Raw genomic sequence first — 53,393 nt, forward strand, 5'->3', positions numbered from 1 at the left:
AGCCAACATGCAGTCAAAGTGTTCTTACACGGTACCACATTCTTCGATTTTCCGTTAAATAAAATAATCAATTAAAATATAAATCAAAATAAAAAAAAGGTACAGCTGTACCACGGAAGTGTCAACAGCTCATTTTCTTTGTACCACCGAAAAGTGGTGTAGTTGGCGTTAAGTGGCCATGATCAAAGCTTGTTCAAGAAGGGATTCCAGGAACTGAAGGATAGCGTCCCAGCATGCTCCCTCTCATGGTTGACTATATTTCGTTTGTGTTTAAATGTCCTGCCGCAATGTGTTCTCCATTGTCTGAAACCAGTAAAAAGCAATAAATGTTTAAAACATTGATTTAATTTTAATTTCGAGCAATTAAGACTTAATGGTGACTTTGCATTTGTTATAAACTCAAGTTAAAACTCCTGCTAAACTTTTAAAATATTTGATATATCAGAAAAAAAACGAATGCTAGTTGAAGTTTGTGATGAAAACTGTATTGGTGGTAAATTTCACTATTTATTCGAATGTTGTATTTTTTGCTGAATATAGAAAAAGATTTATTGAAATATCACCAATTGTTTTAAAATTCAAAGAAATGTTACAGATTAAACCTAATGATAACTATACCAACGTCATAAAATTATGTAAATTCTTCAAGTATGTTGTTGATAACAGTAGGTTTGAGAAATGTATCGTACGTAATATACTCCTCAATCTTTATGGCCCTTTTAAAATTGTTTTTATATATAACGAGTAAAATGATTAATTAATCCTTACTTCAAAAGACAAAGACAAGACATGGTATAACATTTAATAAATAAATGATAAGTTGCCGAAAATGGCCGCGACGCCAGTAATACAATCACTATACAAGTAAGTCATAGACTGAAATAATAAAATGTCGCGGCCTGTAATTTATTATATGCCTATAAAATTATTTTTCCATATCCAACAGTGAAAACACAACACGCCGTATTGAAAAATCCGTATCATGATACTGACATTTTCTGATTCCGTATCATGCGAGTACCGTGTAATCTCGGAATTACTTTCGCGTTGCTAAAAATAGCGTGACCAAAACAAACTGGTAAAACCTGTCATCTTTTAAATACATTGAATTATCTAACTTTACTCACGCTCCAGAAGCATGTACATATTCAGGAACATGGTTCTCATGGTCTCCAAAGCAGAGAACACTTCCAATATGTATGTATGTATGTATGTGTATGCATCTGTATATGTATGGCTAAAGTTAACTTATCAGATTTCAAATCTCGATTGGGCTGATGTTGCACTTGCTATTGCTTTTGTATTTAGGGGATTATTTTATTGTGAAAACAAGTAGTATTTATTGTATATGCTACTTACTATGGATGATTTAAGACTGATTGACTGATGACGAAATATATTTGCGTCCTTCATACCTACTAGATTTAATACTATTAGGATATGACGCATGCCTACATATTTAAATCACAAAACCTGACATGTTTCAGATAGTTTTATACTGAGAATACCTCTTTAAATTCTAATTTCGATTGTTGCTGCATTTGAAGTGTTTACTGTGTTTATTTATAAAATAAATTATTCTCATCTTTTTGGGGCATTCGACACACAACCGCAGATGCCGCGATGAATTCATAGTTGATAATATTATAAACAAACTAGGTAATAGTTGGTACCTTAAACCTATGTGCATTTGTACTATGAGAATCTGTCATAGGTTTATAATTACTTATAATATACATAGTATCCAGAAACGCTAATATTAATAGAATCTCAAGACTAGCATTAACATAACAAATAATTGTCATTTTGAACATTTTTTGTTTGTTTTGTTCTAAACATGCATTGCTTCTGCTGAGTCACTTTTAATCATAACTCCTAGAGTATCCTACAATTTTCTCATATCTAACAAACTATATCTCAACTCTATCTGCCTAAATACTGTTCAATAGTTATGGAAATAGTCCACTTGAGGCTAACAATCAAAAATTAGGTTTATATTTTATTAATCAGTTTTTAAATTTCTTATTCAACTGCCCTTGGTTTTGTACAGCTTGCTAATGATGTTTGACTGTGTGGCTTACAATGAGCATGTTCACAGGTATCATACTCCGTAATCGAATTATAGCTTTCTTATTTCTAAAAGCCAGCTCAGTCATTGCGGTCAGTTAGTTGGATCATTGTCGATATCTATTGGATGGTCGTAACTACTATTATCTAACGATGTTCATCTAAATCCAGGTCCGACCTGGATGAATAAACTGCAAAAAAGAGCAAAAGTACTGAATTCTGAAACCTCATCCGCAAACTTTCGACACGTTCGCAACGAAGTTACTAAATCAATGAGAAAATCTAAAGCTGAACATGAACATAAACGCATTGATAAATTGAATTCAAAAACGACTAATGTTAAGACAGGGTTAAAATTAACAAAGCAATTAACCGATAAGCAACAGCCAAATATAATTCCAACATTCTTCCACAATGGTAAACATGCAGATAATGACCAAGATAAAGTTGAACTCCTTCATGATTTTTTCCCGCTCACAATTTCATTTAGACGATAAAGACATCACCACTCTATCGGATCTTTCTATCTCTGGTCAATCATTGAGTATATGCATTATCACTCCAAAGGTGTTACCATTCTGTAACATCTTATGTCACAGTTTTTCAACAAGCTTATCAGTAAATATATTTTTCTCTGACTGGAAATTGGTAAATGTTACACCCATTGTTAAAAAACTGACCCGTCAAACCTTCAAATTATAGACCTTTATCACTTTTGGGGCTGCACTGGAAAGGTAATGGAACGATGTGTCTATACATATGTTAACAACTTTCTTATCTCGAAAAAGATTTTTATTTCGTTCCAATCTGGTATTATAAAAGGAGATGCTACCACCAATCGATTTGTTTATATCTACAATGACATTTTTTTCTGCCCTTGATAAAGGAAAGGAAGTAGTAGCAGTATTTTGCGACATATCTAACGCGTTTGATCGGGTTTGGCACAACGGTCTTCTTCACAAACTTGCATCTCTTGGCAATCAAGGTAACCGTCTGCGGTGGTTCGACTCATATTTGTCTTCTCGTAAACAACGTGTTGTCTTTGCAAATGCCCCACCTGAATGGTGTTCTATTTCAGCAAGAGTTTCCAAAGGCTCGATCATCGGTCCCTTACTCTTCCTGTTTTACATTAACGATATTGTCAATTCTAGAAACGGCTCTTTGCTGACGATACTAGTGTGAACATAATTGTAGACGCTCAAACTACTGCAGCTCAGCAATTCAATAACGGTCTTGAGAAGAAAAAAAGTCGTGGCTTGTCTCCTTTAACCCAGCCAAAACTGAATCCATGCTCTTCTCAAGAAAGCATCATTAGCCCTATCACCCTACTCTTCGATTCTACAACTGCTTAATCACAATAGTAAAATCTCGCAAACATCTTGGTCTCACATTAAGTGACGACGGGCGTATGGAAACACATATATCTACATCTCTTAAAAGGTAAGACAAAGGATCGGTATTATGAGGTCATTGAAGTTCAAACTAGATCGCGCCAGTCTCGAAAGAAGAATGTATTCATCCTTCTTTTGGCCCTTACTTGAGTGATTGGATGTTGTTTGGGACAACTGTCCAAATTAATTTGGAAGTTTAAGCAAATGAGGCAGCTGGGATAATATGCAGGGAAACGAAGCTATGTGATCTTTAAAACCTTCTTTCTGATTTGGGGTGGGAAACGTTGACATCGAGACGAAAGAAACACAGACTATCTCTTTTCTATAAAATGGAAAATCACCTTTCCTAAAAGTATCTACCTGATCTAATTCCGATCCAAACTCAAGATCGGTATACATGACTAAAATGTATGTCATAACCCGACGATTGCAAGGTAAATATAGACTGAAAATAAATATTTGTAACCCACCATAACACTACAATGTTGGCTGCAGAATTGGGCTGATTCTCCATACTTGCCTGCGACTAGGATGTAGTTCTCATAGCTATGACCGACATCGCAAATCAATAGTTGAATCGCCTCTCTGTGGATATGGGTCAGTTGAAACTATTAATCATTCCTTTATGGAGTGTGATAAATATAACACAATAAGGCTTAATATGTTATCTAGCATCGCTTGTCCGCCAACAAGAGACGATTTTGCCTTTTTCCGAATTGAAAAACCATGCAACTATTTATATTTACAAAATATGTACCAAAGATCTAGTTAGATCTTGACTTACAGTTATATCTATTTATAACACTATATGTAACTTAATACAATCCGTATTTATACAGTATTGATAAATACCCGATTCAAATAAGTATTTGAGTATAAGTGTTGTAAGTGGAAAGGGATTTATATAACCTGCTGTACAGCTTGTTTCCTGATCCACAACATTATTTATGCTGATTATTTTTTGTGCATTGTGTGTACCATGTTATGATACTGAATAAATACTGTTTAAACTTACAATTGTCATAGCGATTCCCCGTGGCAGATTTGTGCAAGAACACATGCCTTATTATAAATGGTAGATTTTCTTGTCGTCATTCTTTACATTGAGCACTACATAATCATTGTTTCAACTATTAAATGCACGTGATGAAATAGGATTTCAAATCCAATGTAAAAACAATGACAAATGCATTTTAATGTGTTTAGATGCTGTAGCATGTTCATGAATGGATATGTATTATGTAAAGAGTTTTATTGATGAAGTTTTGGTGGACGATTTACTTCCATTGTTTTGTTTGAACTAGTTTATTTTAACATTATTGTGACGACCACTAACACAACTCATAGAATCACGCTAATTTCCGATTCCTTGGTAGAAACTGGTATCCATTTGTAGAGGTCATGTGATGATACCCCTTGTGGGGATCGAACCCTCAACCTATTATGTGAAAGGCGGCCATCTTAATAATTAGACCTCTCAGACCATGGTGGGGCGCAAATCCACAACATCCAGACATATATACTTCTATTTTACTTTCACACTGGTGTGGCCCGATATCACAACCTCTTTGGTGAGAATCGGACACCTTTGCCATTAGACCACTTTCACATTTCCTTAGTAAAGAGCCTACTCATTTTTGGCGCAATTTTATAGACGCGAAAATTCACACTGCGGAATTGCTTTTTCTGCAACATCAGATAAGTAGATTCAATAATTTAACGATGCTAGAAATTCTTATCTTGCCCACGGGCGAAGATAAAATGCCCGTATGGAACTCTTTTTAATGGTCGCCACATTGTAATCACCTCCCTTGTTGAAGACTGTCGTCTGTAGCATCATGGAAACCTTGTCTTGTGGCAATATTTAGAACGCTTATTAATTATTTCTCGCTTCAAATGTCACAATAAAACAGTTTTCACGCACCTTTTAAGAAATAATGCTTCACTCACCTTAGAACTATTTAAAGACCGATTTGACTATCAACATAATCTGAATCACTGCGCGCATTCCCGTGACAACCACGAATTATCGCATATCCATACGCAATTATTTTCACGAAGCACAAAAGAGTTCCAGCAAAAAAATATATTTTTACTTAATTTTGTTTAACTGAGGTGGGAGAAAAAGCATCTACCATAGCCGCTCGTGTAAGATAGATACATCCCGACCATCGCGCAGGGTGTTTTGCGGAAACTGGGTAAACCTCGTTTCCGCAAAACACCATACGCTCGGGCCGGGATGAATCTATCTTACACTCTCGGCCATGGAAGATACTTATAATCTATCGATTATTTCAACTAAAATACGGTATCCAACGGACCATTGCAAAACTCATTGAGTTAAGCTGAATTGAGGTTTATACACAGTTGATTTTTTTTCCTAATTTGACAACTTGCTGTTGGTGGTGTTAGTAGTTTATACTCCGGGTCCCGGCGTGAGCACATTGAAGGGTCCCAGAGTGACAGTTCAACCACCGCACACATATCCTGGGCGGTTAACCAGTACTAGGTGCCTTCACCTCTGCAAGGAACTGACAACTTCTGTACATGCCAGGGGCAGTGGTAGACAACTTGCTGTTTAAGTTTCCCCATCCTTAAATCCTGTCTGTGTGTGATACAAAATGTTTGCCCTTTATGTGGCGTTGTATGAATGCCTGCGGTCACCCATTAAATGAAATAACCTATTAGCAATGCCAAATTCAGCAATTTGCATTTATCCCTGCTGACATTTTCGTTAAATACACCGGTATTTTCTTCAAAACAACCTCGGATATTTATGGACGGTTAACAATGTGAGAACTATTTATTTTTATCTACCTGCATGTAGATTGCGCAGTAATTTCAAACTAGGGGCATAAACCATCAAGAACTACATAATGATCGTATTGTCGCTTGCAATCAAGAAATACAAATACAGCATTTCAATCTTTTTTGAGAAGGAAGCTAAATTTATGCTTGCCTTCGACGACGACGCCGAAAACAAACACCAAGGCTATCACAATACCTCGACCTTTTCTTGTCCTCATATTTGTTTTGTTTTTGGCGGGGACTGGCATTTAGTAATTCTGTGGTTTTGCTAAACACTTATGTATTACCAAATAATTGCAGTCAGAATTTTGCCTTGGCATAATACGATATTAAGGTATTAATTTGTTTATCGGTAAAGGCATCATAAAATTAGAAAAATTATGTTATTGTCAAATGCTGTGTTTCCACGATTCTTTATAACGGCAACATAGAGTAAATCACACATTGAAGCAACATCTATAGTCGAAATTGCAAAAATGGATTCGTTACATATTCTTAGAATAATATTTTGTGCAGTTTATCTGCCGTTGTCTTACGTCGGGAATATTATTACTATCATCATAATGTGTAAAACTCGAAGAGGCAGTCAGAGTCGTGGAAGGACAACCCGTGCATATTTCTGTACCATGGCAGTATCTGACTTGTTCCTTACGACAGTTAACGTGATACTGTTTTCCATTCTTCAGCTGCTTGATTGGAATTTAACAATACAGAAAGTGTTTGAAATATCACACTTTTCATTGGCATCCTTTTCCAACTGGATTCTTGTTATTATTACAATTGAACGGTTATTTTGTGTTGTGTTCCCGTTAAATTTTAAACGACCCTGTACGAAACGAGTTGCGGTCCTGTCACTGTCTACCGTTGCCATTTTTTTGTGTAGGAATCAGCTTCTTAGATGTCGAGTTTTATTGGACAGAAAACCTCTCATTCCAGACAATAGAAAATGTTAGAATTTTCTTTGAGTTTGTTGTTCCGTTCGTATCCATTGTTGTTGGATCCATCATCATTTACGCCATGATCCGCTACACAGGCGCGCATCGCACTGAAGGGCGTGCCGATCACGGGAGGGGACATCGACAGAGGACTAGGCGATCTCCTACAAAACTGTTTATTGCAGCCAGTCTGGTTTTTCTCATTACAATGTTACCCTTTAATGTCATAAAACTGCTTGATAACATGAACAATATTAATATTGATTTATTTTTTATAATTTTTGAATGTTGTGCATGGTTAAAATTGCTTAATTCAGCTATGAACTTTTATGTGTATCTGTTATGTAACGCTACGTTTAGAGAAGATGTAAAACTTCTGCTCGGGTTTTGTTGCAATGCTGTATAAATATTTCGTTCAGCGTTTGTGCTGTTGTGGTTGTTTTTTTGTCAGTGCTGTTTTTAAGGCCCGTTTAAATAAGATATATTAGCCGTAAGCCTGGCGCTGCTCAAGAGTGCTCGAGGACATGCGTAAAGTAACGGACATTATCTATTCGATAACAAAATCTTACGAGATTTTAGTGAAACGGAACTTGCGCCAAAAACATTTTTACGCCTAAAATTTTACCATCCTAAGCCTTATGATCTTACTTTAAACGGGGCCATTAGCCATAATAGTAAAGACACTGAAGAAGGACACAATTCGAATAACTAAGAAACACTTAAAGCTGCACTCTCACAGATGTACCAATTTGACAACTCTTTTATTTTTTGTTTTGGAATGAGCCATTTGTTTGCGTTTACTAGGTCACTTAACTTAATCAGAATATTTCCCTTGATATAATCAATGACTAGTTTGAAATTTGGTCGTATGAGGTCAAAATCTAGGTCACTATGTCGAATATTTAAAAAAAACTTGTCTGAAACAAAATATTGAAATTGATTGGTCAGACTTTGTTCAAACTCTTGTGAACAAACAGGGGCAATATATCCACTCCAAACTTAATGAAACTTAAGCAGAATTTGCCTTGATTAAATTTTACTTAGATTGAAACTAGGTCAAAATCTATGTCACTTAAAACTGGGTAACGTAGGGTCAAAATATTGGTTACTAGGTCAAATCTTAATGCTACACTATACACAATTTTCTTTTATTTCAAACAGCTGCAAACAAATAATATCTCATATCCAATGTTCATAAGAGTCCATCACTCTGCAGCCGTATTACTTGGTTTGATTGGAATATTTTACTATCACATAATTTCAATGCCATCTACTTTGCCTATTCTGGCGGGGGACATCAATTCACAGATTTTGCTGTGTTTTTATATATAATACTTGCACTCCCAACTTCTGATTTAAAATCCGGATATGATTCTAAAGTCACTATTTGCTTACCTTTCCGGTAAAGAACGAATCGACGAAAAAATAGGCTTGATTGACAATAAGCATTCTGAGGCTGAGGTAAGATTTTAAAAAGAAAGTGTGAGGAATCAAAATTAACATTTAGGAAAAAACAACGTTTGTTGTTTTTTCAACGACGATCAATTCAAGAGTAAACAGTCTAGTCGATGAGTTAGAACCAGTATGTTTTTTGACAAGTGTTATCCCTATCATTTGTTACAAATCTACCAAAAAGAGGATCTTATTTGAGCAAAAATCTCAACCTACAGCGATGAATTTAACTTTATAAATTCATCAAGGTATGATACAGTGAGGTAGATGATCGTGAAATAGAACGTCATGAACTATGCACATCAACTCATTACTTTGGATTGCAGAAAGTTGGTAAAATAAAATAGGGTAATTAGTACTGCGTTTTGATCCGGAAGGTTGTATTCGACTCGAGTGGATTTCTGCCAAAATCCACGAGAGTCGAATACGACATACCGGATCAAACGCAGATCTAATAACCCTTTCAGTATATACATTACTAGTAAGATCACTTAAAAGCCACATGTTTTCATAATAAATGGCATTATAACCACGACCTACTTTGTTTTACGACGTCAATTTAACATCGCGCAACGATACTTGTTATGACGTGACGTCACAAGAGTGGAATACGGCCTTATTGTAGGAGTGAAATACGGACTATCGTATTTTGCAAAATGTATTGCGTGTGGATTTATGATGGTATATAATAAATATTAATATTGAATAAATGGGAATATGTTCTACAAATTTTACTAGCCATTGCCCCACGTTGTCTGCTTGGTGGGGGGAAAAGCCCAAACAGGGGGTAAACTCCACCTAATGCTAAATACTGGTACGAGGCAAATAACGGACAAGTACTTCGACGTACAATTGGCAGGAAAGGTAATTTTTACACGTACGAATATGTCATAAATTATAATATAATATATAAAAACTAAGATCTAGCTAATCATTGTATTTTATACGGCTTTCAAAACAGAATAATGCAAATTTATTCAAATTGTTCTTCATATTTATCTAATAATGCGTCTTTGATGATGATTATGGTACACATATATCAATAGTTATAATGATCTGTTATTATCTGATACTGAATTATATAATTTGACTTTGTGTGATCTGAATATTGATATATGGAACAATGCTTATGCTCTTGTAAAAGACGCTGCCAAGGGGCGGATCGGATCCAGGAATTGACGTAATAAGGGGCGTAACTTAGGGGTGCAACCTTTTGACATGCGCCCCTACCTCAGAACAAAAAGTATATGGCCTAAACATTTTGCATAGGGCGAAAAAGTGGTTCGTCTAAGGCGCACTAAGGTCCGGGCGCGGTCTAACAGGGATGCATGTACGTTGCGTCCCGGTCCGAAACGTTCTGATGGGATCCCTCACGTTGTTCACGTCTTCATCCAGGTCTGATGCGTTTTCCACGTTTTTTCAAGGCCTCCTATGCATCGAACGCTAACACCGCAGAGGTTTGGATTACGTTTGTGTCCACGGTATAAAAAAATCCCCCAAGCACCAGCAATCACTGTATCAGAATACTTCGACAAGTAAATATGAATTCCCAAGATGAAGAAGATTTTGTGTTTTCACCGCAAATGAAACGTAACTAAACGGATATCGTCCACCCTAGCTTGCCGTGAAAACCGTTACAAAACGAAGCACAACGTGACAAAACTGGAAAGGAACTTCAGATGCCGGGAATAACATATGATTCCCGCCCCCCTACGTACGATTTATAACTTGCGTAACGGCCTATTACGTACTGTCACGAACTGTCACGTACTGTCACGTGTCATTGCGTTTACCCCGTTTTACTACGACCTACTACGTTTCTCATCCACACCTTGGCTGCCGTGGCAAATTTTTTGACAGTTTAAAATTCTGGCCCGGCATGCACGGCAATAACGGTCTGTCACGTTTGCATATCTCGTTCCCCCGCGCTGTCTTACGTTTATCCCGTTTTCTCCACGGTGGTCTGAAACGGGGCTGCCGTGGCCACCGGGAACATAGTGTAAACGTAGCATTAATTTTGCATTCTTCCGCCTTTCGAAATGTTTCTAGGATTTTAGCCAAGTTTTTATATGACGGTGTGCTGCAGATGAACGCCAAGGTGCTAAGAAAGAGACGAGAACGATGCAGCAGAACAATTATCAATTGGACAGAAAATCTTGCGAATAGTGTTTGATAAAAGTAATTAAAGACTTAACTCAAAACTGTTTTAAAGTCTGTATATATTTGGGATCATATTCAAGTTTTTATCCAAATAAATATTAAATTATTTTAGGCACTTCACTTTAGCCAAATCCTTAGTTTAAAACGCAACGGCTAAAATTAATTTTAACCAATCGTTCTGTATTGGTTTATATTTTGTTAAAAAACGCAGAAAAACACACGTGCAATTGAATGCGATAAAATTATGTGTTTTTAAATGTCCTGAAGAAAAGTGAAAACAGATGGCATAAGATGGAGTGGATCTTTGCCTCCTTTACTTTATTGATCAACGCAATGGAAAAATGATAAAATATTAATGAAACACTATTTATACAGCCGAAAACATGAAAACCAACACAAGTATAGTTTATTGAAGACTTCTGAAATATACATGCAACCATGATAGTTTGGTTTTATTTAAACATCATCTTACTTCCTGTTAATCTCAAGCGGCCTGTAAATGACTGATACACCATTCCAGCGTAATAGGGGAAACCGGATACGCCGTAGCGTCCGTTTAAGTTAGCAGTGTAGCAGCCATTATACCACCAACCGCCGTGGTACGTATAGGCACAGTTGGTTGGAGACTGGTGATCCATATCGTGGTCGTAAGTCGAAAATGCCTGGCCGTCGTGGTATGGCGATAGTATGTTGATCGAGCTCACTTTAAAGAGGATAATGTAAACAATGAACAAGCATGTCTGATAAAAAAGAAAAGTAATTAAAAAATCAAATAATTTCCACTGTTAAAAATCTTGAAATCCCATCTTTTTCAAAATCATTTCCACAGTTGTCAATCTTCAAGGGCTTTGCATTTTCATTTAATACGTTTCTGTTTTGTTGTATATATTGCCTTTGTGACATTTATTTAATGAAATATACATGTAATCAGTATTGAAATTTGAAAACTATGTTGCTTACACCTTTTCTGAAATGTAAAACTTTGGTATGCTTCATATTTGGTTCTTCAAAGAATCATTTTCTGCTATGGTCATAATAATCGTTTATATACATAAGAATAAAGTTAAAATAAAAACAGCGTGCAGACATATACTACAAATCTAGAAGAAGTTTGTTTTCTGCTTTCACATGAATATTCCTAATATATTTCTTCTCAGTATATATTTGTTATCGTAATATTGCATATCTATTATTTTAGTGTGTGTATACCACGTGATAAATTACGTCATAAATGGTACGTCGGAAGGCAATATTTTTGCTTTAAATAAAGACTTTAAACAAGGATAACTTTATTATTTATTCACCATATTTAAACGAAACTTGGCGCAGTCTACGACACTTAAATAGCCCCACATTCGGTCTTAAACTAGAGTTTGATTATGGGTTTAGTGTCTTAAAGACAAACCTTTTCACCAAACCGCCAACTGATTGAGCACTGTCAAAACATTATTTACAGGTTTGTCGAAGTGTTTGAGAAAAGTAATCACCTAAACAAACTCCGGTTATAAAACGAAGGCGGTGCTCTTTAAGCGGCATAGACTGTCATTTGTTTCATTAAAAAAAATAAAGAAAAAGAAAAGTAATGTTTGTTTTAAGTCATCATTCGAAGCAATATTTTGCCTTCCAACGTAGTATTTATGACGTAATTTATAAGACGGTAAACACACACTGTATTTTAATAGTTGGTACTCTGTAGAACCAGGGCTTATTAAATATTCTCTTTTGTTATTAAAACAAAATCAATGAAATTCGGAGGAATTACTTATTTTGGATCCAGTAACCATTAAGATGCGTTAACTATAAAGTGTCCTGCCATAAAAAAGAGCAAAGATCATTTAAATGGCGTTTTCATGATAACTACAACTATTACATTTTTACTAACAAACTTGTTCTACAGTATGAAAAGATCATAATAAAATTAAACTATACAACGTTGCCATAATGGGCCCTTTCAGCACCGATTAAACCATACCAAAACTCCCTCGAACATAATTTCGAATCTATTCACATATAAATTTTATTTCGAATCTTTAAGAAATGTTAATATTTTAATAGTTCAAAACTGTAGGAGTAAAGGGCTTTGAAGAAGCAATTCAAGATATATGAAACAGACCAGAGAATGAAATCTTACGGTGTAATGAATCAACTCTGTTGCCCACACGTAGCGTATAGTTTGATCCATTTCCAACACTAAACCCGCCGTAAACGTCATACGCCCTAGTTCCGTTAGGTGCTTGTAGGTCAATACGTAACGTGTTGTTTCGCCGTGAGGTCAGTTCATTTAGAAGCCGCAAACCTTATGCAATTTACAAGTAAAAATGCTATAAAGTAATGAATACACGATTGTAATGTTTTGCATTAGGCAAAACATTTCTTCTTTGTTCCGGTACACAATATCCTATAATAGGATATTTGAAGAAGTAACTGGACTTGGTCCATATGTTTATATGTATGGCTCGACGAAGTGAAAGTTGAAATTAACTATATTTATTTAAAAGGAACATATATACACAGGAAAAAATCAAATAGCAAGGTCCAACATAGGGCATGTTAATGTCACTGTAAAGTAACAAGTACGGCAGAACACATGCAAGAGCCTTTGCATGATATATTATTGGCACCAAATATTTAACAGAACAAAATAAGTATAAATTTTACTTTCGGCAGGTAAACAGCGATTACTGCATTAAGTATTCTTTTAAATTAATACCAAAACCTCTGTCAAATTGAGAAAGCATTCCGAGTATTCAAAATACCTAGCCAAAACTCTCCATGGAGCGATCCAAAACCATTCTCATAGCTGCTAAAATTATTGTAAAAGTCCACACTACCATTGACTCTGTGTTGGAACACCTGCAAAATACAAACTATTTTTTACCTTACCAGTAATACGTTCGTGGAATTGCGGCCTTAGCCGATTGCCTCAATATCACATCAATGTGATAGAGATACAGTTTGATGTCAGTGGATTTTACAGTTAGTTATTTTAGTAAGATAATATAAACAATTTAAAGACATAAATAGTCTTACAGTCCATCCACCACCGTCAGTTTCCATATCACAGAAGACATCCGCCTTAGTGTGTGTCTTCCAGGTAACAATCGTGTAAACGCCAGACGGCCAAGAACGACCGCGATTAAGCAAGTCCGAACAATCAGCTGTAATGTTAAGTATATGTTGTTTCCGTCAAAAGCCATACTTGATATTAACGGTAGTATTCGACCGTAACAAAACACTTATTCTTTTTTAGTGTTAATGGAGAGTTTTACCATTTTTCTTATTGGTAATTATCTTGCATGGTTTGCTACGCCCCAGAAAGGTGATGAATAGTCGATGATCTACCACGTGATTGGATACCGTTTTCATATAATCGGAAACACAGAGGCAACTCGCCCAATTAACCAGCCACATAAAGGAAATAATGAACCAATGGGAACGAAAACATTAAATGTAAGAAATGCACACTCGCACATACAGTACGTTTAAGTATGTTGTGCTTAAATGTTTATCAAAATTAGCCATGCTAGCACTAGAAGCAAATGCCAGCCTCACTTCTTAAATAAGACTTGAAAATAACCAAACGAAAGAATGGCCAAAGCCATGTTTAGGTAAGGACATAATGTAATATGTGCGGACATTTTGTATACTTATTTGAGCCAATTTGTATAACCAGTTGTTGTCTGAGTTTTTAAAATCGACAAAAATCTAAAAGCACTCCCTTACTGTGTATTTTACCCGCTCATAAATTCCATTTAAACGCTCGAAAACTTGGTTCCAAAGAAGGCACGAAACCCGCAATCAAATAAGCATTAGAGTTAAGCATATTGATGACCATCTACCATATTGGGTAGAGAACACACCAACCACTCCTTATTAACTCGCTTAAAGCACTCGCACACTTGGTCACATCCTGTATAGAACTTGCTTCCTGCTGCTACTGATACTCACAAGAGTGAAATAGAAGGGGTACCACCTACCATGTATGGTATAGGTCAAGGCGATCGCCTACCACATATAAGTCATCACTCTGAGAAAACTTGCCAACTTGATTAATAGGCTCGCAAACTTAGTTTCGAGGCTGGTATCGACCCCAAAATTAAGCCTTTTCAACGAATCACAAGACGGACTGGAGATGGCCGAGTGCCCTAATATATCATGTGTTGTATAGGGCATGTCAAAAACACCAACCACATATAGATCACCACCCTGGAAAAACTCGTTAAGTCGTTAAAACCACCCGTATACTTAGACTCCAACAGTACGGCACCTGATTTCTGGTTAATTCTAGTATACCAGAGTAAACTAAACGGAGTTCCAGCTTTCGGGAATCTACCACCGAGCGAGCCCGCCCATCCCCCATATCATGTAGGTCACGATCCTGGAAAAGCTCGTAAACTTTGTTCCAGAGCAGGTAAGAATACAAATTTTGGCTCTGTCTGCTAGTCACTTGAGTGAAGAAGCAAAAAAAACATCAATTCTGAGTAAAAGACACGAACACTCTATAGATTAAAAAGGTCACCACTTTTGAAAATCTTACTCGTTCAAGGCACCGGCAAACTTGTACCACGGCTATATATAGTCCTCACCCTTTGAAACTGTTAAACTCGTTTAAAAGACTCGAAAAACTAAGCTTCAGTGTGTTGAATAGGGCACGCCAATCTCGAACTAGACATAGGTCACTGGCCTGTAAAACCCCGTTAACTCGTTATAAACACTCGCAAAGTTGCCCATAATCCGGCACGGAACCCGAATTCTAGTTGGAACTGGTATTCACTATCCCGCGGTATATACAGTGACACCTTCAAAGACTGGTTCGGGGGACGCTAACCGCCAACCATATGAAAGTCAAGCTTCCTTTAAACCAGTAAGGAACCACGAATCCAGCTGGGTCTGCTACTCAATATAGTAAAGTAAGCTGAGTACCACCTACAAGATGCGGTAGGGGTTACGTCCAACCCATAAATGTTATCACTTCGAGAAAACTAATAGACTCGTTTAATGCTTAAAGCACTCGGAAAATTGGCCCCGAACCGGTACGGAACTCGTTTTATATTCAAGTAGGAAAAATTAATGCTCATATCAAACAAATAAACACACCTAAAAAGTATCAAATTGATAATATGTGTTTTCTTTTAAAATATGACGTCCCACTTGCTTCGATGACGCCATTATTGTTTATCATATCCATGCCGTTTTCGATGAATATATTTATAAAATGCTAAATGTTTTTGATAAAAAATTAATTAGAAAGATCCGCATGAATTGTAGAAATGTTGTCGCTTATGCCCCTATTTTTTCCAATTAAACTGCTGATATATTTTCTGACCAATAGAAAATAGAACATTTCTATGTTATAGATGTGAACAACAAACAATAACGATAATCGAAAACAACATATAGCTTGTTATAAATTTAAATATTACTTGATGACTTTTGTAGCTCTTAAATTAATAGGATTATAGATATACGGCTCTAACTACAATAGCGTTTGGTTAATCAAACATGTGTATATGTCCGTATAGTTTTAATATTAAAAAAAAAAACTGCATGCAGGGACAAGCATTTTAATAACCACCATGTTTAGAGCCACAAAATAAGACACCAAACGACTCTCTGCGAGATACACAAATATGTAAACACCGCGAACAGACCACACACGGATTAAGTTAGATTAAGTAGATATGCAGGTTAGATATAGTATGTATGCACTGCGCTGTTTGTGGAGTTTTGTGCTGTTCTTTCATGTTTCTTGTTTGTGATTTTTTGTTTTTTGTGTTCTATGTCTTTGGCGTCTACCCTGTGCCATTAAACCGTGTTTATGTTTAAACTTTGGCTTCTGAGCTTGCTTCTGTAGCTTTTCATATTAATATGTATACATTTATGATAGGATTACTGCCATGAAATGAAACACGAGTTCACTGTATCAAGAGTTTACTAGAGGTTTAAACTCGTTTTTTTAAAGCGCATAAATGCACACTTATCCCAACATTTATAAATAATAACATAACTCAAAACATAAGCCTCATCGAAGCCAGCATCAAGTTAAGTTAGCAGTCATCGTGTAATGGTATCAATTAGGTTGTCGTTAAGAAAGTATTTACCTGTCGTGGCCGCCGGCGTCGTTTGCGGAACATTTGCTGAAGGAAAACGTTCTTGTATTGACATTTTGTTTTAATTGTATTCCAAAATGTTTCTATAATGGTTTTCATGGTCTGCTCTATTGTCAACAAAGATGGACTTAATCGTAAGATTTGCCACTCTTAATATTTTAGAAAACAGTCGGTTGTAGAACGTTCACATTACTCACGGCATTTGTTGCACATTACGGGACAGGTGACCTCTGCAAGAAGGGGGTCTTGACAGAGTTGTGGGTTGGTCTGACAGCCTTTCACATCCAAGTCCACGCATGGCCCGGAAGATATTGTCACGTGCAGGCAACCACAAAAGAGTACGATTGCTGAAAAGAACGCATTTCTATCTCGGACAACATCTATATTTTGCATAACATGTACATACTAGGACTCCGTCAACGAGTTATAAACGAAATTATATTATATTGAACAATTATATACCATCTAATCAAATTACATAGTTTAAAGCAAAAAAAGTGTAAGCTTTCCATTTCCATGTAACATGGCCTTATTTTTACCGATTTAATATAATATTGTTTTTCTTAATAATTAAGACAAACATGCCTATCTCTCAACCATGACTTATCAACATATTTGGTAAATTAGTATCATGCTTCTACATGTGCACTCAGTTATTCCGATTTGACATGGAGTTTGGTAATTTATTACTGGTAATTTACTGCAAAAACGACATGTTGAATAAACTCAAAACTGTATTTTAAGTTTACCTTCCGGAGAGCTTAACACTTTCGCAACGTAGCGCATGTTATCTGGCGACGACCTTTACTTGTATGGCATATCTCTCTACTGTGCCTGTTCTATATTTCTTCCAGATATCGCCTTCTGTCGATCCTAAGGTCATGGTTAATCAGGATCATATTTAAATCTACCAACCACGTTTAAGGGAAAAACGTGTCGAGATTTAAAAAGCATATCAGTATTTTTCTAAATACATCTTTGAGAAATATACAGCAGGTACTTGGTCCTGCATGGTAAAATATAGAGACAAACCAACATGCTTTAAGGGTCCTAAGAAAGGAAAAGTAATTCGTTTGATAGACATTTTATAAAATACTTTTAAATTTGTTTCATAATCAAACTAGCGTCATCAATCATGTTTTCTTTTCTTAACTTTGATATTTGCAATTTTAAGATGTGTGCCTTTTCGGTAACGAACATCCCAAACGAACAACTGCTAATTCCGTTTGTCAATTTGATATAGCCTTATCTTACAACTTAATTCAGTTCTTCGTGATTTACATTCATTGCCAAATTTTCAAATTGATAACTCAGCTTTAACATTTTAGCTGCAATAAAAACAAATATTCGAACAGATTTTACAAAAATGCAAATATGAATATTTTAAATATGTTTTCACCTGATCGTTGAAATGGTAAATATCTGTTGTGGGGAAACTCGTTAAATGTAGTCATCTTCATATACATCCTCTAGCATTATAATACACAAAAAGTTTACGTTTTCTACTTCTCCCGATGTGTTTTAAACTTGTCATCATTGTATTGTGACGTATCGTGGTTTAATGATCCCAAATGGATACCATATTGTCTTTAACACGAATTGATCAGTCCGACAATGTATTCGTTGTTTATAAATATTCGTACAAAATTATTTACGGATTTGTAAAATTATGCACACAAACACAAATAACAAAGGAAGCACATTAAACAAAACGGCAAAATCTATGTTATATTATCGTATTCAATATCATTATTATCCTTGTCCTTAGTAAAACGCCTTTGGGAGTTCATTCAGTCCAATAGCCATTAATTTTACAGTCCAATCAACACACTTGAATTGAAGTCAAGTGAACTCTCAGGTGGTTATTAAATACAACCCCAGTTTCAGAGTCGACAGGTCCGGTATATATAAATTCCTAAATTCGGTCAATTACCTAAGTTAAGAATCTCACTGGTCAAATGATGTAGGGTTAACTTAATAGTACTTAAAAACATCGTTTGTATACATTTTATTGAATAAACATACGTTGATGTTAAAAACTCTTAAACTTTTGTTTAAATTAGACTATTGTAACGTGCCGGGGCTAACTTTCAAATTTTATATATAAGATTTTCCTCATTTTGCCAAATAATTTGCACTAATGATTATTTAAAATGATCGGATAGTGAAACAATTATCGTTCAATCAATGATAAATCAACAAAGATTGGAATATTTACAGTTTTCATAGACGCACATATTAAATTATCTTACTTTTTCGATATCCCTAGCTTTCCACTTAAAAACTGTTCTAATAGTATTATGTCAATGTACGGTAAGGACTTTTAAGTTTACTTTCATTACTTCTATTGTTAAGGAGGCGTTTTTCTATTTAATACTCTCTGGTTCACAGTTTATACCATACTTATATCTATATTAAATATTGATAGTTCGGTATAAACCCCTAGGGAATTAACATGTATATTTGCCGCTAGGACAAATAGTGTTTAACCCCTATTAGAGATAATAAATATAGTACACCTTGTCTTATCAAGTTGTTGCTCTCGCAGAAGCCAGCACAAGAATGAATAAAACCCGCTGGTTTACTGTATTTATACCCACGATATCACGTGACCACATTGGACGGTCCTAACCAGTTGGAATAGTCCATTTTCAACGTTTTTTTATAGGGGGTTTCGCCTTATATTTTCATATTTTCAGAAAACAACATTACTATAATAAATCGCTGTTCGCATCATGATTATTATTATTCAACCATCTTATTTCAATTTACGATCAAGTTGTATTATTAACTGTTGTTTTTATTGAGAAATTCACTCTCTAAACCAATTTCATACCCCATATTTAAAGTTTAGCATTGAGTGCATAACAAATATATTAGTAATCCAAATACTTTTTGTTTATGACTCTTACTATTTCCTTTAGCCTTCTATTCTTCCGAAACGTATTTTGCCAATGAAATAATAACTTTTAAGATGATTGAAATATAGCGGGTTTCCTAACTATTCAAAATGAAAGTGAAAGTATACAATAGCAAAATCCTACGCCTTACTGTAAAAGCAGCAGACAACAGTTTAACAACGTATCGCTCAGCCCAAATTCGCTACACTATGAACATTTTAGTAAATCCACTTATTAAAGTTAAGAAATGGCATAAGTTCGTTTATGAATATTGCCTCTGGAGATAAATTGCATGAATATATTATCAGAACTTCGAAATAAAGATATTTGCGTATACTTATCAGGCTCTAGGTTTCGTTAACTGGCACATTGTCCTGTTACCCCAGTTTTGTTCGAAAAAAATACATTAAATGTTTTGTCAATAATGGTACTGATAATTATTTTGTCTAGCTGTATATAGCCATGCGGTTTATGTAGGCACCGGCACAAATCTTTAAATGGGCTAAACTGAGCACAGAGTGTAAATTTATTGATACTTCATGTGAAGGAGTAATGTGCACACGTTTCAAGTCACAAAATATTTATTCCATTAAGATAGGGCTATTATACATACATCTATACGTAGTATATATATTGCTTGCGCCAAATTAATTGAAGGCAATAAAATGTAAAATGTTATACACATATATAATTATTAAGCAATAAAGAAAACTTAACTTTGGTAATAATGTAGTTTATGGAGTACAAACAATATCGGTTTGATCTATTAGTGTTGATTATAAGTAAACAATTATCATTATGTAGACACATGCATTATTTTTATGAAAAACTGCAGAAACAAGCTCAGTAGTTGAGCGTTTGAACAAACATAAACGTTTAAAGGCACAGGGTAAAAGCCAGGGACAAAACACAAAGGCAAGAACTCACAAACCAGAAACATGTAACAGCAGCACAAAACTTCACACAAACAACACAGTAAATATATTCTATATAAAAACAACTAGGGATGTTTATCAAGGAGTGATTTCGGGTAACATATTAGGTACCGCCTTGGAAAGGTCAGTACACTTTAAATTTACATATCGACAATTGAACCGTGTTCGTGTATAGCAATGAGGAATCTTAATTCGAACCACATTCACAGACTTTTTGAAGTTTGTTCAGAAAACTAAACTTTAAAAAAATAACATAAATTACCATTAATTTTAACACTTAGTATTACACATTTTAGGCCGAAAAAGTGTTGCATTAGTACAAACGTTCTGTTTTAAAGCTGCTACGGTTAAGCAACACTAAGAGGCAATTGGTCAAAGCTTGCTAATCATGACATGAGGGCACAAGTTTTGGAGTGGAGACAAAAATTTGCCAATTTGTCCAAGCTCAACACATCTGACTAAGTAGATTTAGATTTTGAAAACACATATCGCAAGTTCTATAGATCTAACAGTAAACTGCGTTATTTTCTAATATGCAATAATTCAGGAAATTAAAAACATTTTAAAACTCATTATATATGCAAAAAGCTACAGAAACATGCTCAGTAGCAAAAAGTTTAAACATAAACCCGGTTTAGTGGCAATGGGCAAACGCCAAAGTCATATAACACAAAATCACAAACAAGAAACATAGAACAGCACAAAACTCTACAAACAGCACAGTGCATTAATACTATATATATATAATTGGTATGTTTATCAAGAATTGTTAGGTACCGCCTTGGAACGGTCAGTAAAATGTAAATTTATTGGGGGGTTAAACCAGTTTATGTGCACAAACCTCACTCTTATCCCAACAATTCTTTATAAAGATAAAACGCAAAAGGTAAATCTTATCAAAGTATGCATTAACTTGAGGAAACTTATCAATAAAACAAATAATAATTAAAAACGAAAAGGTAAACCCCAAGTACTTCAATGATTAGAGATCCCAACTCTATCTGCAGACGGAGGGAAACAATTCAGAGCACCTAATGCAAATACTTTTCAAAGATACGATGCAGTCATCGTTAGAAACCAAAAAACATCACACACAGTCTGGCTTATAAAATAAAAGGTTTAAAACTGTGTGATCATAGAGTTTCATAATAAAAAGCATCATTGTACTAAAACTGAGAAAAAAAAACATTATTAAAAATAAAAGCGACTTGTATATGCTATTCTTTCCTTCCAAATGATTTGAAAACGAAAAATATTTGAAGAAAAGTCACAGCCAAAACATTTGGAGTAAGTCAACACGTGTCCGCCAAAAATGTTTTAAAGATAACATGAATTAGCAAATTCTTCATAAAAATCAAAGCACTGAAAGTTTAGTTATGAAAGGATGCTATATTCAACCCAATATTTTGTTTCAGGTATTCATCTTCAAAAACAAGAAGGCAAGTGCTCTTCAAAATATTGCCTTTATATCCACGGTTTAAAAAAAATCCAAGTAATTCATTAAGTCTATCTGCCCAACTACTTGCTAGAAACATTCTAATTTTACGAATTTTCTTCAAAACAGCACCATAAAAATCAGGATGAGCAATACTATCAGTAATGAGCGATTTAAGACTACTATTGTACTTTGATATGAGATTATAATGACCATTAAGAAATTTTGAGAAAATTTTCCTTAATTTAAAATATCGGAAACCCTGTTTTAGAAGTTTTTGCGTCATAAGTTTACTGCGAGAGCTGATTTTTTTACACCTGTACATATTCTAGCAAATCGTATCAACTGTGCAATAAAAACACCATATGATGGTGAACTAGGAACATCACCATCTAAAGAAGGGTAATTAATTATTTTAAAATTAAAATAATCACGTTTATCATAAATATTGATGCTAAATATATCTTCCTTTACTTCTAGTTGCAAATCTAAATAGGATGCTTTTAAAATGGATGTATTTGATTTATTAAGTTGCAATTGTGAAGGGTATATCGAATGAATGTTATCTGTAAACACAGGATTATCTAAACTTAGAATATTATCAATGTATCTAAACGTGCTATTGCATTTATCAACAAGAGCTAGGTCTCCAGACTTAAATAATTTTAATATATATTCACTTTCATAGCAGTATAAAAAGAGGTCTCCAAGTAAAGGTGCATAATTGGCACATATTGGAATTCCAATAGTTTTCTTATACAAACATATACCAAATTTAAGAAAAGAATAATTGAGTACAAAATTTAAAATTTCAATGACATCCGTGCATGTCTAATAGACCAATAGATAAATTTATCTGAGCGATCATTAGTAAAAAAAGCCTTTTTAACATTAACTGCCATGTGAGTATTTTTCTCCCTTGCTAAAGTTTTTTTCGATAAGAGGAGTCAATTTGTTTGTAAATAAGGATTGTGGAATAGATGTATAGAGCGTTGAAAAGTCATAAGTATTAAGAATTTATACCGTCTATTTTCAAAATCATTAACTAAATCTAAAGAATTATTGATAGACCAAAAGAGATTAATTCCAGAATTCTCATAGTCTTTACTACAGTATTTTTTCACATGAAACTTAATAGCAGTTAAGCAGGATGTAAGTAAAATTGAAATTTGTTTAGTAGAGCAAGAAATAGAATTAAAAATAAATCGTGATTTATACGGATTTGTATGTATCTTAGGCAACCAGTGTATTGTAGAAATGTTTTTTATGATCATTATTCAAAAGAACTTGAAATTTAGCATTATAACCAATATGATTTCTAATAACACTTTCTTCATCGAGTTAGCTAGAGTTCTGGAAGATTGTAACTCTCCAATAATAGTATTTACATAATATAAACGTCAAACTATGATTACATTATTAGCTGGTTTATCAGCTGATACAAATACAAGTTTATTATGTAGGGATTTGATATCCATTATAAACTTTGCAGTTATCGAAATAGACTTTGGGTGAAGTGCCAACGGATTGTTGTTGAAAAACTATATTTTCTTATCTATTAGGTATAATATTTTATTCATCCACGGTAATAAGGCATTTGGTTCAATCCCTTCTCTTTTGCACCAGCTTTTACTATATTTGGATATTAAAAAATGAAGTATTGTGTCCTCGCTTGAAATTTAAATGTATCACAGTTTTTCTAAAAACAATCCCGGCACATCTTTTCAAATGCCTATCACCAATGTCCCGTCGTTCCGCTGACTCCATCGAACACTGAACTTTTAAGCCAGCATTTAGCCTCAGACGCAACTCCATCCCAGTTCCAGTTACGGCTGTTGTATAGATCGTTGGTTGGGTTACATGGATCCATTATATAGGTGTCGTGCCTGAAATATTGAATAATAATATTGGCAATATGCAAACATTTCCGGACGCTTTTAACATTCACAGAAGTTTGCATCAAAGAACATAATTACCTTTCATTATGTAAAGTCTGCTGTTCACAAAAATAACAATCATTCCAGGCATATCTGCAGTAGCAAATAATGTTCAATCGGTCAGGTTGAAATATTTTTCATCGGTAAGAAAAAACACGTTCTTTAAAAACCTTTTATAAACATTAGAAGTATATATGCATAACCGAACGCATTTGGAAGAATAAAAAATGAGGTAGGAAATTGAAATGAATGTGGTAAAGGTTAGTCGTCGTGTTGTTCAAATTAACAACTCATATTTTTAAAGGAGCACAAAACCAGTTAACCTGATTTGGGCTGTATCCTTGCTGTATTTTGCCAGTCCAGCGGTTAATACTTGCAAGTCCTTGTGATGTACCAATGCGGTTAAAACGTCGTGGGCTGCTCTACGCATGTCAAACAATTTCGGTTTGTCAGCCTTCACCCAGCGGTCCAAGATAATAATCTCGTAGACATAAGACGTTGGCGTTCTACTCAGAACAACTGGCTAAAAATAGAAAACAAGAACTAGTCACATGGTCATTTCATTGAGTTTCAAAGTAGAAATACATTTCGAGTTCTTCACACATGTATGTGTTTACAAAGCCATATTTGTTGCAGATTCGTATAATATTGATTACAATGGAAGATATATTAATTGAATTGATTCATAATTATTCGACTTTTCAATATAACATTGATATTTGTATTTTACCTTTACTTTCTCTTTGTTCCAGTATTTGATCAAGAGGATTAGGCTTTTGACTTTGGTTGGCACAGCCCCAACAAGAGCAGTTTGTAATTGGCATAATGTTGCAGAATAAAATTCCTTAGTGTGCAAGGAATGTGGATCCGTCATGTTCCTGTATAAACGCTTGAGAGAGCCTGAAATCGAAACAAACATTGAATGATATGTTATATAGCGTCCATGTTCTCACATAATACAAATGTAATTATGTTTAGTATCTAAAGTGTGTTGTCCGTTTGCTCTGATTTCCTTCTACAACGGCATATTTCCTGATCATGGACTATTTTACTTTTAATACACTTATGTTTATAATGTCAAAGAAAACTAATAGTTTGTTTGAATATATCTACAATGTTACGTCAAGACGTCCTGTCAGAAATGATGCAGATAATTCGTAGTCCTATATGAATAAATTCAAGAAATATTTTGTTTTGTATATACTCTACTTGTCAAAAGTGTTCGGTATTTGGCACGGTACAAATGTTTGTACATCTTAATCAACATGTTCAATGCTTTAATTCTACATATATTGCAAATAAAACTTGAAAGTAATTCAACTTCTATGTAAAACCATTTAAAAACTGACAGGCCATTGAAAGTAGTAGTGTAGAACAGACAAACAGTGTAAGTGTTCCCGGTTGAATGATTTGCTCTTGCTGAATAATTTCAAATAAGGCTACCCTGTTTGTCTTAATTATATTTGATTAGGTTAGTGATTAAAGATTCAAAGAATAACACTAATTGGAAATGGTTTAAACAAAAATGAATCAATTATAAGTTACTCAATGAATGATATTTGTAATCACGTAGATGATTTTTAGCTTCTTCTTTTTTCAAATACAAAAATTTGAGGTCATCATTTTTTTTCTCAACAGAGGATAAGGAAGTCCAGAGGATTGATTTTATATATTCTTGGCAGATTTTGTTTTATAAAAGACCACTCCGAAAACATTAAAAACATTAAATGGTATGTATATAAAGAAAAAGACCGCTTGGAAAAATATTTCATGTATTGTGTTGTTGACTGAGGGTTGAGGTAATGTTGCATATTTTGGTGACATCATCGGGAAAGTTTTTGAAAGAAAATCGCGTTCGCTACATATAGCTGGCATCTAGAGGTATATGAAAATTTGTAACACTTGAATATCTAGAGAGTAAACCATACATTATCTTTATTATAAGCGTTTGTTCGTGATTTAAAGGAAAACATATATAGGTGTTTAAATTTGAACGAGTTCATTAACAGTTCATTTCGACCGATACCTAATAACATCACTGTTGAACTATTAAAACCGTGACTTACGTTTGTTCTTAACATTCAGCGTTGGCAAAATGTCCACCGATAATCCATTAAAAGTTATCTGCACGGAATGTTTGGAATTGCCAACCACCGAAACTCCAGCAAATGTTTGCAAACTTGTTTCCATTTCTTGTAAAATCTTAGGCATCTTACTGGTTAAGTCGGATACCTCACTGATATTTGACATCATCACGATGAGGTCAATGTCGGATTTACCTTTTACAGCAGTACCTTTTCCAAGTGAACCGCCCTGTTTAGAATAGAACCATTCAATGTACCGAAAAACAATAACATGTTTAGTAGTATGATTGTCTTCATAATTACCCAGGTCATACTAGATAAATGAATATATGTTAATAACAGTTTTATATGAAAGTAATTCAAGTAAGTATTTATGATATCTAAAACAAATACCTTGAAGACGCGAGCTGCCGTAAGCTCAGTTGGTAAGTTGTGTTGGATTAATTTCACAAGTTTGTCCACAGCTCTTCTGGTCTTTGACAAGAATTTTTTATCTGGTTGTATGACATTGGCGATTGTGACATCTAAATCTTCCACTAGATACAAATCTGCTATTGGGATTGGGTGCCGTTCAACTCGATTCAATATAGAAAAAAATGTCAAATAAATAATAATAAACACACAGTAAAATTTTAACTGTTATATCTAATTTGGTTTAGTTCATCGTAAAAGACAAGAAAATTGTTGCTGCACGTTTGAGCCTTTGTTAATTGAAGAAATTTCTGAAATATGGATTTGGCATAACTGTAATTTACGATATGCAATTGAAACACTCCAAGAAAATATTTTGGTGCTTTTTCGTTTTATTTGAGTTGTAAAGTTGTAAAATTAGTCAACTTGACTTTACATTTTACTAAGAACTCTTTGTAACACAACATATGCTATACTCTTAGAAAACTTTATTCCATTTAACTGAAAAGCAATATGGTGAGTTGGTTGTTAATGTTGCGCATTTAACAAGTATTACAGTTAGATCATAATTCTTGAAGAGGTGCAAAATTATATTACCTTTAAAAGGCTCGTGTGCTCTATGACTGGTTCCTGAATGTTTATCCTCTTCGTGCATTTGCAAAGCACGCTCGGAGAGGAATGGTTCCTTGCACACGTCACAAATGTTTGGAAGTGGTCCATGGAATTTATGTACGTGTCGTCTTCGAGCCTTATTGCCGAAAGGGCCTTTTCCGCATGAGAACGGGCACTGAAATGTGTATATAACAAGTTTTGATATTTTGTTTTTAATACTCCATTCCTACAAGGGACGTGCCTCGATTTCATTGTGTGGCGATGTTTCACTTAATAGGCCCCGAAATCGCCACACTGGAATTGATAGATCACATTTTCAGTTTGTGTACACACGGTTTTCCACAGAGGTTTATTTCAGTATTAAACCCAATCGTTAACAGAAGTCCAAGTATACAATTTAAACACCTTTTTAATCCATTATAAACTGATAAATGTAAGTAAAAAAATCTCTATGGTATTAGATCGCGCATCGATTAAATACTAACTTGCCCCACCAGTCTACACATATAATGCACGAGGATTGCGGTGAACATGGTAACGGAGTTGGCACCGCCGGATCAATGACACCGTTGAAAGCACCGTTTTGTAAAACCTTAACGGTGCGAAACATATAGTAAAAACAAAATGATTTTACTAGTCAACGGTGCAAAACATACATTATACATTATTATGAGTTAACAAAGATCAATGTTTTTTTATATTCAAATAATTATTAAAAACAATATTCGACATGAACAAATATCAATTATAGGAATGTCATAATGTTCAATAACATATTCGCGGAGTTCGCGACACTCCGGCCGACAAAAATCGACTAATTAGTAACTATTTCCTTACACCCTTGAAAATGTCACTACATTGTTATCATTCTGTATGTAACAGGTTCTGTATGTAACAGGTTCTGGATGTTCTTGTTTCATTTTCCTGCAGCTTGGCGAACTCGGCAATATCTTTCGATGACATATATTATTCATCGACTAGTACAATTTTTCCCTTCTTTATGTCCACTTCACTACACACCTCTAGTGGATATAGAAGGTTTAATGATCGACCAATCACTTGACCAGATGGGACCTGCACATTCGCAGATCGAACTTGTCCGTCTCGACTCGATACGACACTCACGTTTTTTCCGTATTTCCAGGATCCCCTAGAACACTCGTTAAGCACAAGCACTACATCTCCGACTGTTTGAAATTAACTGTATTTGATTCTACCTGATTTCACTTCATTTTGTATTCTTTCTCGTAGACTCAAAGGGTAGTCTTTTTGCAACAATTTCCAAAAAGTGTCGAGCAACCGTTGACCCTTTTTCCAATATATAATCTGGGACATTGATTACGAGCAGTCTCAAGTCTGATTCAGACCCAAAACTCATTCTTTCTAAACTTTATTTGATTGTAATTTTTGTTCTATCACATGATTGATGGCAAAATTTGCTGAAAAATATTACTATTTGAATGATTTATTATAATTTGCATATTTTATTGTAAAAAAATGGAAGAAATAAAAGTTGTTGTTCCTTTATAAAAGTGTTTTCCTGGGTCTGAGTCTAGACTTGGACTTGAGACTGTTTGTAATCATGGCCCCAGGACACATGTAGAACTTTCCTTTTGACTGAAATCAGGATCAACACGATCTGTGTTGACATCAGCTATTCAAGTGTGAGGATTCAAACACAGAACTTTTGTTGAAGTTAGTTCAGTGTTAGACTACAAATCGTTGCACATATTAAACGAGAGGCCTGTTATGTACAATAGCCTCCACTTCCTTCACAATAGTATGAAATGCATGAAAGTATGTTTCTACCAATGGCGTTCCGCAAGGAATATTTCACTATTTAAGCAAGACGCCCATCAACGGTGCGCGTTCGATTTCGGAATTGCACTTTTTGTTCTCTTTTGATTTATATCTTTGCACTTCGTCATTTGTTGTCACTGATTTCCACATTTGATCCAACTCTTTTTGCACATTTAAATTGTAATGCGTTATCACTGGTAATTTCAACAGGCGTACCGCGTTGAGACACAAATCTTCTGAAACCTTACAGGATCTCAGATGTTGACACATCTTGTGAAGTTTCCATGTCGGTAGCACCTGCCACGAGGCAGATATATCAGCACACCTTCATTTTTGATTGTTTACCTCTATATTGGATGAAAACAGGTCCAAAGTTGTCAAACCTTGTATAAGCAAAAACATGTGGCTCTGAAAATGTGAGCATGGAAGCGGTGACAAGGCATCTTGTATGGACCACTGCTGTATTGGCGGCACACAAAACACTTTTTAATGACAAATTTCACACATGAACGGCCTTGAACCTTGAGACATTCAGGAATCCAGTAATGAAGGCGCACATTACTCAACTTGCGAGACCACTCTATGTAATATTTGCTTGTATACACACGAACACATTTTTCTTGTATAACAATGCATCTTTGGTACCAAAACGGGTAGTCTCGCAGATTCAGTTAATTCAGCATGTACAAGGCGAAAAATAAATACACCAGACGGATTAAGCTAAACGCTTAACTAAACTCATAAAAAATATTTATTTACTGACCTAAAAAAATACAAATTCAATGTCAATAGTTTTGTTCTTACATTTGTATTCTATATTGTATGCGTTTCTCAATACCTTCTCTGTTTATGTTGTATGCAAAGTTGAAAACCCGTCTTCGCCTTTGTTGTATGCGTTTCTCTATTTCTATGTTGTATGCGTTTCATATTGTGTGCCCTTATATATCTATTACAACTTACCAATCTCCTTGTTTTTCCCATTGAAACAGATGACCTCTGAACTTGACTTTTGCTGAAAATGACAACAAATACGCTTAAAGGCCCACAAGCAACAGTTTTGGTTTAGACAAATATAACACAATTTTAAAATTTGAATTTAAGTAAGTTGGTTTTAAAAACAATGAATTAATGTAAACCTCTCTAGTCTCGGCCTCGAAGATTACTGAAATTGCGGTTTTGATGGAAAACACCTTTGAACAAAGTTATTTTTATGAGCACTTCGCTTAGTTTCAGACTGAATATAAATATGAAGCGTTCGATAGGACAAATGTAATTATTTCTTAATTCGATAATGTATACAAATATACTAACACATTTCGACAGAGGGGCTTTAACAATATGTAACAAAAACAAAGAATAGCGTAAATTATTTAAATTTAACAACTACAACAGATCAATTGCAACATTTCTTAGCTATGGATTAAGTCCATTAAACTAATAAATACTGATGACTGTATAGTATACATATTAAGTGTTCCAAATTATATTTGGTCAAATATCGGTCAGGTAAAAGGTTAAATGTTTAATGCGACACATATATTCCCATTACCTTTTTATTTTGGTGCATCGCATTAAACCATATATTTTGGTAAATACCAGCTTAGTTTGAGAATATATATTGTCTACGGACCTTTAAACTGCCTGTTTATATCTATCGATTCATCTGACTAAAATCAATAACTGTTGACTGCTGATCTACTCATATAAATGTATGACAGATCAAAAAAAACACAACCGCCATCCCATTTGACAAATTACAATTTTAAACACTAAACATATTAAGTGTTCGATATAATGTTGTGTTCAATTTTGTTCCATTTAAAAGTTATAAGTATGAATTTAGCAAAACTGTTGAGTTTTTTGGTTAATGCATCCTAATAAAGTAGAGCTTAATTAAAGTTGAATGTGCATGTGTGTACTTAAGCAAAGTTAATGCACAAAGATTGAGATATATATTGCAGATAAGTGCTCGCCGTACGATGTTTGAAATAAATTTATTGCAATATAAACCCATGCTGTTTTAGACACCTATTGGCTGCATTACGGCTTGACCCCGGCGTGACGCCATCACGAATTGAATTATGTTAAAATGCCATAAGTGACTTGAGGTAGAAGTGACTGCAATTCTCAGTCAATTCCAGACATAATAGTAGTATAAAATTTGGTATTTCGGTGCCATTTTGTTTGGTGGTGCGGTGGTTCTGTCGGTGGTTCCATTGTTTACGCATGCGCAAGTTTGAAATTGACTTTCGCGGCCATCTTTGGCGATTTCGCGCGTTAGCGGTCATATTTGTCGATTTCCCGCTTTTAGCGGTTATGTTTAACCATTGTTTAAAATCCAAGACAAAGGGTCATTGTTTAACTGGGTCTCCATTGATTATCAGTATTAATCTTTTTGCGATTGAAGTTGGCAGCCATTGTTTTACCGGCTAATATGAGTTATAATTTGACACCATATGACTCAAACAGGAGAATGTTTGATTCCTTTTGGGATGAGAATGGTAATATGTTACCCTGGAACGATAGTGAAGCTCGTTGTATATATTTGTGGGTTAAGGAGAGTCATCAGAAAATGGTAACTCTTTTAAGACAAACTAACAATTTTCAAACCATAGTTGATCAGTACAATAGCCATCAAGAGATTGAAGAATATCCGGATAGATGTAAATTCATTCCCTTTTTAACCGCATATACAGGACTTAAAGACGAGCCCATAGTACGAGAATAATCAACGTCCAAGACATTTTTTTTTTGGATTGTCAATAGTGGTATATAACAAACCGAACAAATTGGATATTGTAAGTCTGTGCTTTAACAGTTGTCTAAAGTGTTTAAAAAATACAAAAAATGGCTCAAGCTCAGATACGTTTTTCTAACGAGTTGCAGACGTATTTGAGAGGTTTTGGTTTTGAAAATGTCTCTTGGTCACCAATAAGAAGGGAAATTACATGCACACTTGGTGACAAATTTGTCATAGTTGTGAAAGAGAGACAGCGACGCATTAAAATAATATTTAAAAAGGGTCACCAAAGTTTTCAATTACCATTTGATATTTTTGAAACTCTCTGTGATATGAAGGAAAGTGTTCAGTTATTGGCTTCATTCTTACACGGACAGTCGAAATGACAACTTCAAAACTATTAGAGTTTGAATATAGTTCTCCAAGCATGCTATTCTTTCAAGACAGACTTAAAACGTTCGACATGTGGCCACCTCAAATAGAACCAAACAAGTTCCAATTATCTTCAGCAGGATTTTATTATACTGGCAGAAATGACACAGTAGAGTGTTTTTCTTGCGGTTTGCGATTACATCAGTGGCAGAAAGGAGACGAGTCGTTGTTAGAACATAAAACACATTCTCCAAGTTGTTTATTTTTGAACATAATTGGACATCATAAAAACGACATTTCATGGCAGCATAAGGACACCCGATCTTCGTTCTCCAATGACTCATCCCGAGCACCATGGACGTGGACCGAACCTCTGGCGGGTTTTCAATATGGCGATATCCCCGGATGATCTGAAAATTCAAATTTGAATTTTTCCGTTACCATATGTAACTATAAAAGACATACAACACAGCACAAACATTCAGTGTTTCATCGACATTTGGTGTGATCATATCGCAGCAGAAAAACTTAACATGGATTGCAGTGAACTATCTCAAGATATTTATGAAAATGAACATTGTGACTCCAAAACGAATGTTATGGACACTACAGAGATTTATACTCCAGTTTCTACAAGTGTCGCGCTAATGAATTCATACTTTGACTTTGTATATGCGAAGGCACTGTGTGAGGTTATGGGTATGGTGACTAGACAACTTTGCTATGGTTGCCAGATGGATCTCCCATCTCAAAAAGATCACGATTGTATCATGGATACAGACCCTGATGATGATGAGTATAAAATAGAACGTTACTTTAGTGACATGCTAAACGCAGTTAATGAAAAAAATATACTACAAAGTTGGGAAGAAATTGTGCGCATTTCAAACATTTCCTCTGAAATGATTGATTTACACAAACATTTGCTAGAGAGCAATGACTATCTGCAGATAATGAAAACCGAGCGGTGGTGTGAAAAAATGAAAAGAATGGTGTTGACAATCAATCGCATTGAAGATCGACTGTTTCGTCCATCACGTTGAGCAAAAGAATATTTACAACACAACAAAATGGACATATTATGCAATGTTGTATGTGTTTTACTGCATTTTTCTTCAAAAAAAGAATTCATGAGAAATTAAGAACACTGGCATTGTGTGGCGTAAAATGATTTGTTATATTTATTACTTCACGAATTTCCTTTTTGCATGTTTCAAATAAATATTTAATTCACTTTATGTACATGTATGTCATTGTATGTATATGCTTGTATGATCATATGCTGACTTATTTTATACTCTTTAGTTTCAAATAAATGTATTTATATCTATACATGTTTTCATTTCCTTGCTTTAGTTTAATTAACAACCCATGTGTCCCATAATATAAACTACTAACAACGATGATCATGTTTAATCATGGATAAAACGCAGAAGGAACATATCCTATCACAATATTATTTCGATTCTAAAAACGCAGGCAGCTTTTTGGGTGCAAAAAAGTTACACAGGATATTAAACCAAAACTATCCAAGAGTATTTACTACTTATTTCATACAGAAATGGCTCAACAATCAAGATTCGTATGCCATTCAACGTCAGGCGAGACATACATATAAAAGACCACGTGTTGAAGTGGCGGGTATGAACGATCAGGGTGATATGGATTTAATGGCAGTTGATAACATTGCTAAATACAATGATGGAGTTAAATACCTACTCATTGTTATAGATATATTTTCACGTTTTCTATCCGTTCGACCCTTAGTTAATAAAAAATCTAACACGGTATTGTTAGCAATCAAGGATATTCTTAGTGTTCATAAGTTTAAAAAGTTAAGAACGGACCGAGGTTCTGAATTTATCAATCGTGAATTAAAAGCGTTTATGCAAAAGAAGAGAGTTTACTTGTTTAATACACAAAGCACCGCTAAAGCAAACTATGCAGAGCGAGTCATTCGTACCCTTCGTGGTATGATATTTAGAATATTAAGATATCAGCGAAATTATAGATATATAGATCACCTTCAAGATATTGTAAATAGTTACAATAATTCCCCTCATCGGAGTTTGGATGGATTAGCACCAAGTGATGTTACAAAGAAAAACGAGACACAACTTTGGAGTAAAATGTATCTAAAACCTAAAAAATTCCCCAAAACGCCTCCTCGCTTTAAATATAAAATTGGTGATTTGGTTAGATTAAGTTACACGAAACATCCCTTTAGAAGAGCTTATCAACAACAATATACTACAGAAGTTTTTAAAATAAAGAGCAAGATTTTCAAACAAGGTTTTCCATTGTATAAGATCATAGACTTGAATAAAGAACCAATATCAGGTTATGTGAATCAAAATGAAATAATTCCTGTTGATAAAGATGCAGACAGTCTTTGGTATGTTGATAAAGTTTTAAAAAAGAGAAAAGTCAAAGGGAAATTAGAGTATTTTGTTCGATGGGAAGGATTTCCAAAATCATTTGATAGCTGGATTGATGCAGATCAAGTTCAAGAACAATAATAATGGAACGTTATGTGTTTGTGAGAGACAATGAGAGCAATGAATTAAAAGGTTTTACTATTTATATTGCTATTCTTGATAATTATATATTGTGCATCCTAACAATATTTCATTTTTTCAAATATTGGTTGTATAATTTGTGTACAATTTGTAGCTACTTTTTGGATTCAATTGCGTTTTTAAAGACAATTACAGTGTGTTGCGCAAATGTTTAATTGATAAAGGGTTGAATATGCATACTTTCAAACTCTGTACTCGCGGCCTTGAGTGCTGAGCTAATGTTTATTTGCATTTTGTGACTAGTGAGTATGATTATATTATAATTCATGTACATCAATGTGAATTCTTCAGCTTGTAAATACACTGAATGCAAATCAAACCATTCATCCTCATTGACATACTACCCTTCCTTGGTTGAGGCTTTTGGAACCAAACACCTTAATACCGTCGACATTCACTTCAAAGCCTGGCCTAAATTTCTAGAAACTTCTAAGTCCCTTATAACAGGATTAAGCTAATTTCATTAGTAGGGTAAAAAGGGGACTCTCGCGGCCATCTTTGGCGGTTTCCCGCGTTAGCGGCCATCTTTGGCGATTTCCCGCGTTAACGGCCAGGGGACTCTCGCGGCCATGTTTGACGATTTCCCGCGTTAACGGCCATGTGGACTCTCGCGGCCATATTTGACGGTTTCCCGCGTTAGCGGCCATATTTAACCATTGTTTGAAATCCAAGACAAAGGGTCATTGTTTAACTGGGTCTCCATTGATTAACAGTATTCATTTCAATAATAGGGATATAAACAATAGCATTGTCACACTAACCACATCAGTGTATTGTATGTCAAAGGACAACTCATCCAACGTTTCTAACATAGGGTCATCGACCTAGGATCTATTTAATGGTATTGTTTTCCCTCTTCAGACGATGGACTTATCATAACCTCCACCATCTTTATATGTGATCAAACGGATTCTTTTATATGTAAGATCACAGGTCATTGACAAACAAAAGTTCATCAGAACCCAGCCATCGCGTGATCGAAAGTGATTTCAAGAAATTGAATGACTAAAACCTGACCGTTTAGTGTCAATTCGTACAACAACACCATATCCAATAGCCACCCAATTACTCTCCGACGTACCCATTGTAATAACTTAAAAGTGAAGACAGTTAAATGAGCTGCTGATGGCTCAAAAGACGAGATTGTCGTTATCATATATCTAGTTTATCATTCAGGGTGACTAAAGCTCTTCCACTGTGGTGAGCTATCACAATAAATCACTTATTAAACCATTGTCAAATGCCAGCGCTCGATTCACTGGACTCTGTTTATCATTATGGACACCTCCGTTGAACCTTACAATGACATGAAAGTTTTTCAAACAACTTACTAAATAATCTTTTATTTTGACCACCAAAAGTAGGTTTTGAAGATATAACAGTTTTGTCCTCTCTTAGCTTCTTTTGAGTTTCACTATTTTTATTAAATCGGTAAAGGATTCACACAATTTCTTTATCAAATAACCTCATACCTTAAAGGTATGATGTATCGTTTACATTTCATTAAATCAACCCTACAGAAATGTTAAGATGTGTTCGATCTTATTGTAATGAAAACGTGAATGTTTTTTATTATTTATTTTTGTGTATAACTATTTCATTCCATTAATACAATATTTTAAAATTTAACAAGACCAAATTGAGATTTATAAGTTGAGGACATGTCTGACGAGCTATTTTATACCATTCCGGTATGTTGTATCAATAAATAAAATATCAGACAAGATTTTAATATTTATTTTCTTATAAATACAATACAATGCAAATACAAATAAAGTTGATTATAATTGAATTCAAACAATTTGTTTAACAAAGATCATACATTTTTATTTATTTATTTTATTTATTTTAGGTTACATTTCAACAGTAGAGCAGTAGATAACATCACATGAAATTAGATGTAATTTGGTATAAAACATAGAAATTATATCTCTTGTATCTTATAATGTCCATAAGCATATGATTTAATTCCATCTTCTAATAAAAATCTTTTGTCATCAAAACTAGATAATCCTACTTTGCTGATTGTTTCCAGATAAATTTTATGGTTATGACTTCTTAATGAATGCATTGTTGAGTGCATTTGAGAATTATTAAATAATACATGTTTATAATCATTAAGAGTCAATGATTTTTTAACAACCGCTTTTGATATCCCTTTTGCTCTTTTCTCGTCTATATCATCACTCTTAAATGCATACATTTTCGATCGCAAACCGCAATATTCACTAATACATTTCTCATTTGTTTCACTTTTCATTTTTCCCATTACTTTTTTGTTGAAGTCACTATATAAAAAATGATCTTTAGGGAAATCTGAAGTGTCAAACAAATGTGAATAGGCCAACATATCTTGGAAAATGTCCGGTGTTGTACATGATACTAAAAATGAATCTGTGTCCGTTAATTCTAGCTCAACGTTGCTACCATACACATTTTTCAAATGATTATAATAAAAATCGTACATGGTATATTTTGACAAATCAAGGATACTCATTCCAACAAAAATTGGTTTATTTAATTTAATTTTTTTGCGACTTAATTCAACACCAACAAGGTCTTCAGAAAAAATCCGGTGCATCTTATAAATGGGTTTGGATGACACCTTCTGTAGTCGTTTTTCTGTATGAACAAGTTCTACGGACCGATGCTTCGGAAGATTTTCCATGGTTTTTCCTGAAAGTAAACAAAATTTTTGGTAAGTAACTTTTCATCATGTTAATCTTTACTCTGAACTGCTCAATATATGTTTTTATGATGGTATCCGTCATTATCTTAGATACCTGTGTTTTGGATGAGGGATATGAAAATGGGACCGAAAAATACACTTTTTACTTGCCGGTAGTTAGTTTTGGTCAGTTTTACTTTAGGTTCCTAATTGTACATGAGCACTTGTAAGCGTCTGATTGAAGATGAATGAAATACCAAAAAGTGAAACTACGCCTGACAATTATTGAACAGTTGTTTTTGTAGATAAGTATTAGTGGTATGGAAGTGACAATAAATTTGTTGTATAAATTACATACGGGCAGATCATACAAAAATGATAACAATGTAATAATTAACACGAACCCCCAAAAAACAAACAAAAAAACAACAAAAAACAACAACCTTACCGAAGACCGAGTTGTTCATGAGTTTGAAGAAGTTCTTCTCGAAAGCAGTCTTGGCTTGTTGTCGCATTTTGGTGTTGAACTCAACGTAGGGTTTCATGAAAGCCTCTTGTTGGAACTCTAATACTTTATGTATTTTTTTCAATTTTAGACCGAGTTGGAGATACAGTTGCAGGTTGCGATAGTGAAGTACATAATTCTGTTTGTTTTCTAAAGTGGTGAGTAATTTTTCCACCTTTGCTCTGGGTGACAGTTCCTCACTGTTGTGTAAATGTTTCAACACATGTTGAGCATAAGGAGATAATTTTTCATTGGGTGTGAATTTACGTTCCGGAGCTAATGGGTAGTCGTTATGACTGTCATGTAATTGTTTTGGATATTCTAGATCTACTTCTAGAATATACCCCTTAGATCCATCCTCTGGTTTTTTCAGGTTCAAAAGTATCAATTTCTTCCTTCTGTAAAAACTTAAAGAATGTTACTAACTCGGAAACTCAATAGTAAATGAACTAGTTTGTCAAATGTTTTGGTGGGAAAATATTCCACCAAAATGTGAATTTGGCGGGAAAAAAGTTCGCCAAACATTTGAATTTTAAACATTTGAATTTCAAATACTATAGGGAATCCATTTCAATTTGTTAATTATCTTTGTTTTTCCCCTTTTGTTTTGTTTTGACTTTATTACTTTGAGATTCTCATTTTTTTTCTTATTTTTTTTAGGTTTTTCAAAAAACTTGTTTAAACGTTTCACGACTAGTCTTTTCTGTAAATTTCCGTCATTTTGAATTGATTTTTTCTGTAACTTCCCGCCATTTTGAGTCAACCTTTTCTGTGAATTCTTACCATTTTGTTGTAATACCATGTTATTGTTTTTAGAAGGTTGACTGTTTTGTTAACTTCCATCACATTTAGAGAGTAAGTATTCATACTTTGATTTAGGAATTAACACTAATTCTTGAGCCATGATTCACTGGGTTTAATTAACGCTAAAAACTGTTTGAAATATTTTAACAGAATGGCTTTCCTCCTTTTTTGAGAGAGTCTTTTGGATATTACTTTACGTATGACATGTCTATATCGTTTCAAGTTCTTTTTATCCTTTTCTGGAATGACAAGATTTCCCCTGATAGCATTGTAAATCACCTCTATAAGTGCAGCCAATTGAGATTTTGTTAAGTTTTTTATCAACATTTTTTGTTGTTTTTCATTGGTGTTGATCATAAATTTTAAAAAATGTCTCTCCTTCTGTAGTTTATCTTCCATTTTTCTCCTTTTCAGGTAGAAATACAATGGGGGTTTGATGTGGAAAGATGTCTGTACGAAGTTTATATAACGGGTTAGAATGTGGACTTACATCCACCAGAAGGTAACTATATTTCTTGTTTGTGGCTTTTCTATAGGTATCCATAAAATAATGCGTTTCACCGGGAAACATTTGTTTGGCTAATGCTTGAATTTGTAATTTATCTCTCTGATTGTTAAACAACACAAAATAATGACTGTTTAGACTAATAGTTCGAAAATATTTTCCTCCTGTAAATAAATTTTGCACTACGAAAAAGACTGAAAAATTATGGTGATGACTATAAATGGTGAATAAGTTGACAATATCTACACTTTGTGAAGCTTTTTGTGCTAAATCATCAATCACTAATATTTTGAAGTCAGTTTCCATAGTCCACATGTCCATATCGTCTTTAGTTGGTAAACCTTCAAAAAAATCAATATTTTCCACATGTTCTTTCATATCATCAAATAAGGATTGATAGGTAGAATAACAATATATAATCTTTTTCGGAATCATGGTAAACATAGAGTTTGCATTTTTAAACAACTCAAATAGAAAGGTTGACTTTCCACTTCCACTTGTTCCTGCCACAATACAAGTGGCAGGGCATTCAAATTTAATTAATGCATCCAACATGATCTACACTTGTTGATAACAGAGAACACAATAAATAGAATACAAACAAAAACCATTTAAATACACTACTTTATTAGTGATCTACATGTTTGGTTTTTGAAACAACCATTTTGCGAACAATATGGAAACATATTTCTAACGAAGTTATATACAAGTAAATCATTACAGTCATAATAATTGAAAAAACTATGTACAATGTCATAAAAAGATACACCATTTGTTCGTTGTAGTAAGAAAAACAAACAATACATGCCACAAACATCACTGTAATTACTTTGTAGCTGTCTCGAATTTGTGATAACAGTTGAAAAATAAGAAGCATATTTCAGAAAATAAGTGTTAAAATAGTCAATTGGTTTCCCATAACTGTCAAAATATTCGATAGTGGTTGAATTTGGGAAGTAAAATGTACACCAATGTCTTCCTAACATGAAATGATTGTCTGTATTGGCAATAAAACCACATGGAAATACCAAGTCGTTTGGTAGTTGATCAGCCGCAAACACCCCCAAAATTGTTTTTTGCAACATTGGATCACAGTCTATACAACACTGAAGCTGTGATGTATTCATTCTGTTATTATGTCTCTCTGAGCGTTAATTTGAAAAAATCCAGGAGAACTATTATACACAATACAGCTTGTTGCGGTAGATAAAGCCGTTCCAAATTGAACCTCTAATCGCACATTTCCTGTTTTTATTAGAGATAGAAATGCTTCATCAGAAAACTTTGGCTCTAATTGAAATGTAAAAATACAGGATGTGCGTGCAAAGTCTTCTCTGTTTATATCAAGTCCAGCATCTTTATTCCACATTCCATTTGTTAGAAACATATTTGCGTATACTCTCATAAAACTTTCTCCATTTAAATTATTAAAATTTGTTTTTAGTGGATTACCCCACACTGGAACCCCATCAGCATAAAGGCAAATACTCCTAATGTCACAGTTTAGGAAATGAAATGGATTTGATTTATAATCTCCCGAAATTGCTGCTGATCTAACAAAGGCTACGACAATTGTATTTGGTTTTTGTCCTTGAAATAAGTTATCCCACGTAAACACCGTACTTCCTGCAGCAATGGTTTGTAACCGACATTCAAGTCTATCAAATGGATACTTTGCTGTGTTGATCTTTAACATCTCAGAGTGAGCAACAATGAGAGCTGGATTGACTCTAACCTTTTTTACTAAAAGATAACTATCTGTAATGTTTACTTTATAGCTTGGGGATGTCTCGCCAGAACTTAGACAGAATGCTGGAGAACTACGATACAACTTCACATTAACATCCACTTGGTTTAACAGGTACCGTTTTTGCCCGTAAAAACAATCCATTGTTTGCTCCACTAGGATCACAGTCTTCTGGGTGATCATTGTCATCTTTTATGAATAGTTGAGAAGACAATTGAGAAAATGAAGCATCTTTTCCATTACATAGTAAAGTATTAAACATGGCTATATATGGATTGTAATTAGATGATATAACCGCCTTGTTTTGTAGAGTCACTTCTATAATTGAAAATAATGCCTGCAAGAACAAATTCACAGGTCCCACCTTCTCACCCGATTTTAAGTTAGATCCATCTGGATTAGTTACTTTTAGTTTCACACATAACTGTGTATCTTTCAGATCGAGATAGTCCATCGAATTCTGACCACTGATTTGAAACTCAATGGGAGTATCATCCGACACTTGGGATATTGGACGAATCTCTTGATAATGGACATCATTCACCGCAACTTGTGTAGGAGGTAAGTCAAATAGTAGTAATTCATTCGGAACACCTTCAGAAAATCCGTCTTTTGTGAAATAAGACATTTTATGAACCAAATATATCCCACGTTGTAATAGATTTCTTCGAATTATTTCTCGCTTTCTTATCAATTTTCCATTTATTGTCCACTTTTTTGCTTGCTTTTACACCTTTTCTTGATTTTTGATTGTTTTTTACAGGTTTATTTTCAGTTTTGTTTTTTTTCTTTCTTGTAGACTTCTGTCCTTTTTTCGGTTTAGTTTGTTTACTCCTGTTTCTGAACTGTTTTTTTCTCGCGCTGTTTACACGATGTGTTACTTCTGAAGGTTTGGATAATTTATGAACAAGGGTTGACATTTCTGAAGTATTTAAACCATCTCGTTTCAGCTCACTTTTCGCCTGGTTTACTGTCTGTTCCGATGGGGAAACTGTGCTGATTGTCATACCATTACTTCCCATCTTCGACTTGTGTGGAATGGCAAATCCCCTCCCAACTTGAGGTTTGTTATTTTTGAAATAGTCTATCCACATTTGTGGGTTCGGTACATACAACTTAGATTGATTCATATTTGGGGTAAAATGGATATCGCTTAAAATGAAGTGTGAGATGCACTGGTGAACTTACGAATGAAGCATACTCGTTTTCCACAGTTTTTATACTGAAATCAATCTCTTGGAATTCTGATCGGTTTAAGGGTAAATAAAAAGGAGATTCTAACACATAATTCCAACCATTTTCTTCGTTTTTCTTTATTCTTCTCAATAAGGGACGTTCACCTCCGTCAACAACGCTTTCTTTGCAAACGTTTGAGTAAATAAATAAGGTATTATCTACAGTTTTTCTTCTTGCTTTAGGATCAGTTTTTATACTTATTTCACACAAAGCAACCTTCCAGTAACCATTAAAAGATAGAGGTAATTTTAACTGCACTTTGAAGTTATAGGGTTTGTTCTCGGTGAAGATGTGATTACTTTCACTGTCTCTCACAAACACATATCGTTCCATTATTATTGTTCTTGAACTTGATCTGCATCAATCCAGCTATCAAATGATTTTGGAAATCCTTCCCATCGAACAAAATACTCTAATTTCCCTTTGACTTTTCTCTTTTTTAAAACTTTATCAACATACCAAAGACTGTCTGCATCTTTATCAACAGGAATTATTTCATTTTGATTCACATAACCTGATATTGGTTCTTTATTCAAGTCTATGATCTTATACAATGGAAAACCTTGTTTGAAAATCTTGCTCTTTATTTTAAAAACTTCTGTAGTATATTGTTGTTGATAAGCTCTTCTAAAGGAATGTTTCGTGTAACTTAATCTAACCAAATCACCAATTTTATATTTAAAGCGAGGAGGCGTTTTGGGGAATTTTTTAGGTTTTAGATACATTTTACTCCAAAGTTGTGTCTCGTTTTTCTTTGTAACATCACTTGGTGCTAATCCATCCAATCTCCGATGAGAGGAATTATTGTAACTATTTACAATATCTTGAAGGTGATCTATATATCTATAATTTCGCTGATATCTTAACATTCTAAATATCATACCACGAAGGGTACGAATGACTCGCTCTGCATAGTTTGCTTTAGCGGTGCTTTGTGTATTAAACAAGTAAACTCTCTTCTTTTGCATAAACGCTTTTAATTCACCATTGATAAATTCAGAACCTCGGTCCGTTCTTAACTTTTTAAACTTATGAACACTAAGAATATCCTTGATTGCTAACAATACCGTGTTAGATTTTTTATTAACTAAGGGTCGAACGGATAGAAAACGTGAAAATATATCTATAACAATGAGTAGGTATTTAACTCCATCATTGTATTTAGCAATGTTATCAACTGCCATTAAATCCATATCACCCTGATCGTTCATACCCGCCACTTCAACACGTGGTCTTTTATATGTATGTCTCGCCTGACGTTGAATGGCATACGAATCTTGATTGTTGAGCCATTTCTGTATGAAATAAGTAGTAAATACTCTTGGATAGTTTTGGTTTAATATCCTGTGTAACTTTTTTGCACCCAAAAAGCTGCCTGCGTTTTTAGAATCGAAATAATATTGTGATAGGATATGTTCCTTCTGCGTTTTATCCATGATTAAACATGATCATCGTTGTTAGTAGTTTATATTATGGGACACATGGGTTGTTAATTAAACTAAAGCAAGGAAATGAAAACATGTATAGATATAAATACATTTATTTGAAACTAAACATGTATAAAATAAGTCAGCATATGATCATACAAGCATATACATACAATGACATACATGTACATAAAGTGAATTAAATATTTATTTGAAACATGCAAAAAGGAAATTCGTGAAGTAATAAATATAACAAATCATTTTACGCCACACAATGCCAGTGTTCTTAATTTCTCATGAATTCTTTTTTTGAAGAAAAATGCAGTAAAACACATACAACATTGCATAATATGTCCATTTTGTTGTGTTGTAAATATTCTTTTGCTCAACGTGATGGACGAAACAGTCGATCTTCAATGCGATTGATTGTCAACACCATTCTTTTCATTTTTTCACACCACCGCTCGGTTTTCATTATCTGCAGATAGTCATTGCTCTCTAGCAAATGTTTGTGTAAATCAATCATTTCAGAGGAAATGTTTGAAATGCGCACAATTTCTTCCCAACTTTGTAGTATATTTTTTTCATTAACTGCGTTTAGCATGTCACTAAAGTAACGTTCTATTTTATACTCATCATCATCAGGGTCTGTATCCATGATACAATCGTGATCTTTTTGAGATGGGAGATCCATCTGGCAACCATAGCAAAGTTGTCTAGTCACCATACCCATAACCTCACACAGTGCCTTCGCATATACAAAGTCAAAGTATGAATTCATTAGCGCGACACTTGTAGAAACTGGAGTATAAATCTCTGTAGTGTCCATAACATTCGTTTTGGAGTCACAATGTTCATTTTCATAAATATCTTGAGATAGTTCACTGCAATCCATGTTAAGTTTTTCTGCTGCGATATGATCACACCAAATGTCGATGAAACACTGAATGTTTGTGCTGTGTTGTATGTCTTTTATAGTTACATATGGTAACGGAAAAATTCAAATTTGAATTTTCAGATCATCCGGGGATATCGCCATATTGAAAACCCGCCAGAGGTTCGGTCCACGTCCATGGTGCTCGGGATGAGTCATTGGAGAACGAAGATCGGGTGTCCTTATGCTGCCATGAAATGTCGTTTTTATGATGTCCAATTATGTTCAAAAATAAACAACTTGGAGAATGTGTTTTATGTTCTAACAACGACTCGTCTCCTTTCTGCCACTGATGTAATCGCAAACCGCAAGAAAAACACTCTACTGTGTCATTTCTGCCAGTATAATAAAATCCTGCTGAAGATAATTGGAACTTGTTTGGTTCTATTTGAGGTGGCCACATGTTGAACGTTTTAAGTCTGTCTTGAAAGAATAGCATGCTTGGAGAACTATATTCAAACTCTAATAGTTTTGAAGTTGTCATTTCGACTGTCCGTGTAAGAATGAAGCCAATAACTGAACACTTTCCTTCATATCACAGAGAGTTTCAAAAATATCAAATGGTAATTGAAAACTTTGGTGACCCTTTTTAAATATTATTTTAATGCGTCGCTGTCTCTCTTTCACAACTATGACAAATTTGTCACCAAGTGTGCATGTAATTTCCCTTCTTATTGGTGACCAAGAGACATTTTCAAAACCAAAACCTCTCAAATATGTCTGCAACTCGTTAGAAAAACGTATCTGAGCTTGAGCCATTTTTTGTATTTTTTAAACACTTTAGACAACTGTTAAAGCACAGACTTACAATATCCAATTTGTTCGGTTTGTTATATACCACTATTGACAATCCAAAAAAAAAATGTCTTGGACGTTGATTATTCTCGTACTATGGGCTCGTCTTTAAGTCCTGTATATGCGGTTAAAAAGGGAATGAATTTACATCTATCCGGATATTCTTCAATCTCTTGATGGCTATTGTACTGATCAACTATGGTTTGAAAATTGTTAGTTTGTCTTAAAAGAGTTACCATTTTCTGATGACTCTCCTTAACCCACAAATATATACAACGAGCTTCACTATCGTTCCAGGGTAACATATTACCATTCTCATCCCAAAAGGAATCAAACATTCTCCTGTTTGAGTCATATGGTGTCAAATTATAACTCGTATTAGCCGGTAAAACAATGGCTGCCAACTTCAATCGCAAAAAGATTAATACTGATAATCAATGGAGACCCAGTTAAACAATGACCCTTTGTCTTGGATTTTAAACAATGGTTAAACATAACCGCTAAAAGCGGGAAATCGACAAATATGACCGCTAACGCGCGAAATCGCCAAAGATGGCCGCGAAAGTCAATTTCAAACTTGCGCATGCGTAAACAATGGAACCACCGACAGAACCACCGCACCACCAAACAAAATGGCCGCGAAAGTCAATTTCAAACTTGCGCATGCGTAAACAATGGAACCACCGACAGAACCACCGCACCACCAAACAAAATGGCCGCGAAATACCAAATTTTATACTACTCATAATATTTGAAAAAAGACTGAGATCAAGGAGATCCTGGTGTGATACCCTAGCTATTTGCGAAGCGACCGTTTGGTTCTTTAACATGCTCAATGTATACAACGGGATACAACTTTTCAGGGTTGAAACAGTGCTTAGTACATGTTCCCATTTTAATGCCGAGTGCCAAGAAAGGGAGCTACTGCTTCAATATTTTCACGCCTTTTGATTTGACGCGGCCTGGGTTTGAATCCCTGACCTTCCTCACCCGAAGCGAATGCCTTACTACTGAGCTATCGAGGCGGTCGGCTAATATCAACAATGGTTTGCTGCTTATTTACCTAAATGAATATACGTGATATTTAAAATTAACTGTAATATCCTTGGAAAAAAAGCATTATGAATATTAATTTCTGTAATCCATCAGTCATATGTTTTGTCTAGATCCATAAAGAAAGATGACCCCAGGACCATATTTTTACAGTGTCAATATTTTTAATGCCGACTTCGCCGGACCTGACAAGTTTAAAAAAAAATGAATGCATATTAAAAGACACTATTGCATTAATGCTGTATAGGAAACCTGTTTTTTTTCTTCAAGGTGAAAACGTAATTTAAAGTCGATTGGAATGGGTAAGTTAACATAAAAAACGCATACCCCTTTCCAATGATCCAATCGTTAGTCATAACACATGTTATAATCCAAGGGAAATTAGAATACAAGGCAATGAAAAAAATGTTCATAAAAGTCACACTTATAACTAAGTTATAATATTTATAATGTTGGGATACAATTACGCATATATCGCTGGAGTTTCGACTTTCTACTTGGATATGTAGATATCACTGATAGCATGAAACGTGCACATGCGCATCCGCGTGAATATGTATGACCGTCTAAGTCACTTCGAATATTCTTTCATAACGAATGCAATTTGTAAACATGTTCATTTTAAGGTACTTTTGAATGTACAAACCACGCCTGACATTTCCATAATACACGGTGACACCTTTTCATCAAATAAGTAAAATATATCTGTGTTTGTTACTTTTTTAGCTTGGACCTGGCGTTTCGGTTTGTAACAACTAGTTTCGATTTTGGTTACAAGGGTTTGAACGATCGGTTTCGATAAATGTACTTGAAATGCATGGTTTTCTGTGTAGTGCCATTCATGAGTATTGCGAATACTGTAGCTCTCATTTCGGAAAAAAATAAAGCTAAAAATATTTTGCCTCTCCTGTCTAATTGAATACATAATGTGTTGACTTTAGTCATGCCATTGCTTATGCGAGGTAAACTCAGGAATAAAAAGAGAAACATTTACAAGTCCATAACTTGGATTGTTCTAGAACCTTATTTGTTCAAGTTCAGGTTTGGGAATCACACACTACCTTGCAAATGGTCGACACTTTGTAATAAAAAGACTCAACCGTGTATTATTTTCAACTCCAAATCGAAGTTTTCTAACAAAGATAGCTATTTTGTTTGCTATAATTGTCTAGCTTTATAAATACGTCAACTTTTTTAGAAAAAAATATTTCTAAGTACAAATCATATTCTCTATGTACGAATGTCAGTCTTCTTCGCGCTTTCGATCTGTAGAGCCGGTCACCGCAACAAAATAGGCACTAGAATGTATACTTTAGTGTTGTCTATTTAACTATACACATTGGTCAATACTTGTTTTGAGGAAGGAGTGTCGTTATTTTGACCAAAAGTGCAGATCTTTTTGTTACAAATGTATTAGTCATGTGCACTAAGAGTACTGATTTAGGATCAAATTTGAACCGATAACGGGTAAACAAGCCATTTTGAAAAATTACATCCCCGCGCTAAATGCGCAAATGTAAGGGAAATTCCGCAAAGAGGAATGCATGTATAACAAACCTTAATTTTGAGTGATAAACCTTAACCTACTTACTAAATAATGTATTTATGGAAAATATTAATTTCTGATAACAAGATTGTAACCATGTATTTCATAGCTGAAAACGTAAAAATATTTAAGGATTGATGAATGCTAAAAGATTTACAGTGATTTACTATCGTCGCATAGGGTGGAAATACTGTGTTTTCTTGCAGAATATACTCGGTATCCTTCATATGAACCATCGACATTTATTTATCCTTTTTGGTATATTTAAACAATTGTATTAATTGTTGTAGATTTTATTAGGGAGTATGAACTGTGTAAAAAGTTAAGTTACTTAGTATGATATTTTCTTATTGAAACTCACAGTTAGCACTTCATTGTGTAATCACGTTAATAACTTTGATTTTCCGTGACAAAAATCCTCCGACAAGTGACAAGGAGGCGCGAGGCTCCCATACAAGTCAGGTTAAATGCATTGTTAAATGCATCATATTGAAGCTTATTGCTTCGTAAAATTATATTGAGCAAAAACATAAAGTTATCACATCAATTATCATTAATAAAGGGGCAATAACTTTTTTGTACTGATCCAATCGAGGCAATTGTAATACACACACACAATGTAAGTTCAATACATTTATGTTTATGAGTCAAATAGTAATGACTCAAAATACACACAAACAGCGGTAGTGTCACTATTCCGATACGGAATTTACGCGTTCACACTGCCTTATACACACTCCTTATAGTTTTCATCTACCAGTTACGTAAACATGGATGTGGATGGTCAAAATATGCGTTGATGATTAATTTCAGGGCAATAACTCTTGTGTAACTGATCCGCTACAAGTGAAATATCATCACCGCTTGAATGCTATACACATATTCACTTCCTGTCTTTAAACTACATAGAAATGGTTCTTAACATACAGCTTTTCTAAAACATGACACTGACTCAATCAAAAAAATATACGTTTGATCAACTTATGTTTAAAAGTTATACAAGATTGATTTCGGATGGACAAACTCGATCATTTCTCATTAATTAAAGTTCAATGACTCTTATGTACTTGAAGTAATCTAGACAAAAGACGAAAGATGGGTGTCCATAACAGCAAAAGAAGTTGCACACTCCATGGAAGTTTCAGACATTTATGTCCATGAATTACATATAACTGATTTTTGACATTTCTTTTGATAAATTAAAGTGTAACAACTATTTACTGAAAAATATTGCACCCGCACCAACACACTATGATTATACTCACTTCATATATATCTTATTAACTTTTGGTCATTGGTTACATGGTAATGGCTTTAAAAAGACTGACGGAAAGACAGTACCTAACCTATGGCATGTATATTATTTTGAGCGAAATTTTGTGAAATATAAATACGAAGGTTTAGTCAAGTGAGACCAACAATGGACATTACATAGAACTTGCTGCATTTCTAGTGTATTTTTTTTTTCTATTCATATTAAGTTCAATACATAACATACTCGTATATCATAGAATATTCAATTTAGCAGAAATGTTTTCAAAACGACACGGGGGGGGGGGTGGAGGGGGGGGGGGGTGGAGTGCGGGGGGCAAATAAATATCACAAGGACAGATAAATTTTGCCACTAACGGGTAATCTGCTTCCTATCATCTGTCTATCAATTCGATTTAAACGTAGTGGAGGACTGAAACAAAAACAATATCAACAACAGCATCATAAATAGTGCACTATACTATTTCTTATAAAAACAATCTGATTAAAGGAATGTACAAAATCTAGGCTTTACATAATATCAAGTTAGTTAACTTGTTTTCGTAGTCAAAAGTCACATTTTTTTAATTTATGACACGCCTTTTCGTTCTTAAAAAGATATTCCCTAGTTCTTTGGATATGAAATTCTGTCCAAGTCAATCAGTATTTGAGTTTATAAAGGTTTAGCCTCGCCTGTAGGCTGCATTTTGGTATGTCCCCCTGTGAGAAAAATTAACTGCCGAAATAGGGGAATTTACCCCCATTGAGTGGGGTATACACCAAATAAATAATTTTGAATCAAAACTGCTGTTAAAACCTCCAGTAGTTCAACGGGACCAGCATTTTGTTAGAGGGAAAAGTTGCACTCTTTGTAGCCTGTCAGCTAATCTTCGTCGCGGCTCCATCGACTGCAGACAAAATACAATGCATGCCATAATCCAAGGGGAGCTACGTGCCCACGTTTCTAGAGGTTCTTAGTACATTTTTGCCTTTCATCTAGATTTATCTAATATATATATTACGTTTATTCGTAATACAACTCTTGGTTATTTATCAAAACGACATATTTCAATTGTCCTAACAATATAAAAGGCTTAATGGACCAGACTTTATTATCCGAGAATAGGGAATATAATGTTACTAATATCTATTCTCGAACATTGTGTCATAGTTTAAATTAGGCGTTAACAGAATTGTATGTTTCCACAAACCCGACCGACTCTATTTTTTCCTGCCGACCCTATATTTTTGCTGTAGTGTGGATCCCCCCCCCCACGTTATTTCCTATAAAGTAGACATTTTTTGAGTGGACATGTTTAATTTGACCAATTTATATTTAAAGCATCAGTGCATCTAAGCATTAAAAAATTAGAGAAAAACGAAATAAAAGTGAGTATATAACAATGATAGAGTCTCATATAATGTCTAATTAATTCTCGCGGTCCACACGATGCTTAATTAAAAAGAAATGTATAGGAAATAGCAAAGAAATTCCGTACTGGTCCACTGCTTTACTATATGCTTATGAAGCAGATAAATGGGGGAGCATAGCACCAATGGTGTTTAATTAAAAATCGCAGATAGGTTTTTGCTCATGTTTTTGTAAATGCACTTTTTGCGATAGCTCAAGAACTTCAGCGAACACGTTATTTATTACCTTTTGGGACGTGTTCGCTGAAGAGAACGCCATATCTAAACCCAACCAGAATTCGTGACAACATAACTATATCATCAGGTAAATGAAGTAAAATGTAGTTCACAAACATATTTTCAAAACCAAAAAAGGCTAAATAGATACGTGTTTTATCTTTATAATAAATCAGATTATAAACATTCCTTAATTATGTCATAGTTGTGTTCAATTTACATCACGTGATCACAAGATTTTCATATTTTTTTGCTGTTATTTGTCTATTTTGAATGAATAGAAATCTAGCAGATAACAAATTTGGAGAATACTAATTGTTTTTCTTTATTAAAATTCATTTTCACGGTCATGTGATTGCCGATTCATTTTAATGGATCATCGTAGTCAGTTGATTTTGGTTGACTTTGGTATGGGGGTTACGCCATAACTTTAATGTGTAGTAAACTTCAAAAAAATAAATATCTACATTAAAGTTATGGAAGCCAGAATGTATTTTTGCGTATGCCGAAATGAAGTTGGGCAAATCATGAAGAGTGTTATAACTATGATACTTAAAGCTGTACATTTTGTCCATGAAGAGCACAATTTTCATGCGTGTTTGGTCGATTGACACTATCACGTGGTGTTATTAATGCATGGTCAAAATGTCAAAATATCAATAAGATAAAACGACGTTCTCGTGGTTTAGCGGCTCAGTAAACATAAACTTATTTTTTACTTGACTTTTAAAACCGGTGCAGGTTCGCACCTAAATAAAACCAAAATAGTTTTATACTGCGACTGTTTTTTTCCTGCAATTTCGATATCATAGATTAAAGTAATAATAACATAAGTGTTTTCAGACGCACAACCGGGAATACTTTTTAAACCAAAAACACTTTAATTAAAAATGCAAATCCTTAGTATACATGTACTAATAAAGTTACATAGAATTCAAGGTATTCAAAATGTGATATGCTAATTCGTAATGACGTTCTGCGCGCTAAATTTAGATGATACTTTCGGTTTTGTTGTATTTCATAAGTGCATGTTTTATCACTCTGTGAGTTAAAATGTCAAAAAGGTTATGAAAAGTAATTTGGATACATAAACAAAATTTAAAACCATTAAAATATAATAGGACTTTTCTACAATTATAGTTGATACCTTGATATATGTACGGTTTGGTACAATTATTGTAGAAATGTTTTGTAAGGCATTCACTTATTGGCGAACGTCCATTTTCGGCAATGGTCTGCACAATATTTTCAGGAAATGTATTTTGAATATTGATATAAAGGTTCATGCTTCTACGAAATGACCACAGTCATACCCGTTTTTTCCTAAAATGCTTAGAAAATCTAACTCATACGAGCCAATGTTAGTGTTTGGTACAAACATTGGAAAATCCATACTACTTTCGGTTTCAGTTTTTGAGAAATTGCATACATGTATATACAATAAAACCATGTTTCATTTTCAAATAAATGTTTGAATAAATTCATTTTTTAATTCATTTATATGTACAACTATACGAATAACCTTGTGATTTTTTCTATATATAAATAAATAAATAAAGCCTTTATATATGACTATATGTATTTTATTCGCTATAATTAAATGACTGTTTTAAAATATAGTCACTAAACAGATCACAACCGATTTGCTAAAAAGCACATACTTATAATCTTATAAAAGTAAACGTTTTAATCACTATTCCAGAACTCTATGACAAGCACATACCCAGTATAGAAATGATTGTACAAATTGGTGAAAGATGACAAACGATGACACCTACCTTCTACGAAAATGGTTCGGCACTTTCGGTTTCTACTTCCGGACGTGTAGTTTCTCTTTCGCTTTATACGGTGGCATAAAGGTGACATACCAGCGGCGGTTCCAGGACTTCACTTAAGAGGGGGCGTAACTAAGGGACGTTACCTTTCAACTGGCGCTCGTCCCTAACAACTAAATTCTGTTTGGTTTGAATTGTTGATAGGAGGGGTAAGGGATTCTCCCTAAAGAACATTTTAAACATTTCTAGTCCGAAATGGTTCATTTACTTTTTCATCCTGTATTGAAATAAAGAAGTAAAATTGGTTGGTTTTAAACTTGGATCCGCTAGTGTATACGAATTACTTTTTTATCTTGTTACTTTTTTTCTTAAGTATCTCGTTAAAAGGACTTAGTACTTAAAAAATATCATGTTTAGTTGTGAGAATAATTAAATATCATTAATGCACGGCCTTCTTAAAAGAAGTTTGTAATAAGATTGCCCCTTGTTTACTTGTTAAACGAATATAAGTGGTTTTAACGAGATACGTAAGTCGTTTAATCGAGATATTAAGTGGTTTTCACGAGTTTCGAAAGTCGTTTAAACAAGTAACTTAGTCATTTAAACGAGATACGCAAGTCGTTTAAGCGAGATAACAAAATAACACGTAGGTCACCTTAATGTTACCGAAGTTTAATGGATTAGGAGAATAGTCTGATGTATGTAAATTAATTTAATAGATTGAAGGGGAGGGGAAGGGGGGGGGGGGCAAACGCCAACACAGAAAGTTTGG

General features: G+C 34.3%; 2 protein-coding genes and 1 long non-coding RNA gene across 5 annotated transcripts; 1 reads left to right on the forward strand and 2 right to left on the reverse strand.

Moving 5' to 3' along the window:
* Positions 1 to 11,238: 11,238 nt before the first annotated feature.
* On the reverse strand, positions 11,239 to 17,774 carry LOC128218812 (ryncolin-1-like). The gene is made up of 7 exons (XM_052926527.1): positions 17,673 to 17,774; positions 17,121 to 17,270; positions 16,915 to 16,950; positions 13,844 to 13,971; positions 13,570 to 13,666; positions 12,945 to 13,109; positions 11,239 to 11,516 (listed from the first exon to the last, which is right to left on the reverse strand). The coding sequence occupies exons 1-7, from the start codon at positions 17,707 to 17,709 to the stop codon at positions 11,266 to 11,268; spliced, it is 864 nt and encodes a 287-aa protein (XP_052782487.1). The 5' UTR covers positions 17,710 to 17,774; the 3' UTR covers positions 11,239 to 11,265.
* Positions 17,775 to 19,925: 2,151 nt separating this feature from the next.
* On the reverse strand, positions 19,926 to 52,653 carry LOC128219693 (2'-5'-oligoadenylate synthase 2-like). 2 transcript variants are annotated; one of them, XM_052927612.1, is made up of 8 exons: positions 52,625 to 52,653; positions 29,998 to 30,049; positions 27,223 to 27,412; positions 26,608 to 26,789; positions 26,197 to 26,443; positions 24,861 to 25,030; positions 24,454 to 24,653; positions 19,926 to 24,079 (listed from the first exon to the last, which is right to left on the reverse strand). In XM_052927612.1, exons 2-8 carry the CDS (start codon positions 30,016 to 30,018, stop codon positions 23,929 to 23,931), a joined length of 1,161 nt encoding a protein of 386 aa, XP_052783572.1. In that variant the 5' UTR covers positions 30,019 to 30,049; positions 52,625 to 52,653; the 3' UTR covers positions 19,926 to 23,928. The 2 variants fall into 2 exon arrangements, with proteins under 2 accessions (XP_052783572.1, XP_052783573.1); XM_052927613.1 differs by lacking the exon at positions 29,998 to 30,049.
* Positions 37,631 to 44,806, forward strand: LOC128219694 (uncharacterized). Of its 2 annotated transcripts, XR_008258626.1 has the most exons (7): positions 37,631 to 37,714; positions 37,993 to 38,059; positions 39,120 to 39,207; positions 40,989 to 41,071; positions 41,397 to 41,518; positions 41,908 to 42,020; positions 44,639 to 44,806. It is a non-coding gene; the product is annotated as an uncharacterized LOC128219694 (long non-coding RNA). The 2 variants fall into 2 exon arrangements; XR_008258625.1 differs by lacking the exon at positions 37,631 to 37,714 and having other exon boundaries at positions 37,822 to 38,059.
* Positions 52,654 to 53,393: the final 740 nt, after the last annotated feature.

The sequence above is a fragment of the Mya arenaria genome, chromosome 15 (assembly GCF_026914265.1).
Source record: "Mya arenaria isolate MELC-2E11 chromosome 15, ASM2691426v1".
NCBI classification, from domain to species: Eukaryota; Metazoa; Mollusca; class Bivalvia; order Myida; family Myidae; genus Mya; species Mya arenaria.

What these genes read in the sequence shown, in the direction of transcription:
- LOC128218812 (XM_052926527.1), bottom strand. Translation starts at nt 17,709, where the DNA reads ATGCGCTACGTTGCGAAAGTGTTAAGCTCTCCGGAAG. An exon ending in AGTGTTAAGCTCTCCGGAAG is followed by an intron (nt 17,271 to 17,672) that starts GTAAACTTAAAA and finishes CGTTCTTTTCAG; the next exon opens with CAATCGTACTCTTTTGTGGT. An exon ending in CGTAATGTGCAACAAATGCC is followed by an intron (nt 16,951 to 17,120) that starts GTGAGTAATGTG and finishes GTTTTCCTTCAG; the next exon opens with CAAATGTTCCGCAAACGACG.
- LOC128219693 (XM_052927612.1), bottom strand. Translation starts at nt 30,018, where the DNA reads ATGGGAAAAACAAGGAGATTG. An exon ending in CGGCAGCTCGCGTCTTCAAG is followed by an intron (nt 26,444 to 26,607) that starts GTATTTGTTTTA and finishes TATTCTAAACAG; the next exon opens with GGCGGTTCACTTGGAAAAGG. An exon ending in GCTGAATGTTAAGAACAAAC is followed by an intron (nt 25,031 to 26,196) that starts GTAAGTCACGGT and finishes TTTCGATTTCAG; the next exon opens with GCTCTCTCAAGCGTTTATAC.